General features: G+C 48.6%; 2 protein-coding genes across 2 annotated transcripts in view; both read left to right on the top strand.

Moving 5' to 3' along the window:
• Positions 1-26,603: 26,603 nt before the first annotated feature.
• Positions 26,604-49,055, top strand: LOC144509059 (uncharacterized). Its single transcript, XM_078237369.1, has 6 exons — positions 26,604-26,703; positions 30,835-31,430; positions 39,929-40,063; positions 41,219-41,319; positions 42,438-42,701; positions 46,058-49,055. Exons 1-6 carry the CDS (start codon positions 26,633-26,635, stop codon positions 46,103-46,105), a joined length of 1,215 nt encoding a protein of 404 aa, XP_078093495.1. The 5' UTR covers positions 26,604-26,632; the 3' UTR covers positions 46,106-49,055.
• Positions 49,056-61,667: 12,612 nt separating this feature from the next.
• Positions 61,668-71,919, top strand: part of LOC144509027 (protein arginine N-methyltransferase 1) — a 22,151-nt gene continuing 11,899 nt past the window's right edge. Inside the window, exons 1-4 of the mRNA XM_078237284.1 lie at positions 61,668-61,752; positions 66,064-66,177; positions 67,212-67,367; positions 68,773-68,836. Coding sequence (XP_078093410.1) covers positions 61,735-61,752; positions 66,064-66,177; positions 67,212-67,367; positions 68,773-68,836 — 352 coding nt within the window. The 5' untranslated portion in view covers positions 61,668-61,734. The remainder of the gene's footprint in view (positions 61,753-66,063; positions 66,178-67,211; positions 67,368-68,772; positions 68,837-71,919) is intronic.

Genomic DNA, 71,919 nt, shown 5'->3' with positions numbered 1-71,919 from the left:
CTGAAAGGGTGTGCGAGGCAGGAATTCTCACACCATTGAAGAAATATTTAGATACGAACTTGTTACACTAGAGCAAACAAGGCTATGGACCAAGTGCTGGAAAATGGGATAAACTAGATAGGTGCTCAATGGCTAGCACAGGCACAATGGGCTGAAGGGCCTCTTTCTGTGCTGTGGAACCCAATGTCTCCATGACAACTCTTCAAGGTCGCAACTGTGCGGTGACTGACTTACAGTGGTGCCTTCCCTCAGGGATTAGTCCAGTTCCCCAAGAAAGCTTTGGAAAGATGTTTTGTCAGAGCGCGCAAGACTTCAGACCACCAGAAATACAAAGTCGATCCTTTGGAGTGCAGGATAGTTATCAACATGCAGACAGGACAAGAATAAATCGCCAAAGATACAGACAAACCATCAGAACAGATGATTGGGACAATGGTGATCTTGCAGACTCCTTTTTATTAACCACAGCTCAGCCTTCAACACCATTATCCCAATAAAACTCATCTCCAAACTCCGTGGCCTCGGCCTCGGCTCCTCCCTCTGCGACTGGATCCTGAACTTCCCCTAACTCACAGTCCGCAATCAGTAAGGATAGGCAACAACACCTCCTCCATGATCATCCTCAACACCGGTGTCCCACAAGGCTGTGTTCTCAGCCCCTACTATACTCCTTATACACCTATGACTGTGCGGCAAAATTCGCCTCCAACTCTATTTTCAAGTTTGCTGATGACACCATCGTAGTGGGTCGGATCTCAAACAATGAGACGGAGTCGAGGAATGAGATAGAGAACCTGGTGAACTGGCGCGGCAACAATAATCTCTCCCTCAATGTCAACAAAATGAAGGAGATTGTCATCGACTTCAGGAAGCGTAAAGGAGAACATGCCCCTGTCTACATCAATGGGGATGAAGTAGAAATGGTCGAGAGCTTCAAGTTTTTAGGTGTCCAGATCACCAACAACCTGTCCTAGTTAAGAAAACCCACCAACGCCTCTACTTTCTCAGAAGACTAAGGAAATTTGGCATGTCCGCTACGACTCTCACCAACTTTTACAGATGCACCATAGAAAGCATTCTTTCTGGTTGAATCACAGCTTGGTATGGTCCTGCTCTGCCCAAGAAAATACAAAGTATTGTGAATGTAGCCCAATCCATCACGCAAACAAGCCTCCCATCCACTGACTCCATCTACACTTTCCGCTGCCTCAGAAAAGCAGCCACGTAATCAAGGACCCGATGCACCCTGGATATACCCTCTTCCACCTTCTTCCATCATGAAAAAGCTACAAATTCAATGAGGGTGGCACAGTGGTTAGCACTGCTGCCTCACAGCGCTAGGGACCTGGGTTCGATTCCTGGCTTGGGTCACTGTCTGCGTGGAGTTTGCACGTTCTCCCCGTGCCTGCGTGGGTTTCCTCCGGGAGCTCCGGTTTCCTCCCACAGTCCGAAAGATGTGCTGGTTAGGCGGATTGGCCGTGCTAAATTGCCCCTTAGTGTCAGGGGGACTAGCTAGGGTTATGGGGAATAGGGCTTGGGTGGGATTGTGGTCAGTGCAGATTCAATGGGCCGAATGGTCTCCTTCTGCACTGTATGATTCTGAAAGTCTGGAAACATGTACCAACCGACCCAAGAACAGCTTCTTCCCTGCTGCTGTCAGACTTTTGAATGGACCTACCTCGCATTAAGTTGATCTTTCTCTACACCCCAGCTATTTGAGCGGCCCGGTGGCACAGTGGTTGGCACTGCCACCTCCCAACTCCAGGGATCCTGGTTCGATTCCCGGCTGGGGTCCCTGTCTGTGCGGAGTCTACACATTTTCCCCGTGTCTGCGTGGGTTTCCGCCAGGTGCTCCGGGTTCCTCCCACAGTCCAAAGATGCGCGGGTTAGAGGGATTGGACCTGCTAAATTAACCCTTAGTGTCCCAGGATGTGATAGGTTAGAGGGATTAGCAGGGTAACTAAGCAGGGATAGGACCTGGGTGGGATTGTGGTCGGTGCAGACTCGATGGGCCGAATGGCCTCCTTCTGCACTGTAGGGATTCTATTCTGTGACTGTGACACTACATTCTGCACCCTCTTCTTTCCTTCTCTATGAACGGTATGCTTTGTCTGTATAGCGCTCAAGAAACAATAATTTTCACTGTATCCCAATACATATGACAACAATAAATCAAATGAAATTCTCTGTCAGTTTGTGAGGAAGGCCAGAAAGGGCCTGTGATGCTGATCACCGCAATTAGCAAAGCTGGAATTCCCCAGTTCAATGTTTGCGATGCCCAATACTTCCCCCGACGGTTACTGTTCAGAACCAAAACACTGGCACGGGGGCACCCACTTGTGGTTGAAATGTGCACTGCAAGGGGGGGTAAAATCAAGAGTCACCAGCACCAGTGAAGATTCCGGCATTGGGAGGAAAGGGAAAAATGCAGAAATTCGGAACAAAGGAAAGACCCTGGGCGAGATCCTCCGGCCTCCCAAACCCGTGTTTCCCGCTGGCTGGAGGTACCGCGATGTTTGCTAACATCATAGAATCCTTACAGTGCAGAAGGAGGCCATTCGACCCATCGAGCCTGCCCCGACCACAATCCCACCCACACCCTATTCCCGTAACCCCACATATTTATCCTGCTAATCCCTGCCATCGATGGGAATTCCCACTGATGTCACCCTAAGCCGGCGGGAAGCCCGCGGGCAGGGTTGTGCTGCCGGCGGGACTGGAGAATCCCGCCGGGGTGAACGGCCGGAGAATTCCGGCTCCCGGTGTGGTGCTTCATGGTAAAGCCATTGAAGCCAACCCTTCAACCAGTCAGTCAGGATTTCAATGCATCAGCGACAGTGTTTATAGACCAACCTCAAACAACAACATGCATTCGTATAGCGACTTTAGCCAAGTCCCAAGGCATTTCCCAGGGCCATAGTCAAAATATGACTCAAACTGTGGCCAAAGGTGGAGTTAGATGCAGAGAGATGTAGAGAGGGAATTCCAGAACTTTCTAGGTAGCTGAAAGCACAGCCACCAATGGCAAGGTGACCAAATCATTGAATCTCTACAGTGCAGAAGGAGGCCTTTCAGCCCATCAAGTCTGCACTGACCACAATCCCAGCCAGGCCCTGTTCCTATAACCCCACATATTTCCCCTGCTAATCTCCCTGTCACGAGGGGCAATTTAGCATGGCCATTCCCCCTAACCCGCACACCTTTCAGACTGCGGGAGGAAACCAGAGCACCCGAAGGAAACCCACGCAGACACGGGGAGAACGTGCCTGAGGCTGGAATCGAACCTGGGTCCCTGGCGCTGTGAGGCAGCTGTGCTAACCACTGTGCCACCGTGCTGCAGATTGGCCATGCTAAATTGCCCCTTGGTGTCCAGAGATGTGCAGGTTAGGTGGATTGGCCATACTATATTGAGCCTTAGTGTCCAAAGTGTTTGGGGAATTTGCGGGGTAAAATATGGGGTTGTGGGGATAAGGCAGGTGGTGGGCCTGGGTAAGGTGCTCTGTCGGAGAGTTGATGCAGGCTCGATGGGCTGAATGGCCTCCTTATGCATTGTAGGGATAAAACACGATGGAGGAGGGATGGAGAGGGGAGGGGGTGGGGGAGGAGGGGCAGATCCCACCCACAATTTTAAAATTGGAGTTTATGAGTGAAATTAGGAAGCACATTTTCACACAACGAATATCTCCCATCCAATGACTCTGTCTACACTTCCCGCTGCCTCGGAAAAGCAGCCAGCATAATTAAGGACCCCACACACCCCGGACATTCTCTCTTCCACCTTCTTCCATCGGGAAAAAGGTACAAAAGTCTGAGGTCACGTACCAACCGACTCAAGAACAGCTTCTTCCCTGCTGCTGTCAGACTTTTGAATAGACCTACTATATATTAAGTTGATCTTTCTCTACACCCTAGCTATGACCGCAACACTACATTCTGCACTCTCTCCTTGCCTTCTCCCTATGTACTCTATGAACGGTATGCTTAGTCTGTAGAGCACGCAAGAAACAATACTTTTCACTGTATCCCAATACATGTGACAATAATAAATCAAATCAAATCAATTGGGCGGAACGGTGGCACAGTGGTTAGCACTGCTGTCTCACAGCGCCAGGGACCCGGGTTCGATTCCCGGCTTGGGTCACTATCTGTGTGGAGTTTGCACGTTCTCCCTGTGTCTGCGTGGGTTTCCTCCGGGTGCTCCGGTTTCCACCCACAGTCCAAAGATGTGCGGGTTAGGTGCATTGGCCATGATAAATTGACCCTTAGTGTCCAAGGGGACTAGCTAGGGTAAATATGTGGGTTTACAGGAATAGGGCCTGGGTGGGATTGTGGTCAGTACAGACTTGATGGGCCGTATGGCCTCCTTCTGCACTGTAGAGATTCTATGAAAATCCGGAACTCTCTGGCCTAAAAGGTAGTGGATGGCGGGGCACCTATTCAAACGTCCACAACCCTACAGGTGAGGGATACGGAGCTACAAGAAACACAAGTGAAGAAGAGCAATCGCCAGACTGTGTCTCTGCTCTCCGCATCAGCCCACCAGGGCAATGGCCCCCAAATCAGTCTGAAACTCCAATCGGAAGATCACCCCAAGCAAACACAGAGGGGCAGGAAGTGCCCTGTCAGTGGAGGTTTAGCTGGACGATTGAAGCAGATCCAAGGGAACTGTCTGTTCTGCGTCGGCCGCAGTGTCAGTTTCATTGTGGTAACTGGCAGAGGGGGTGGCACGGTGGCACAGTGGTTAGCACTGCTGTCTCACAGCGCCAGGGACCCGGGTTCAATTCCCGGCTTGGGTCACTGTCTGTGCGGAGTCTGCACGTTCTCCCCGTGTCTGCGTGGGTTTCCTCCGGGTGCTCCGGTTTCCTCCCACAGTCTGAAAGACGTGCTGGTTAGGTGCATTGGGCCGTGCTAAATTCTCCCTCAGTGTTACCCGAACAGGCGCCGGAGTGTGGCAACCAGGGGAATTTCACAGTAGTTTCATTGCAGTGTTAATGTAAGCCCACTAATAAATCAACTTTAAATTGAAATATTTCATTGGCAAATGTGTAAACTTTAACTTTACATTTAACAACATTAGTAAGTGTGCAGAGAACTGTGCACCAGAGGAGCAAATCCGCGTGTTCCCCAACTGGAAACCATGGATGAACAGGGATATTCACTGCTTGCTGAAGTCCAGGTCTGAGGCGTTCAAGTCAGGTGACACTGACCTATACAAGAAAGCCAGGTACGATCTAAGGAGATCCATCAAAGATGCCAAAAGACAATACCGGACCAAGCTAGAGTCCCAGGCTAGCCACACCGACCCCCGCCGACTCTGGCAAGGTCTGCAAGACATAACAGGCTACAAGATGAAGGCATGTAAAATCCCCGGCTCCAACGCACCCCTCCCTGATGAGCTCAATGCATTCTACACCCGTTTTGAGCAAGAGGTCAGCGAGAGCATGCCCTCCACCCTGGAAGCCCTGGATGAACCTGTATCTGAGGTCACCATTGCAGATGACAGAGCAGGTCAACCCACGTAAAGCAACAGGCCTGGATGGGGTACCCGAACGAGCACTCAGGTCCTGCGCGAATCAGTTGGTGGGAGTATTCACAGACACCTTCAACCTCTCTTTACAACAATCTGAGGTTTATATCTGCTTCAAGAAGATGACCACCATCCCGGTACCTAAGGAAAACAAAGCAGCATGCCTTAACGATTATCGACCGGTGGCTCTGACATCCATCATTATGAAGTGCTTCGAGAGGTTAGTCATGGCACGAATCAATTCCAGCCTCTCGGACTACCTGGATCCACTACAGTTTGCCTACCGCTGCAACAGGTCCACAGCAGACGCCATCTCCCTGGCCCTGCACTCAACCCTGGAACACCTAGATAACAATAGCTACAGCTCAGCCTTCAACACTTATTCCCATGAAACTCATCTCCAAACTCCGTGGCCCGGGCCTCGGCACCTCCCTCTGCGACGGGATCCTGAACTTCCTAACTCACAGACCACAATCAGTAAGGATAGGCAACAACACCTCCTCCACGATCATCCTCAACACCGGTGCCCACAAGGCTGTGTTCTCAGCCCCTACTATACTCCTTATACACCTATGGCTGTGCGGCCAAATTCCCCTCCAATTCAATTTTCGAGTTTGCCGATGACACCATCGTAGTGGGTCGGATCTCAAACAATGATGAGACAGAGTACAGGAATGAGATAGAGAATCTGGTGAACTGGTGCGGCAACAATAATCTCTCCCTCAATCTCAACAAAATGAAGGAGATTGTCATCGACTTCAGGAAGCGTAAAGGAGAACATGCCCCTGTCTACATCAATGGGGACGAAGTGAAAATGGTCGAGAGCTTCAGGTTTTTAGGTGTCCAGATCACCAACAACCTGTCCTGGTCCCCCCCATGCCGGCACTATAGTTAAGAAAGCCCACTAAAGCCCCTACTTTCTCAGAAGACTAAGGAAATTTGGCCTGTCAGCTACGACTCTCACCAACTTTTACAGATGCACCGTAGAAAGCTTTCTGGTTGTATCACAGCTTGGTATGGCTCCTGCTCTGCCCAAGACTGTAAGAAACTACAAAAGGTCGTGAATGTAGCCAATCCATCAGGCAGACCAGACTCCCATCCATTGACTCCGTCTACACTTCCCGCTGCCTAGGCAAAGCAGCCAGCATAGTTAAGGACCTTCTCCCTTCCACCTTCTTCCGTCGGGAAAAAGATACAAAAATCTGAGGTCACGTACTAACCAACTCAAGAACAGCTTCTTCCCTGCTGCTGTCAGACTTTTGAATGGACCTACCTTGCATTAAGTTGATCTTTCTCTTCACCCTTGCTATGACTGTAACACTACATTCTGCACTCTCTCGTTTCCTTCTCTATGAACGGTATGTTTTGTCTGTATAGCGCGCAAGAAACAATACTTTTCACTGTATGTTAATACATGTGACAATAATAAATCAAATAAAATAAAATAAAATCAAAGATTAAGGAAATTTGGCATGTTCGCTATGACTCTCACCAACTTTTACAGATGCACCATAGAAAGCATTCTTTCTGGTTGTATCACAGCTCGGTATGGCTCCTGCTCTGCCCAAGACCACAAGAAACTACAAAAAGTTGTGAATGTAGCCCAATCCATCACGCAAACCAGCCTTCCATCCATTGATTCTGCCTACACTTCCTGCTGCCTTGGAAAATCAACCATCATAATCAAGGACCCCACACACCCCGGACATTCTCTCTTCCACCTTCTCCCATCGGGAAAATGATCCAAAAGCCTGAGGTCACGTACCAACCGACTCAAGAACAGCTTCTTCCCTGCTGCTATCAGACATTTGAATGGACCTACCTTACATTAAGTTGATCTTTCTCTACACCCTAGCTATGACTGTAACACTACATTCTGCACTCTCTCCTTTCCTTCTCTATGAACGGTATGCTTTGTCTGTATAGCGCGCAAGAAACAATACTTTTCACTGTATCCCAATACAAGTGACAATAATAAACCAAATCAAATACCTCGCGCTAAGTTGATCTTTCTCTACACCCTAGCTATGACTGTAACACTACATTCTGCACTCTCTCGTTTCCTTCTCTATGAACAGTATGCTTTGTCTGTATAGCGCACAAGAAACAATATTTTCACAGTATACTAATACATGTGGCAATAGTAAATCAAATCAAATCAAATCAGCTGTGTAAACTTTAACTTTACTTTATATGAATTCAAAACTCTTTTCTCCTGCTGACCATGACTGATAGAACCATAGAACCATAGAAAATTACAGCTCAGAAACAGGCCTTTTGGCCCTTCTTGACTGTGCCGAACCATTTTATGCCTAGTCCCACTGACCTGCACTTGGACCATATCCCTCCACACCCCTCTCATCCATGAACCCGTCCAAGTTTTTCTTAAATGTTAAAAGTGACCCCGCATTTACCACTTTATCCGGCAGCTCATTCCACACTCCCACCACTCTCTGCGTGAAGAAGCCCCCCCTAATATTCCCTTTAAACTTTTCTCCTTTCACCCTTAACCCATGCCCTCTGGTTTTTTTCTCCCCTAGCCTCAGCGGAAAAAGCCTGCTCGCATTCACTCTATCTATACCCATCAAAATCTTATACACCTCTATCAAATCTCCCCTCAATCTTCTACGCTCCAGGGAATAAAGTCCCAACCTATTCAATCTCTCTCTGTAACTCAGCTTCTCAAGTCCCGGCAACATCCTTGTGAACCTTCTCTGCACTCTTTCAATCTTATTTACATCCTTCCTGTAACTAGGTGACCAAAACTGTACACAATACTCCAAATTCGGCCTCACCAATGCCTTATATAACCTTAACAACACCAGGTTAAAGTCCAACAGGTTTATTTGGTAGCAAAAGCCACACAAGCTTTCGAGGCTCTGAGCCCCTTCTTCAGGTGAGTGGGAATTCTGTTCACAAACAGAACTTATAAGACACAGACTCAATTTACATGAATAATGGTTGGAATGCGAATACTTACAACTAATCCAGTCTTTAAGAAACAAAACAATGGGAGTGGAGAGAGCATCAAGACAGGCTAAAAAGATGTGTATTGACAATACACATCTTTTTAGCCTGTCTTGATGCTCTCTCCACTCCCATTGTTTTGTTTCTTAAAGACTGGATTAGTTGTAAGTATTCGCATTCCAACCATTATTCATGTAAATTGAGTCTGTGTCTTATAAGTTCTGTTTGTGAACAGAATTCCCACTCACCTGAAGAAGGGGCTCAGAGCCTCGAAAGCTTGTGTGGCTTTTGCTACCAAATAAACCTGTTGGACTTTAACCTGGTGTTGTTAAACTTCTTACTGTGTTTACCCCAGTCCAACGCCGGCATCTCCACATCATTATATAACCTTACCATAACACTCCAACTTTTATACTCGATACTCCTTTTCACTTTAATCACTATTAACTTTTAAAGTCCAGGATTTTAGTTGACAGAAAATTTAAATTCAACAAATGGGGATTTGAATTCAGGTCACTAAACCTAACCTCGATGCTGCTGCATTCCGGTGTGTGTTTGTTTTTCTGTCTGGGGATAATAAACATTTCCAGATGCCTTTAAGACAGGAACCCGGAAGCTAGCTCAGGGAATGCACCAACCCCCCACACACACACATAGGGTCAGTTTCATTGTCAGTAGCAGAAAGTATCCCAGAACTTTCTCCAGGGATGTGACAGCGGGGGCAGCAAATCTCTCTCCCTCCCCCCCAGAAACTCACCCACAAACTCAGGGAAACTTCTACAAAGTTTTCACAGACATAAGCTGCTCTGTAGACATCGCGGTCTGTGTGTTCCCAGGTGAGTGAGAGCCGGTTGGCTGGGCGTGTTCCCTGCAGTTGGTTTCTTTGTGTGTCTCTGCGCTGCTGTAAGAGTTAAAAATAACCCAGGACTGGCAGCACCCAAGGCTCCCTGGCAGCACCCTACCTCCCTGGCAGTACCCTACCTCCCTGGCAGCACCCCAACCAAATCTGAGCACTCCCTCCCTCCCTCTTCCTCCCCTATTCCTCTCTCTTTCTTTCCCTATCCCCTTTTTTCTCTCCCTATTTTCTCTACACGGTGGCACAGTGGGTTAGCACAGCTGCCTCTCAGCGCCAGGGACCTGGGTTCGATTCCCGGCTTGGGTCACTGTCTGTGCAGAGTCTGCACATTCTCCCCGTGTCAGGTTTCCTCCGGGTGCTCTGGTTTCCTCCCACAGTCTGAAAGACGTGCTGGTTTAGGGTGCATTGGCCGTGCTAAATTCTCCCTCAGTGTAACCCGAACAGGTGCCGGAGAGTGGCGACTAGGGGAATTTCACCGTAACTTCATTGCAGTGTTAATGTCAGCCTACTCTTGACAAATAAATTAAATAAACTCGTCCTTATGCACCCTCCCCGTTCTCTTCTGTTTGTCCAATTTATGTTCCCCTTCCCTTGTCTCCCCCCTCTCTTGTCTCCCCCCTCTCTTGTCTCCCCCCCTCTCTTGTCTCCCCCCCTCTCTTGTCTCCCCCCTTTCCCCCTTTGTCTGTCTCTCTCGGTTAGTGGACAGGAGGGTCAGTGTGAACTTGGATAAAGGAATTACCTTGTCGGTGAGTTGTGTTGAATGGTTGTTTTTCAGACTGGAGGGTGGTGGGCAGCTTTTTCCTCAGGTCAGTTCTGCTTTCTTGAATGTATTTGCAAATGACGGGGAGATTGGAATATAAAATCAAAATCTGGAATTTGCTGATGATACTGAACTTGGAGTGATAGAAACATTGGGAATGAGAAGGTTCACCAGGTTGATACCAGAGATGAGGGGTGTTGATTATGAGGAGAGACTGAGCAGATTGGGTTTGTACTCATTGGAATTTAGAAGGCTGAGGGGGGATCTTATAGAGACCTATAAGGTAATGAAGGGGCTGGATAGGTTAGAGGTGGAGAGATTCTTTCCACTTAGAAAGGAAGCTAGAACTAGAGGGCACAGCCTCAAAATAAAGGGGGGTCAGTTTAGGACAGAGTTGAGGAGGAACTTCTTCTCTCAGAGGGTGGTGAATCTCTGGAATTCTCTGCCCACTGAAGTGGTGGAGGCTACCTCGTTGAATATGTTTAAATCACGGATAGATGTATTCCTGATCGGTAAGGGAATTAGGGGTTATAGGGATCAGGCGGGTAAGTGGAACTGATCCACTTCAGATGAGCCATGATCTTATTGAATGGCGGGGCAGGCTCGAGGGGCTAGATGGCCTACTCCTGCTCCTATTTCTTATGTTCTTATGATACTGATTGACAGGAAGAGGACAGAGACTAACAGAACGGACAGACAAGTGGCAAATGGAACTTAATACAGGAAACAGTGAGGTGATGCGTTTTGACAGAAGGGATAGGGAGAGACCTTACTGACTTAATGGAACAATTCTAGAGGCTGCAGGGAGTTCATTATAACGGTGGCAGGACATATAGAGATATTGAGTACAAAAAGGAAGTTCATAGGATCCCTACAGTGCAGAAGGAGGCCATTTGACCTATCGAGTCTGCACCGACCCTCCAAAAGAGCATTCCCCAAGACCTATCCGCTGTAACCCCATGTATTTGGATTGTGGGAGAAAACCGGAGCCCCACGTATTTACCCCACTAATCCCCCCTAATCTACACTTCTTGAGAGACTAAGGGGCAATTTAGCATAGCCAATCCACCTAATCTACACATCTTTGGATGACTCTACCTAAGGCCGGAATGGAACCGGGGTCCCTGGCGCTGTGAGGCGGCAGTGCTCACCACCATGCTGCCCATACGCTGAACCTTAATAAAACTGATTAGGCTCAAAAGATTTTAGCCTCAGGGTTTGGTTGAAAAACTTGGTTTGTTCTTGGAGAAAAATCGATTGATGTAAGAACTGATAGAGACTAGGTGGCACAGTGGTTAGCACTGCTACCTCACAGCACCAGGGACCCGGGTTCAATTCCAGCCTTGGGTGACTGTGTGGAGTTTGCATGTTCTCCCCGCGTCTGCATGGGTTTCCTCCTACACTCCAAAGATGTGCAGGCCATCTGGATTGGCTATGCTAAATTGCGTCCTAGTGTCCCAGGATGTGTAAGTAATGTGGATTAGGGGTTACAGGGATCAGGCGGGGTGGGAGTTAGGGCCTGGTTAGGGGGATCAAAGGTTACAGGGAAAAGGTGGGAGAATGGGGTTGAGAAACTTATCAGCCGTGATTGAATGGCGGAGCAGACTCAATGGGCCGAATGGCCTCCTTCTGCACTGCAGGGATCCTATGATTATAACATGTTTAGATAAACTCAGCGTACGTGGACCAGGGAGAGACAGATATAAGGTTTTGGGGAAGAGATACAGGGCGAATGTGATGAAGGGCTTTGTTTTTTTAACACAGCAAGTTGTAATGTCCTGGAACTCGCTGCCTGTGAGGGTGGTGGACAGAGAGAGTCGGAGGTAACAAACGGTAAAATAAGCTTGCAGAGCTACACATGGGGAACAGGACCCGCTGAATTGCCCTATCAAGAGCCCCCATTGACTCGATGGGCCTAATGGCCACCCACTGTCCTGCAATGATGTCATGACTCTATCTATTCCAGACTGTAACAAGGGTTATCACATCCAGTTCTGGGTCATCACACTTGAGGAAGGATGTGAGGGCCCATGAGGGGGTGTGGAGGAGGGATATTTCCCAGATTTGGGAATGAGGATTTTAGCAACAAGGTTAGGGTGGGAGAAGCCGGGATTGTTCTCCTTGGAACTAGGGGATATTTGATAGAGGCAGCCAAGGGTTTGTCAATTTTGGCCAAGGAGAATCTAATACCATTGGCTGATGGGACAAGGACAAAGGGGGACAAGTTTAAGCTTTTGCGCAAATGATACAGGGTGGGTGTGAGGAAGAACTGTTCAAGAGGTCATGATGGGAGCTTGCTGCCCGTGAGGGCGGGAGACACATGGATGATTAAGGATTTTGAGAGGAAATTGAGGGCTAGAGGGAGGGGAATGGGATTGATTGGACGTCTCTACAGCTGTGGATATGGAATCAATTACCTACTTACCTGGTGACACCTCGATCATATTGGCCTCTTGGGTAAGGTCAAGTGCGGCACGGTGGCACAGTGGTTAGCACTGCTGCCTCACAGCGCCAGGGACCTGGGTTCAATTCTGGCTTTGGGTCACTGTCTGCGTGGAGTTTGCACGTTCTCCCCGTGTCTGTGTGGGTTTCCTCCGGGTGCTCCGGTTTCCTCCCACACTCCAAAGACGTGCAGGTTAGGTGGATTGGCCGTGATAAATTGCCCTTTAGTGTCAGGGGGACTAGCTAGGGTAAATGCATGGGGTTGTGGGGATAGGGCCTGGGTGGGATTGTGGTCGGTACAGACTCGATGGGCCAAATGGTCGTCTCCTGCGCTGTAGGGATTCTATCAAGCATCAGATCAATCCCAAGGTGGGATACAATGCCTTATCTTGTCAGCTTGGTTGTCTCTCTTGTGGGGCCCATGAATTGGGTTCAATTGGAATTTGAATTTGGTTTTTGGAGCAAGCAAGGAGATGGATTTGGGTTTTCCCGCTCTGTTCTCAGCATTGGCTTTGTAACCTTAAGGATGGAATAAAAAATAAATAGCCTCCTTTGATCTAATAACACGTACTCGATGAGGAATAGTATTTACCCAATTCTCTCTCTCTCCCCCCTTACGTTCTTGCCTCCTCTCTGGCTCCCCCTCTCTGGCTCCCCCCCTCTCTGGCTCCCCCCCCCCCCCCCCCCTCCACCTCTCTCTCTCTGGCTCCCCCCCACTCTCTCTCTTTCTCTCTCTGGCTCCCTCTCGCTCTCTCTCTCTCTCTCTCTGGCTCCCTCTCTCTCTCTCTCTCTCTCTCTCTGGCTCCCTCTCTCATGTATTTTACTCTCATATATTTTTTCCCCCTCTCTCCCCATTCCCCGCAACCTCATTCACCACAACCAGTGACGGCACCAGATTCACAATGTGCAAGATGTGCTGAGGTCTGACACGAGGAAGACTCCCCCGGAGTATAACAACATCTCTCCACCCTCCCAGTGGCTATTCCGTCATAGACGTGGCAGGATTAGCACCACGAGTGATGTGGGCCTTGTTCTGGGAGCAAACCTTTAACCTGTCTCCCCCTCCACATTACGGCACTCAAACTTCCCGACAAGTAAAACACCTCAAATGTGCTGCTATTTCTGCCTTGGCTGAGGACAGTGACTGGAGCTTGTTTTCCCCCTGACTGAAGCAAGCTGCCGGCAGTATTTGATTTGATTTATTATTGCCACATGTATTGGGATATAGTGAAAAGTATTGTTTCTTGCGCGCTATACAAAGCATACTGTTCATAGAGTACATAGGGGAGAAGGAAAGGAGAGGGTGCAGGATCATAGAATCCCTATAGTGCAGAAGAAGGCCATTTGGCCCATCGAATCTTCACTGACAACAATCCCACCCAGGCCCTATCCTCATAACCCCACATACTTACCCTGCTAATCCCCTGACACTCGGGCACAGCCAATCAACCTAACCCGCACATCTTTGGACTGTGGGAGGAAACCGGAGCACCCGGAGGAAACCCACACAGACACGGGGAGAACGTGCAGACTCCACACAGACAGTGACCCAGGCCGGGAATCGAACCCGGGTCCCTGGCGCTGTGAGGCAGCAGTGCTAACCACCGTGCCACCCGCAAGGGCACGTGAAGTGAAGTGATAGCTCACAACATTTGACTGTGAGAGCCGTGCGCTCCCTCTGTGTCCAAAGAGAATGTAGTGTTGCAGCCATAGCTAGGGTGTAGAGAAAGATCAACTTAATATGAGACAGGGCTGAGAGGTGGCAAATGGAGTTTAATGCGGAAAAGTGCGAAGTGATTCACTTTGGAAGGAGTAACAGGAATACAGAGTACTGGGCAAATGGTAAGATACTTGGTAGTGTGGATGAACAGAGAGATCTGGGTGTCCATGTGCATAGATCCCTGAAAGTTGGCACCCAGGTTGATAGGGTTGTTAAGAAGGTGTACGGTGTGTTAGCTTTCATTGATAGAGGGATTGAGTTTCGGAGCCAGGAGGTCATGTTGCAACTGTACAAAACTCTGGTGCGGCCGCTCTTGGAGTATTGCGTACAGTTCTGGTCGCCGCATTATAGGAAAGATTTGGAAGTGTTGGAAAGGGTGCAGAGGAGATTTACCAGGATGTTGCCTGGTATGGTGGGAAAATCCTATGAGGAAAGGCTGAGGGGCTTGAGGTTGTTTTCGTTAGAGAGAAGAAGGTTAAGAGGTGACTTAATAGAGGCTTAGAAGATGATCAGAGGATTAGATAGGGTGGATAGTGAGAGCCTTTTTCCTCGGGTGGTGATGGCTAACACGAGGGGACATAGCTTTAAATTGAGGGGTGATAGATATAGGACAGATGTTAGAGGTAGGTTCTTTACTCAGAGAGTAGTAAGGGCATGGAATGCCCTGCCTGCAGCGGTAGTGGACTCGTCAACATCAAGAGCATTCAAATGGTTATTGGATAAACATATGGATGATATTGGAATAGTGTAGGTTAGATGGGCTTTAGATTGGTTTCACTGGTCGGCGCAACATCGAGGGCCGAAGGGCCTGTACTGCGCTGTAATGTTCTATGCTCTATTCAAAAGTCTGATGGCAGCAGGGAAGAAGCTGTTCTTGAGTCGGTTGGTACCTGCCCTCAGACTTGTGTATCTTTTCCTCGACAGAAGAAGGTGGAAGAGAGAATGTCTGGGGTGCGTGGGGTCCTCGATTATGTTGGCTGCTTTTCCCCGAGGCAGCGGGAAGTGTCGACAGAGTCAATGGATGGGAGGCTGAAGGGACTGAATTACCCGAATCTAGAGCCAGAAAAATATATCAACACAAATTTTTAAAAATCTTCCTTCAGTCCAACAGGAAGTATAACTGCCTGATTGAGTTTCCTGCATCTGCTAGGTTGGAGGTTAGTTAGCAGACAAACTGAGAAACACCCCTCATTTAGATAAGCAAATCGCTTTGGATAAACCCAATTACTCAAGGTAAAGCAGGAAATCTCTTGGAAAAAATGCTGGAGATCTGTCTCCCAGAGCTGGGAATGAAGGATATTCAGGTGTAGCTACCCTGGTCAGAATTCCCCAGTGTCACCCCTCCAGGTCAGCGAGGGGCAACCTCGGCTAGTGAATGGGCCGCAGGACCCGCCTTCACCTCAGTGGACCACAAGATTCAAATCGGGCTTGTTCACTAACCCCGTGAATAAGATTAAATATATTGAATCCACGCCGAATATTTCATAACGGGTTATAGAAAATGCTGAATCGTTTATATATTAACTTCACATGGTAAAAACAAAAGAAATATTGACGCTTTGGACACAGGGAGCACACGGCTCTCGCAGTCAATGTTGTGAGCAATACGCTCACACCCTCACTTCACTCACCCTTTGCCTTATGTGCGAATCACTTCAGTCACATCGCTAGGGAGAAAGCTACTTGATACATTACCATCTCCTATTGCTTTCGGGTGGCACGGTGGCACAGTGATTAGCGCTGCTGCCTCACTGCGCCAGGGACCAGGGTTCGATTCCAACCTCGGGTCACTGTCTGTGCGGAGTCTGCACGTTCTCCCCGTGTCTGCGTGGGTTTCCTCCCACACTCTAAAGATGTGCAGAGGTCGAGAGGGGGGGGGGAGGCAACAGAGGGGTGTGAGGCGGATTGGCCATGCTAAATTGTCTCTTAGTATCCAAAGATGTGTAGGTCAGGTTGATTAACCATGCTAAATTGCCCCTTAGTGTCCAAAGATGTATAGGTCAGGTAGACTGGCCATGCTAAGTTGCCCCTTAGTGTCCAAAGGTGTGCAAGTTAGGTGGATTGGTCATGCTAAATTGCCCCTTAGTGTCCAAAGATGTGCAGGTTAAGGGGATTAGCGGGGCAAATATGTGGTGTTATGGGGAGAGGTTCTGGGTAAGATACTCTGTCAGAGAATCAGTGCAGACGCAATGGTCCAAATGGCCTCTTCTGCACTGTAGGGATTCTATGATTCTTCAACATCTGTTTTGATAGTTAATCTCTCCAGCCTTCTAATCCTCTCACCACCTCGTACCTACTTAACCTGTTACATCGCTCGCTTTCCACATTCCTGATTGTAATAGCGTGGCACACTTCTGGCATTTCCTTACATCACTTCAGGATTATTTAGGAACAAAAGGTATTATTGATAAAGTGAAACTCTGTACAAGAGGTTTACAGCCCGAGGCTGCCCTGGAACCGTCTCCCAGCTGCTCCTGGCTTTACACTCTTACTACATGGCTTCCGGATTGATACTACCTGAGCGAGGACTCCACCCTCTAGGGTGATCACTCACTCTCGGTTCCCATTGGTCCCTGGAATTGAACCCAGGTCCCCAGGGACCCGGGTTCGATTCCCGGCTTGGGGGGTCACTGTCTGTGCGGAGTTTGCACGTTCTCCCCATACGTTAGGAACAAAAGAGTTGTCAGGGAGAAAATCGGACCTCTCAGGGACAAAGGAGGGGAATTATGCTTAGAACCCAAGGGAATAGGGGAGATCGTAAATGAATACTTTGCATCAGTATTCACGAAGGAGAGGGGCGTGTTAACCGGGAGTGTCTCGGAGGGAGGTGTTGACCCGTTAGAGAAAATCTCCATTACAAGAGAAGAAGTGTTAGGTTTTTTAGGGAACATTAAAACTGACAAAACCCCGGGGCCTGATGGCATCTATCCTCGACTGCTCAGGGAGACGAGAGGTGAAATTGCTGGGCCTCTGACGGAAATCTTTGTCGCTTCTTTGGACACGGGTGAGGTCCCTGAGGATTGGAGGATAGCGAATGTGGTCCCGTTGTTTAAGAAGGGTAGCAGGGATAACCCAGGAAATTATAGGCCGGTGAGCTTGACGTCCGTGGTAGGGAAGTTGTTGGAGAGGATTCTTAGAGACAGGATGTATGTGCATTTAGAACGGAACAATCTCATTAGTGACAGACAGCATGGTTTTGTAAGAGGGAGGTCGTGCCTTACAAATTTGGTGGAGTTTTTTGAGGAAGTGACAAAAACGGTTGATGAAGGAAGGGCCGTGGATGTCGTCTATATGGATTTCAGTAAGGCATTTGACAAAGTCCCACATGGCAGGTTGGTTAAGAAGGTTAAGGCTCACGGGATACAAGGAGAAGTGGCTAGATGGGTGGAGAACTGGCTTGGCCATAGGAGACAGAGGGTAGTGGTCGAAGGGTCTTTTTCCGGCAGGAGGTCTGTGACCAGTGGTGTTCTGCAGGGCTCTGTACTGGGACCTCTGCTATTTGTGATATATATAAATGATTTGGAAGAAGGTGTAACTGGTGTAATCAGCAAGTTTGCGGATGACACGAAGATGACTGGAATTGCGGATAGCGAAGAGCATTGTCGGGCAATACAGCAGGATATAGATAGGCTGGAAAATTGGGCGGAGAGGTGGCAGATGGAGTTTAATCCGGATAAATGCGAAGTGATGCATTTTGGAAGAAATAATGTAGGGAGGAGTTATACAATAAATGGCAGAGTCATCAGGAGTATAGAAACACAGAGGGACCTAGGTGTGCAAGTCCACAAATCCTTGAAGGTGGCAACACAGGTGGAGAAGGTGGTGAAGAAGGCATATGGTATGCTTGCCTTTATAGGACGGGGTATAGAGTATAAAAGCTGGAGTCTGATGATGCAGCTGTATAGAACGCTGGTTAGGCCACGTTTGGAGTACTGCGTCCAGTTCTGGTCGCCGCACTACCAGAAGGACGTGGAGGCATTGGAGAGAGTGCAGAGAAGGTTTACCAGGATGTTGCCTGGTATGGAGGGTCTTAGCTATGAGGAGAGATTGGGTAGACTGGGGTTGTTCTCCTTGGAAAGACGGAGAATGAGGGGAGATCTAATAGAGGTGTACAAGATTATGAAGGGTATAGATAGGGTGAACAGTGGGAAGCTTTTTCCCAGGTCGGAGGTGACGATCACGAGGGGTCACGGGCTCAAGCTGAGAGGGGCGAAGTATAACTCAGATATCAGAGGGACGTTTTTTACACAGAGGGTGGTGGGGGCCTGGAATGCGCTGCCAAGTAGGGTGGTGGAGGCAGGCACGCTGACATCGTTTAAGACTTACCTGGATAGTCACATGAGCAGCCTGGGAATGGAGGGATACAAACGATTGGTCTAGTTGGACCAAGGAGCGGCACAGGCTTGGAGGGCCGAAGGGCCTGTTTCCTGTGCTGTACTGTTCTTTGTTCTTTGTTTGTCTGCGTGGGATTCCTCCGGGTGCTCTGATTTCCTCCCACAGTCCAAAGATGTGCTGGTTAGGTGGATTGGCCAAGCTAAATTGCCCCTTAGTGTCAGGGGGACTAGCTAGGGTAAATGCATGGGGTTACGGGGATAGGGCCTGGGTGGGATTGTGGTCGGTGCAGACTCAATGGGCCAAATGGCCTCTTTCTGTGCTTTAAGGATTCTATTCTATGATTCTATTGTTCCTTGCGCACTATACAAACAAAGCATACCGTTCAGAGAGTACATCGGGGAGAAGGAAAGGAAAGGGTGCAGAATACAGTGTTACAGTCACAGATAGGGTGAAGAGAAAGATCTGCTTAATGTCTGATATGACCATTCGAAAGATGAAGGTTATTGACCTTAATTGTTAACTCTGTTTCTATCTCCAAACATTCTGGAGATCCGCTAAATCTAGAATTAGGGGCCTCTGTTTGTCAATAAGGGGTCGCCCATTTAAGACAGAGATCAGGAGAAAGGTTTTCTCTCCGAGTCCTTGGAACTCTCTTCTTCAGTGGAAGCAGAGTCTTTGAATATTCTCAAGGTAGAGGTGAGTAGATTCCTGGTAAGGAAGGGGCTGAACAATTATCGGGGGGACGCCAGATGCAGATTGGAGGTTACTATCAGATCAACTATGATCTTATTAAATGGCCGAGCGGGCTCGAGGGGCTGAATGGCCTCCTCTTGCTCTCTGTTCATATGTTCTCTTTTTTTTTTGATAAGCTTGTACGGTGGCACAGTGGGTTAGCACTGCTGCCTCTCAGCGCCAGGGGCCCGGGTTCGATTCCCGGGCTTGGGTCACTGTCTGTGTGGAGTTTGCACATTCTCCCCGTGTCTGCGTGGGTTTCCTCCGGGTGCCCCGGTTTCCTTCCACAGTCCGGAAGACGTGCGGGTTGAGGTGCATTGGCCGTGCTAAATTCTCCCTCCGTGTACCCGAACAGGTGCTGGAGTGTGGCAACTAGGGGATTTTCACAGTAACTTCATTTCAGTGTTAATGTTGTGACACGCCAGTGTTACTTGTGACACCAATGAATAAACTTTACTTTACCTTTTACTCAGTGGGGAACCCCCTCACATCTGAGTAAGAAGATTGTGGTTTTAAGCTCCACTCCAAAGGCAGAGATCAAGGCTGACCCTGCAGTGCGGTACTAAGGGAGTGCTGCACTGTCAAAGGTGCCACCTTCTGGGTGATAAACTGAGGGATCCACTGCCCCCTCAATGGGTTGCCAAAGATCCCATGGCCACTATCGAAAGAAGTATCCACCACACAAGAAGAAGAATCAAATTATCGCACCGTTTCATAGAATCGTAGAATCCCTACAGTGCAGAAGGGGGCCATTCGCCCCATCGAGTGTGCACCAACCACAATCGCACCCAGGCCCTTTCCCAATAACCCCTAGCTAGTCCCCCTGACACTAAGGAGCAATTTAGCATGGTCAATCCACCTAACCCGTACATCCTTGGGATGTTAAAGTTAAAAGTTTATTTATTAGTCACATGTAGGCTTACATGAACACTGCAATGAAGTTACTGTGAGAATCCCCTAGTCGCCACACTCCGGCGCCTGTTCGGGTACACTGAGGGACAATTTAGCACGGCCAATGCTCCCTAACCAGCACGTCTTTCAGACTGTGGGAGGAAGCCGGAGCACCCGGAGGAAACCCACGCAGACACGGGGGAGAACGTGCAGACTCTGCACAGACAGTGACCCAAGCCGGGAATCGAACCCGGGTCCCTGGCGCTGTGAGGCAGCAGTGCTAACCACTGTACCCTATATGTTCCTATTTATCGCCAGACCACTCTGTTCCTGGACTCCCTTTCGAATTGTACCCTTTATTTTACATTTCCTGTTCTCGTTTTCCCTCCCTGAATGTATCCTTTCACATTTCTGTGCACTAAATGACTGCCGATATCTCCACCCATTCCAGCAGCCTGTCTAAGTCCCCCTGAAATCACTAATCCTCCTCACACTTTACAATATTTCCAAGTTCTTTTGTTATCTGCAAATTATGAAATTGTGCCTTGTAAGCCCAAGTATGGTATTGGGGAGAGTTACAGAGCAAAGAGATCCAGGGGTACGTGTATATGGCTCCTTGAAAGTGGAGTCACAGGTGGACAGAGTGGTGAATAAGGCATTCGGCATGATTGGTTTCATCGGTCAGAACATTGAACACAGGAGTTGGGACGTCTTGTTGAAGTTGTACAAGACATTGGTAAGGCCACACTTGGAATACTGTGTGCAATTCTGGTCACCCTATTATAGAAAGGATATTATTAAACTAGAAAGAGTGCAGAAAAGATTTACTAGGATGCTACCGGGACTTGATGGTTTGAGTTATAAGGAGAGGCTGGATAGACTGGGACTTTTTTCTCTGGAGCGTAGGAGGCTGAGGGGTGATGTTATAGAGGTCTATAAAATAATGAGGGGCATAGATCAGCTAGATAGTTAATATCTTTTCCCAAAAGTAGGGGAGTCTAAAACTAGAGGGCATAGGTTTAAGGGGAGAGATACAAAAGTGTCCAGAGGGGCAATTTTTCCACACACAGGGTGGTGAGTGTCTGGAACGAGCTGCCAGAGGTAGTAGTAGAGGCGGGTACAATTTTGTCTTTTAAAAAGCATTCAGATAGTTACATGGGTACGATTAGTATAGAGAGATATAGGCCAAACGCAGGCAATTGCAACTAGCTTAGGGGTTACAAAAAGGGGCAGCATGGACAAGTTGGGCTGAAAGGCCTGTTTCCATGCTGTAAACATCTATGACTCTAAGTCCAGGTCATCAATGTGTACCAAGAAAAGTAGAAGTCCTAATTCTGACCGCTGAGGGCCCCTAACTAACCCCTGTCGGGACAAGAAATGATTGCTGTCTGTGGGATCTTGCTGTGCCCCATTTCCTACATTGGAACAGTGGCTACACTTGGAAAAGTGCTTCGCTGACTATGGAATGCTTTGCGATATCCTGAGGCTGTTATAGGTGCTGTGGAAAGGCACCCCTCTCTGCCGAGTGTTGAGTAATTGCATTGTTGGACTATCTCTAGCTGGGATTAATTCAGAAAGCTGCCCAGAGCCAGTTCAGTTTCGGTATTTCACCTGTGACGTGTGTTGTGCAGGTAAAGCATTGTCGGTGGTTGCTGGAACACAAACATTGAGCCACAGTTGCGTTACCTGTACATGTTTCACAAGCACTCTACTAGTGCCAAACACTTTGGGGATCTCCCGAGGTTGCGAAAGACAACCCACCAGTACAAATCTTTTACCTTCTCTCTGGTACCAACTCCTTGGGAATCAGGGATTGAATCCGGGCTAGATTTTGGACTGTACAATCCACACTGTGATGCAGGGGAATGACCAAGGCAGGACAATATGCAGGCCCCAGGCCGTGAATTGCCGTGCAAATCACTCCCTTTGTACACGACGATTCACTTCCTCTTCCTTTATTTCATGAACAAAAATGTACTGCAACTTATTTTTCTACACACTCTCTAAAGACATTAATGTGCCTGTCTCTTCCCCCCCCCTCCTCACATAAAACCATAGGATATAGGAGCAGATTTAGGCCATTCGGCCCATTAAGTCTGCTCTGCCATTCAATCATGACTGATAAGTTTCTCAACCCCATTCTCTCACCTTTTCCCCGTAACCTTTGCCCCCCCCTACCAATCAAGAACCTATCTATCTCTGTCTTAAAGACACTCAATGACCCGGCCTCCTCTGTGACAATGAATTCCACAGATTCACCACCCTCTGGCTGAAGAAATTCCTCCTCATCTCGGTTCTAAAGGGTCGTCCCTTTACTCTGAGGCTGGGCCCTCGGATCCTAGTCTCTCCGACTAATGGAAACATCTTCCCCACGTCCACTCCATCCAGGCCGTTCAGTATTCTGGAAGTTTCAATGAGATTCCCCCCTCACCCTTCTAAACTGCATCGAGTGATGCCAAGGGCATGGGTTGAGTGGGGTGGCACAGTGGTTAGCACTGCTGACTCTCAGCTCCAGGGACCCGGGTTCGATTCCCGACCTGGGTCACTGTCTGCCCAGAATCCGCACATTCTCCCCGTGTCTGCGTGGGTTTCCTCCGGGTGCTCCGGTTTCTTCCCACAGTCCAAAGATGTACAGGTTGGGTTGATTGGACATGCTAAATTGACCCTTAGAGTCCTGGGATGTGATAGGTTAGTGGGATTAGCAGATAACTAAGTGAGGGGTAGGGCCTGGGTGGGATTGTGGTCGGTGTAGACTCGATGAGTTGAATGGACTCTTTCTGCACTGTAGGGATTCTATGATTCCATGAATACAGACCCAGTACAGAGTATCTTCCAAGCCTTACTTAAGCTTGAAAGAATTTCCTTTATACAGTCACTGATTCTAAAAGAAATTTCTTTGCACGTGTCTCACTCTGTGTTACAACCTGTCTGTCTTCTCTTGCTTGACGTCTGTGGTTGAAGTTCATCCCACCACAAGGCCACGTCAGTGATGGGTGAATCACCGAGATTAACTCTCCCCGTCCTACACCGTTGCCACATCCTCACTGTCAGAAGTCTCACAACACCAGGTTGAAGCCCAACAGGTTTATTTGGAATCACGAGCTTTCGGAGCGCTGCCCCTTCATCGGGTGAGTGGAGAGTTGGGTTCACATACCTCTTTAACCTTTGCTTAACCCTCTCTCCACTCGCATTGTCTGTACCTGTAAAGACTTGATTACCTGTTAAGACTCGCATTCCAACTGTTATCTTGTAATTGAGTTTGTGACTATATATGCCCTGTTTGTGAAACAAATCCTGCACTCACCTGATGAAGGGGCAGCGCTCCGAAAGCTCATGATTCCCAGTAAACCTGTTGGACTTTTTCCTGGTGGTTGTGAGACTTCTTGCTGTGCCCACCCCAGTCCAACGCCGGCATCTCCACATCCTCACTGGGTAGATTTCACTCTGTGCGCACTGTGAGTTTGACAACCCAGGTTATACCATATTCCAATTCGCCTCCCTACTACCCACCACAGAATTCCAACCATTGGGATCTTCTTATCAGTTTGGTTCATCTCCTGGCTTCGAGATGCAAGGTTATGGCTTTAAATCCTGCTCAAGAGTTAAGGCAGGTCACTGAGGCAGCACAGTGGTCAGCACTGCTGCCTCACAGCGCCAGGGACCCGGGTTCGATTCCTAGCTTGGGTGACTGTCTGTGTGGAATCTGCACGTTCTCCCCGTGTCTACCTGGGTTTCCTCTGGGTGTTCCGGTTGGTAGGTCCATTCAGACTTTTGACTGGACTTACCTTGCATTAAGTTGATCTTTCTCTGCCCCTTAGCTAAGACTGTAACACTACATTTTGCCGTGGAGCATTCAAGAAACAATACTTTTCACTGTATACTAATACATGTGACAATAATAAATCAAATCATTGAGTGTATTTAAGATAGAGATAGATAGGTTCTTGATTGGTAAGGGGTTCAAAGGTTACAGGAAAAGGCAGGAGAATGGGGTTGAGAAACTTATCAGCCATAGAATCCCTACAGTGCAGAAGGAGGCCATTTGGCCCATCGAGTCTGCACCAATCACAATCCCACCCAGACCCTATTCCTGCAACCCTACATATTTACCTACTAATCCCCTGACACTAAGGGTCAATTTAGCACGGCCAATCAACCCAACCCGCACATCTTTGGACTGTGGGAGGAAACTGGAACATCCGGAGGAAACCTACAGTGCAGAAGGAGGCCATTTGACCCATCGAGTCTGCACCAACCACAATCCTACCCAGGCCCTATCCCCATAACCCTTTGCATTTACCCTAGCTAGTCCCCCTGACACTAAGGGGCAATCTGTGCCACCCCGATGGATATAACCGCAGACACGGGGAGAACGTGCAGACTCCACACAGACAGTGACCCAAGGCCAGGAGTCGAACCCGGGTCCCTGGTACTGTGAGGCAGCAGTGCTAACCACTGTTCAACCATGCCGTCCATAATTGAATGGCGGAGTGGACTCGATGGGCCGACTGTCCTAATTCCGCTCCTATATCTTACGCTCTTGCCTTGAGGTCAGAAAGGTTGTGGGTTCAAGCCCCAGAACGTGACTCCACAGCCGAGGGAGACACCCCTCGTTCAGCATTGGGGGGGAGTGAGGCCCTTTTGAGTTTGTTGTTAAACTGAGGGCCCCCATCTGTTCAGCTGTGTATTGAAGGGAGTGGGGGGCAGAGAAACAGTTACCAGTTACCCCTGTTCCAGGACACCATCCCCCTAATGTTTCACATGCAGCAAAAAGCCTTTGGAATGTAGTTCCTCTTGTCGTGCAAGAACATCACATTGAGAGGAAGGATCAGATACCGTCATCAATTCCTCATTTAGCAAGCAGTAGAATCTAGATAATGTTCAAGTTAAACCGAATCCATCGAACTGTTCTGGTCTCCAGAACACTGAGAATGCATCCCGAACTGAAAGGTTATATCCATCGGGGTGGCACAGATTGCCCCTTAGTGTCAGGGGGACTAGCTAGGGTAAATGCAAAGGGTTACGGGGGTAGGGCCTGGGTAGGATTGTGGTTGGTGCAGACTCGATGGGCCAAATGGCCTCCTTCTGCACTCTCTCTAGATTCTATGATTCAGAGGTTCGTTTTTTTGTTTATTTTATTAGTGTCACAAGTAGGCTTACATTAACACCGCAATGAAGTGACGGTGAAAATCCCCCAGTCGCCACACGCCGGTGTCTGTTCGGGTACACTGAGGGAGAATTTAGCACGGCCAATCCATCTAACCAGCACATCTTTTGGACTGTGGGAGGAAACCGGAGCCCCCGGAGGAAACCCACGCAGACACAGGGCAGAACGTGCAGACTCCACACAGACAGTGATCCGAGGCCAGGAATCGAACCCGGGCCCCTGGCGCTGTGAGGCAGCAGTGCTAACCCCTGTGCCACCATGTTTCCCCAGCATGGCCAATCCACCTAAGCTGCACATCTTTGGGCCGTGAGGGGGAAACCGGAGCACCCGGAGGAAACCCACGCAGACACCGTGTCTCCACACAGACAGTCACCTGAGGCTGGAATTGAATCCGGATCCCTGGCGCTGTGAGGCAGCAGCGCTAACCACTGTGCTACCAACATTGTGTCTGAATGGGCACCAATTCCCCCTCTAACCCCCCCTGCACATCCACCTGACTTACCTCCTTTTAAGGCACTTCTTAAAATCTTAAAGCAACTTTTCATCACTTTACTTTATGTCTTGGTGTCATACTTTGTTTTATGGTGCTCCTGATGCACCTTGGAATGTTTTAGATACTGTATAAATGTGAGTTGTTTTAATACTTGGAAGGATTAATCAGCCCTTTCCTTTTGGTTCTGTATGACAAAATACTGGCATACAGAACCAGTGGTGGCACAGTGGTTAGCACTGCTGCCTCACAGCGCCAGGGACTCGGGTTCGATTCCCGGCTTGGATCACAGTTTGTGTGGAGTTTGCATATTCTCCCCATGTCTGCGTGGGTTTCCTCCGGGGCTCCAGTCTCCTCCCACAGTTTAAAGATGTGCGGGTTAGGTGCATTGGCCGTGCTAAATTCTCCCTCAGTGTACCCGAACAGGTGCCGGAGTGTGGCGACTAGGGGATTTTCACAGTAATTTCATTGCAGTGTTAATGTAAGCCTTACTTGTGACACTAATAAATAAACTTCTACTTTACAAATACTTCCTCTTTTGTTTTTGGGAATCTGATTGCATGTTGGGGAGTAATGAACGATGGTTGCTATTTCTGTTTCTCCCCCCTTCAGCTCCATAATGGGAGCACAGCTACCGGATGCCGGGATGACGGGGGATAAGCTGTGCCAAGAGGAGATGCAGAGCCTTATAGTCCTCAAGAATGAAACCAAGCTGGTCGTGGGGGCCTTCCTACGGAGGACAGTGATGGAAGCTGAGGCTGGCAAAGTTGGGCATGTTGGTCGTTACTACCACGATGCCAAGAAGTTCATCTCAAAGTAAGTCTCCCGTTCTGATACCAAAGACTTTCGGTGTCTCATTCAGGATTGGTGGTTAGGTGTAGGCATCCCTGTGTCCACTGTTCAGATTGTAGGATGTTTCTGGAGCCATTGTCCATCAAGTCACGCCATAACATTCGCACAAGAACCCAGAGCAATAACTGAGCTACTGTGGAAGTGTTAAGGGATTAAGAATGTTCCAGATATAGAATGGAATGGAGCCATTTATTTTTATATGGGGACATGGGCGTCGCTGGCCAGCATTTATTGCCCATCTTTAATTGCCTTTATTCAGAGGGCAGTTGAGAATCAACCACATTGCTGTGGCTCTGGAGTCACATGTAGGCCAGACTGGGTAAGGATGGCAGATTTCCTTCCCGAAAGGAACCAGATGGGTTTTTCCGACAATCGATAATGGTTTCATGGTCATCAGTAGATTCTTAATTCCAGATTTTTCTTTTTTAATCGAATTCAAATTCCACCATCTGTCGTAAGACCATGATGTGGAGATGCCGGCGTTGGACTGGGGTGAACACAGTAAGAAGTCTCACAACACCAGGTTAAAGTCCAACAGGTTTATTTGGTAGCAAATACCATAAGCTTTCGGATAAATACCATAAGCTTCTCAGCCTTTTGGCTAAGATCAAGTGTAGTATGGTCGGCAGCCCATGGTCGGCCGCACTTGGTTGAGGTCATTAGGTTACACTGAAGCTTCATATGTTTCATATGAAGCAATTTTTTAAAGCGGCATCTCGGCCTTTTGGCTAAGATGCAAATGAGCTCAAGTCTTGGAGGAGGAACCTCCCCCTTCTCCAATCAGCTTGGCTCATGTAGATCAGGCCCAGGACAGGGTGATTTGGTCGCTCGCCCTGTCTTGTCAGCCTGGATCTGAAATGTCTCAACTTGTTGAGACTCTGAATTGGATTTGATTTGATTTGATTGAATTGGAAAAGTATTTTTAAAAATATTTTTTTTTAAATACCATAAGCTTTCGGAGCGCTGCTCCTTCGTCAGATGGAGTGGAAATGTGCTCTCAAACAGTGCACATTTCCACTCCATCTGACGAAGGAGCAGCGCTCCGAAAGCTTATGGTATTTGCTACCAAATAAACCTGTTGGACTTTAACCTGGTGTTGTGAGACTTCTTACTGTGTAAGACCATAAGACATAGGAGCAGAATTAGGCCACTCGGCCCATCGAGTCTGCTCCCCCATTCAATCAAGGTTGATATTTTTCTCATCCCCATTCTCCTGCCTTTTCCCCATAACCCCTGATCCCCTTATTAATCAAGAACCTATCTATCTCTGTCTTAAAGACACTCAATGACCCGGCCTCCACAGCCTTCTGCGGCAAAGATTTCCACAGATTCACCACTCTCTGGCTGAAGAAATTCCTCCTCATCCCTGTTTTAAAGGATCGTCCCTTTAGCCTGAGGCTGTGCCGTCTAGTTCTAGTTTTTCCGACTAGTGGAAACATCTTCTCCACGTCCACTCTATCCAGGCCTCACGGTATCCTGTAAATTTCAATAAGATCCCCCCTCATCCTTCTAAACTCCAACGAGTACAGACCCAGAGTCCTCAACCCTTCTTCATACGACAAGCTCTTCATCCCAGGGATCATTCTTGTGATCCTCCTCTGGACCCTTTCCAAGGCCAGCACATCCTTCCTTAGATATGGGGCCCAAAACTGCTCACAATACTCCAAATGGGGTCTGACCAGAGCCTTATACAGCCTCAGAAGTACATCCCTGCTCTTGTATTCTATTGATGGGAGGTCAGGTAACTCCAGGTCAGAAGTGAACAGCACGAGATGATTGGCTCTCTCTTCCTGCATTCTTTCATGTTCCGTGGCGGGATTCGAACCTGGGTCCCCAGAACATTAGCTGAATTGCTGGATTAATAGTCTAGCGATAATACCACTAGGCCATCGCCTCCCCAATTAAAGAAACCAGGCAACACATCAAAAGAGCAGCCCCCAAGTAAAGTGAAAGCCCACAGGATCTAGGGGAATGCAGCAAATTGAATACAAAATTGGTCCAGTAATGGAAAACCAAGAGTAATTATTGATGGGTGTTTATGTGACAGGGAGGCCATTTCTAGTGGGGTTCCACAGGACTCAGATGCCTTGCTTTTGAATGTAAATGTCAGTGGAATATTCAAGATGTTTGCAACCGACATAAAAGTTGGCCGGGTGGAGGATAGCTGGAGACTGCAGGATTGGTTTAACAGAACGAAAAGTAGCAAATGGAATTCAACCGAGAGACGCGTGAGCTGAGGCATTTGGGGAGGTCACACAAGGCAAAGGATTGCACAATAAATGGGAGGATACTGAGATGTGTAGAGGAGGTGTGGAACCTCAGAGTGACTGTCCACACATTCCTGAAGGTAAGCAGGACAGGTTGATAAAGTGGTTGAGAAGGCAAATGGAATCCTTTCATTTATTAGCCAAGGTATAGAATATAAGAGCAAGATGGTGATGCTGGAAATAGGCATATATATCAACTATGAGAAGAGATTGGATAGGCATAGATTGTTCTTCTTGGATCAGAGGATGCGGAGGGGAGATTTGATTGAGATGTACAGGATTGTGAGGGGCCTGGATAGGGTGGATGGGAAGGGCCCTTTTATTTTGGCAGAGAGGTCAGTGCCTGGGGGCGTAGATTTAAAGTGATTGGTTGAAAGGTTAGAGGAGAGATGAGGAACAAATGTTTTCGCCCCCTGGGGGTGATGGGGGTCAGGAGCTTACTGCCCGAGAGTAGTCGAGGCAGAATTCCTCAGTTCATTTCAGAGGGGTGGCGCAGTGGTTAGCACTGCTGCCTCACAGCTCCAGGAACTTGGGTTCGATTCTCGACCTGGGTCACTGTCTGTGCGGAGTTTGCACGTTCTCCCCGTGTCTGCGTGGGTTTCCTCCGGGTGCTCCGGTTTCCTCCCACAGTCCAAAGATGTGTGGGTTAGGCTGATTGGCCGTGCTAAATTGCCCCTTAGTGTCAAGGGATTAGTAGGGTAAGTGTGTGGGGTTGCAGGAATAGGGTGGGATTGTGGTCGGTGCAGACTCGATGGGTTAAATAGTGGCCTCCTCCTGGATTCTATGTTTCTGTGTGGATTCTATGTTTCTGTGTGTCTGGATTTGCATCTTAAGTGCCGTAACCTGCAGGGCTATGGAACAAATGCTGGAAATTGGAATTAGGTGGACGGGAGAATACAGCAATATCCCAACCCTTGCCTGCACATCATACAAAACATAGCAAATAGAAGCAGGAGTAAGGCCATTCGGCCCTTCGATCCTCAAATCCTATTAACTCCTCCCACCTTGTTCCCACAATGCCCTCGAGCCCAACACATCTTTGGAAAGAAAGAATGGAACTTCAACTATGTAGAACCCTTCCTGACCTCATGAATTCCCAAGGCGTTTTACAACCATTGACTCCAAAATGGGTGCAGTGGAATCCCAAGCGGCATCGTAGTGATGACCAGGGGTTCCGTCTTAGTGATTGAGGGATAAATATTGACCAGGACACCTGAGAAAACCCCCCCCCTGATTTTCTGCCAATCGTGCTACGGGTGACGGAGGTCTCGGGGCACAGAGGGTGATATCCCTATCTCTGGGCCAGAAGCTGCAGGTCCCACGGAACATTGCCAGCCAATCAGGTTGATTCATAGAATCCCTACAGTGCAGAAGGAGGCCATTCAGCCCATCGAGTCTGCACCGACTCTCTGACAGAGAATCTTACCCAGGCCCTTTCCCCCACCCTATCCCTGTGACCTCACACACTTAGCATGGCCAATCCACCTCACCTGCACATCTTGGGATACTAAGGGGCAACTTAGCATGGCCAATCCACCTAACCTACAAATCTTTGGACTGTGGGAGGAAATCGGAGCCCCCGGAGGAAACCCACGCAGACACGGGGAGAACGTGCAAACTCCACACAGACAGTGACCCGAGGTCGGTTTTGAACACGGGTCCATGGCGCTGTGAGGCAGCAGTGCTAACCCGCTGTGCCACCCTGCTGCTTTCCCTCCTCGCCTTTCTGGGAAGCTACCGAACATGCAGCAATTTCCCTCCCTTGGCCATTAGTGCGATGTTCACATGGGTACTTTGTCCACTGATTGAATACCTTTTTGTTTTAAAGGACCCCCGAGGGCCAGGATGCTAACGTCACTGTGAAAACGCACGTGCGGCGCAAGTCGAATCAAAAAGGGACTTTGGAACGAGAAGGGGAGGAGAATAAGAGGAGCCTGAAGCGAGTGGAAGGAAGTGAGGACCACATCGACTGGGATTCAACGGACGAGGAAATCGCCCGGGCGGAGGAGAAAAAACATGGCTTCAGAACGACAATCAAGAAACTAATGCAGAGGCAGAAGAAGAAGAGCCCCAATGACTCTGACAAGAAGTCCAAGGATTCTTTAGATCTGCTAGAAGATCATGGATTGGTGAAGCCCACCAAAACTGATTCAAAGACCAACTCCTTGAAGAGACAGAAGGGCGCAAACCCTTTAATAGTCTGTACAACCGGATCAACGGATTCCGAGACCAAGGAAGGCGCTGCGGGGGAGGGTGGCAAGCACAAGAAGAGTAGCAGTCAGAAGTTTCGTAATCTGTTTAAGAAACACTCACAAGGCAAAGCCGAGGATTTTGCCCCAGAGAGAGACCAGGAGACAGAGCCTTCCTCACCGCGTCCCACCACCCTGCCCCTGATGACCGACCAATTGAACACCATGGATAATGGTGAGTGATTTGTCCTTCCCAGGACAGGTGGAACCATAGAAAATTACAGCTCAGAAACAGGCCTTTTGGCCCTTCTTGTCTGTGCCGAACCATTTTATGCCTAGTCCCACTGACCTGCACTTGGACCATATCCCTCCACACCCCTCTCATCCATGAACCCGTCCAAGTTTTTCTTAAATGTTAAAAGTGACCCCGCGTTTACCACTTTATCCGGCAGCTCATTCCACACTCCCACCACTCTCTGCGTGAAGAAGCCCCCCCTAATGTTCCCTTTAAACTTTTCTCCTTTCACCCTTAACCCATGCCCTCTGGTTTTTTTCTCCCCTAGCCTCAGCGGAAAAAGCCTGCTTGCATTCACTCTATCTATACCCATCAAAATCTTATACACCTCTATCAAATCTCCCCTCAATCTTCTACGCTCCAGGGAATAAAGTCCCAACCTATTCAATCTCTCTCTGTAACTCAGCTTCTCAAGTCCCGGCAACATCCTTGTGAACCTTCTCTGCACTCTTTCAATCTTATTTACATCCTTCCTGTAACTAGGTGACCAAAACTGTACACAATACTCCAAATTCGGCCTCACCAATGCCTTATATAACCTTACCATAACACTCCAACTTTTATACTCGATACTCCGATTAATAAAGGCCAATGTACCAAAGGCACTCTTTACGACCCTATCCACCTGTGACGTCACTTTTAGGGAATTCTGTACCTGTATTCCCAGATCCCTCTGTTCAACTGCACTCTGCAGAGTCCTACCATTTACCCTGTACGTTCTACTTTGATTTGTCCTTCCAAAGTGCAATATCTCACACTTGTCTGCGTTAAATTCCATTTGCCATTTTTCAGCCCATTTTTCTAGTTGGTCCAAATCCCTCTGCAAGCTTTGAAAACCTTCCTCACTGTCCACTACACCTCCAATCTTTGTATCATCAGCAAACTTGCTGATCCAATTTATCACATTATCATCCAGATCATTGATATAGACGACAAACAACAATGGACCCAACACCGATCCCTGCGACACACCACTAGTCACAGGCCTCCACTCAGAGAAGCAATCCTCCACAACCACTCTCTGGCTTCTTCCATTGAGCCAGTGTCTAATCCAATTTACTACCTCCCCATGTATACCTAGCGACTGAACCTTCCTAACTAACCTCCCATGAGGGACCTTGTCAAAGGCCTTGCTGAAATCCAGGTAGACAACATCCACCGCCTTCCCTTCATCCACTTTCCTGGTAACCTCCTCGAAAAACTCTAATAGATTGGTCAAACATGACCTACCACGCACAAAGCCATGTTGACTCTCCCTAATAAGTCCCTGTCTATCCAAATATTTGTAGATCCTATCCCGTATCACACCTTCCAATAACTTGCCCACCACCGACGTCAAACTTACTGGCCGATAATTTCCCGGATTTCTTTTGGAACCTTTTTTAAACAACGGAACAACATGAGCCACCCTCCAATCATCCGGAGCCACCCTCCAATCATCCGGCACCTCCCCCGTGAATACTGACATTTTAAATATGTCTGCCAGGGCCCCTGCAAGTTCAACACTAGCTTCCCTCAAGGTCCGTGGGAATACCCTGTCCGGTCCTGGGGATTTATCCACTCTGATTTGCCTCAAGACAGTGAGCACTTCCTCCCCTTTAATCTGTAAAGGTTCCATGGCCTCCCTACCAGTTTGCCCTATTTCCGTAGACTCCATGCCCGCTTCCTCAGTAAATACGGATGCAAAAAAACCATTTAGTATCTCCCCCATCTCTTTTGGTTCCATACACAGTCTACCACTCTGGTCTTCAAGAGGACCAATTTTATCCCTCACTATCCTTTTGCTCCTAACATACCTATAGAAGCTCTTTGGATTTTCCTTCACTCTGTCTGCCAAAGCAACCTCATGTCTTCTTTTAGCCCTCCTGATTTCCCTCTTAAGTAGCTTCTTGCACTTTTTATACTCCTCGAGCATCTGATGTGTTCCTTGCTGCCTGTACATTTCATACAACTCTCTCTTCCTCTTAATCAGTGTTACAATCTGCCTCGAGAACCAAGGTTCCTTATTCCTATTTACTTTGCCTTTAATCCTGACAGGAACATACAAACTCTGCACTCTCAAAATTTCTCCTTTGAAGGCCTCCCACTTTCCATTTACATCCTTACCAGAGAACAGCCTGTGCCAATCCACACTTCCCAGATCCCTTCTCATTTCATCAAATTTGGCCTTTTTCCAGTTCAGAACTTCAACCCGAGGACCAGATCTATCCTTATCCACGATCAGGTTGAAACTAATGGCATTATGATCACTGGATCCAAAGTGTTCCCTCACACTCACATCCATCACCTGCCCTAACTCATTTCCCAATAGGAGATCCAATATCGCATCCTCTCTAGTTGGCATCTCTATATACTGATGTAGAAAATTCTCCTGAACACATTTTACAAACTCTACCCCATCTAAACCTTTAACAGTATGCGAGTCCCAATCTATATGTGGAAAATTAAAATCCCCTACTATCACAACTTTGTGTTTCTTGCAGTTGTCAGCTATCTCTCCGCTGATTTGCTCCTCCAATTCTCGCTGACTATTGGGTGGTCTATAATACAAGCCCATTAATGTGGTCATACCTTTCCTGTTTCTCCGCTCCACCCATAGGGCCTCTGTAGACAAGCTCCCTAATCTATCCTGCCTGAGTACCGCTGTAACATTTTTCCTGACCAACAGTGCCACCCCCCCACCTTTTATCCCTCTGCCTCTATCCCGCCTGAAACATTGGAACCCTGGAACATTGAGCTGCCAGTCCTGCCCCTCCTGTAGCCAAGTTTCACTAATGGCTATAATGTCATATTTCCATGTGTCTATCCACGCCTTCAGCTCATCTGCCTTCCCCACAATACTCCTGGCATTGAAATAGACACACCTCAAAAAATTATTTCCACCACACTCTACCCTTCCATTTGTGATTTTGCTTGAACTAACCTGTCTTTTTACCCCTGCTCCACTATCTGCTCTGGCACTTTGGTTCCCATCCCCCTGCAAATCTAGTTTAAACGCTCCCCAATAACACTCGCAAATCTCCCTGCAAGTATATTGGTCCCCTTGTAGTTTAGGTGTAACCCGTCTCTCTTGTACAGGTCCCACCTGCCCCAAAACCCTGTTTGGAAACTTCTTCAGAGATGAGACCTTTTCTTCAAGACTTGAAAGGGGTGGCACGGTGGCACTGCTGCCTCACAGTGCCAGGAACCCGGGTTCAATTCCTGGCCTCGGGTCACTGCCTGTGTGGAGTTTACACGTTCTCCCTGTGTCTGCATGGGTTTCCTCCGGGTGCTCCGATTTCCGCCCACACTCCAAAGATGTGCAGGTTAGGTGGATTGGCCATGCTAAATTGCCCCTTAGTGTCCAAAGGTGTGCAGGTTAGGTGGATTAGCCATGCTAAATTGCCCCTTAGTGTCCAAAGGTGTGTAGGTTAGGTGGATTGGCCATGCTAAATTGCCCCTTAGTTTCCAAAGATGTGCAGGTTAGGTGGATTGGCCATGCTAAATTGCTCCTGAGTGTCAGGGGGATTAGCAGGATAAACACATGGGGTTCCTTGAATAGGGCCTGGGTGGGGTTGTGGTTGGTATTAACTCGATGGACTGAATGGCCTCCTTCTCTACTGTCATGATTCTGAGCCGCATAAGGAGATATCAGGGTGGGTTGGCCCAAGATTTTAAGGAGTATCATTAAGGAAGGTTAGAGACGGGGAGAGATGCAGTGAGGGATTTTCAGTGGTAAAGGCGTGGCTGCTAAGGATGGAGCGACTAAAATTGAGGATGCCAGGATTGCGGAGTGTTGTGAGGACGGGGGGTGGGGGGGGGGGGGATGTGACAGAGTTGGGGTGGGTCCAAGTGTGGCCACGGTGGACTCGCCCCAACCATGGTTAGCACTGCAGCCTCACAGCGCCAAGGACCCAGGTTCGATTCCCAGCTTGGGTCACTGTCCGTGCAGAGGCTGCACGTTCTCCCCGTGTCTGCGTGAGTTTCCTCCGGGTGCTCCGGTTTCCTCCCACAGTCCAAAGGTGTGCAACCAGTGAGACCAGAACTAGGGCATATATATTCATTTATTTATTAGTCACAGGTAGGCTGACATTAACACTGCAATGAAGTTAGTGTGAAAATCCCCTAGTCACGAATAAATCCAGTAGAGAATTCGGGGGAAACTTATTTACCCAGAGACTGGTGAGAGTGTGGAATTGGCTACCACAGGGAGTGGTTTGTGGCTAACTATATTTTAGTTCAGAAGAGTGAAGGGGCGACTTGAGTGTAGTCTATAAGATGATGAACAGTGGTTAACACTGCTACATCACAGCGCGCCAGAGAGCTGGGTTCGATTCCCAGCTTGGGTCACTGTCTGTGAGGAGTTTGCACATCCTCCCCGTGTCTGCGTGGGTTTCCTCCGGGTGCTCCAGTTTCCTCCCACAGTCCAAAAGATGTGCTGGTTAGGGTGCGTTGGCCGTGCTAAATTCTCCCTCAGTGTTACCCGAACAGGCGCCGGAGTGTGGCGACTAGGGGATTTTCACGGTAACTTCATTGCAGTGTTAATGTAAGCCTTACTTGTGACGCTAATAAATAAACTTTATGAAAAAAAGAACAGTCTCAACAAGGTGGACGTAGAAAGCACGTTTCCTCGTGTGGGTGAGTCCAGAACTAGGGGGCACTGTTTTTAAAATTAGGGGTCGCCCTTTTAGGATACAGATGAGGAGACATTTGTTTCTGAGGGTTTGTGTGACTTTGGACCTCTCTGCCTCAGAAGGTGGTGGAGGCGGGTCACTGAATATTATTAAGGCGGAGGGAGAAAGATTCTTGTTGGGCTCGGGAGTCAAAGGTTAACAGGGGTAGATGGGAATGTGGAATTGAGTCACAAACTGGTCAGCCATGATCTTATTAAATGGCGGAGCAGGCTCAAGGGGCCGAATGGCCTCCTTTTGCTTCTATTTCATATGTTTGTAACATTGATGCATAAGGCTTGCCTGCAGAAGGCAGAGAGTGGTTGTAGATGGGTCTTTTTCTGAATGGAGGTCGGTCACCAGTGGAGTGCCCCAGGGATCTGTTCTGGGACCCTTGCTGTTTGTCATTTTCATAAATGACCTGGATGAGGAAGTGGAGGGATGGGTTGGTAAGTTTGCCGACGACACGAAGGTTGGTGGTGTTGTGGATAGGTTGGAGGGATGTCAGAAGCTGCAGCGTGACATAGATAGGATGCAAGACTGGGCGGAGAAGTGGCAGATGGACTTCAACCCGGATAAATGTGTAGTGGTCCATTTTGGCAGGTCAAATGGGATGAAGGAGTATAATATCAAGGGTAAGACTCTTAGCAGTGTAGAGGATCAGAAGGACCTTGGGGTCCGGGCCATAGGACTCTTAAATCGGCCTCGCAGGTAGAGGAGGTGGTTAAGAAGGCGTATGGTGTGCTGGCCTTCATCAATCGAGGGATTGAGTTTAGGAGTCAGGGGATAATGATGCAGCTATATAAGACCCTCGTCAGACCCCACTTGGAGTACTGTGCTCAGTTCTGGTCGCCTCATTACAGGAGGGATGTGGAAATGATTGAAAGGGTGCAAAGAAGATTTACAAGGATGTTGCCTGGATTGGTTGGCATGCCTTATGAGGATAGGCTGAGGGAGCTCGGTGTTTTCTCCTTGGAGAGACGAAGGATGAGAGGTGACCTGATAGAGGTGTACAAGATGTTGAGAGGTATAGATCGGGTGGATTCTCGGAGGCTTTTTCCCAGGGCTGAAATGGCTGCTATGAGAGGACACAGGTTTAAGGTGCTGGGGAGTAGGTACAGAGGAGATGTCAGGGGTAAGTTTTTCACTCAGAGGGTGGTGGGTAAGTGGAATCGGCTGCCGTCAGTGGTGGTGGAGGCAAACTCAATAGAGTCTTTTAAGAGACTTCTGGATGACTACATAGGACTTAATAGGATTGAAGGTTATAGATAAGCCTATATATAAGCCTAGGTAGGTAGGGACATGACCGGCGCAACTTGTGGGCTGAAGGGCCTGTTTGTGCTGTATTTTTTCTATGGTCTATAGGGGGAAGTTGAATAATACTGAACAGCCTGGATAGAGTGGACGTGGGGAAGATATTTCCATTAGCCAGAGAGACTGGCATCCGAGGGCACAGCCTCAGAGTAATGGGATGACCCTTTAGAACCGAGATGAGGAGGAATTTCCTCAGCCAGAGGGTGGTGAATCTGTGGAATTCATTGCCACAGAGGAGGCCGGGTCATTGAGTGCATTTAAGACAGAGATAGATAGGTTCTTGATTGATAAGGGGGTCAAATATTACGGGGAAAAGATGGGAGAATGGGGTTGAGAAACTTATCAGCCATGATATGGGGCGGCACGGTGGCACAGTGGTTAGCACTGCTGCCTCACAGCGTCAGGGGCCCCGGTTCGATTCCCGACTTGGGTCACTGTCTGTGTGGAGTCCGCACGTTCTCCCCGTGTCTGCGTGCATTTCCTCCGGGTGCTCCGCTTTCCTCCCACAGTCCAAAGATGTGCAGATTTGGTGGACTGGCCGTGCTAAATTGCCCCTTAGTGTCAGGGGGACTAGCTAGGGTAAATGCATGGGGTTACGGGGATGGGGCCTGGGTGGGATTGTGGTCGGTGCAGACTCGATGGGCCTCCTTCTGCACTGTAAGATTCTATGATTGAATGGCAGAGCAGACTCAATGGGCCGAATGGCCTAATTCTGCTCCTATATCTTATGGTCTAATAAAGACATGAGGGAGAATGGAAGAGAAGGGTCTGTTGGGTGAAGGGGTTGGGCGAAGGCTCATATGCAGCACTAAACTGGCATGAATGAGATGGGTCAAATGTGCTGTAAATCTTTGTATTCCAGGGAATAAGCGACCCGGTGTTTGGCTGCAATAAGAGTGACCAAGTAAATAGATACCATTGTGATTTCTGTTACAACTGGCGAGTCACACAGACCAGACACTGGGTCACACTGGGTCATATCGGAACAGAGGGAGGTCATTCATTCTTTTAGTCTATTCTCTCATTCAGTTAAGTTCGTTAATGAAGTACTGTTGAAGAATAGTCAGTGTTGTAAATGTACGAAATGAGGTGACCAGTTTGTGCACAGCAAGATCCCACAATTGGCAGTAATCGGGGAGGCAGTGGCGTAGTGGTATTGCGGCTGGACTAGTAATCCAGAGAACTGGATAATGTTCTGGGGACCCGGGTTCGAATCCCACCACGGCAGGTGGTGAATTCAATAAAAAAGTATTTGGAATCTACTGATGATCATGAAACCATTATCGATTGTTGGAAAAACCCATCTGGTTCACTAATGTCCTTTAGGGAAAGAAATCTGCCGTCCTTACCCGGTCTGGCCTACATGTAACTCCAGAGCCACAGCAATGTGGTTGCCCTCCAAGGGCAACTAGGGATGGGCAATAAATGCTGGCCAGCCAGCTATGCTCATGTCCCATGAAATAATTTTTTTTCTATTCATTTGGGGGACATGGGCGTCGCTGGCTGGGCCAACATTTATTGCCATCCCTAGTTGCCCCTGGAGGGGCAGTTAAGAGTCAACCACATTGCTGTGGCTCTGGAGTCACATGTAGGCCAGACCGGGTAAGGACAGCAGATTTCCTTCCCTAAAGGGCATTAGTGAACCAGATGGGTTTTTGCGACAATCGACAATGGGTCATTAGTAGATTCTTAATTCCAGATGTTTTATTGTTGAATTCAAATTCCACCATCTGCCGTGGTGGGATTCGAACCCGGGGTCCCGGAACATTAGCTAAGTTTCTGGATTAATAGTCTAGCGATAATACCACAAGACTATCACCTCCCCCAAATTTAAAAAAAAGAGATTGAGGGATAGGTATTGGCTACAGAAAACTCTCCTTCTGCCCACTTGCCAAACAGTGAGGGGACAGGCCTAGTGCAAAATACAAAACCTCCAGCAGTGCACCACTCTCAATTCTGAACTCGAGTATCAGCCTGGATTTTGTGTCTGGAGTGGGATTTCAACACCAGGTTAAAGTCCAACAGGTTTATTTGGTAGCACAAGCCGCTAGCTTTTGGAGCACTGCTCCTTTGTCAGGTGAGTGGGAGTTCTGTTAACAAACAGGGCATATAAAGGCAAAAATTGAGTTTGTGTCTTTATATGTCCTGATTGTGAACAGAACTCCCACTCACCTGATGAAGGGGCAGCGCTCCGAAAGCTAGTGGCTTGTGCTACCAAATAAACCTGTTGGACTTTAACCTAGTGTTGTGAGACTTCTTACTGTGCTTACCCCTGTCCAATGCTGGCATCTCCCCATCGTGGGATTTCAACCCAGATCCTTCTGAGTCAGGCGGGTGGGTCAGCCAGTGCTTTCACCTGTGGCTACATCTGAGCCTCTTGTATGTGTGTTTCGCGGTCACGTATCGCTCTCTCGGCCCTCTTGTCGATACCGTTCAACTCTAACCTTTCACCGGCCCTTTCTTTGTTGTTTGCAGGATCCAACAAAAACAATGATGTGGAATTCTACTCGAAGGTGGCAAAGAAGCTGGATAAATTGGCACAGCAGTACTGTGCACAGACTGGCATTGACCGATTGACCCCAAGCCTTGAGAGTGTTGGCCTAGAAAATGGTAAGTGTTGTCTGGGACATGCTGGGAGTGGGGGAGTGGGCGGTGGTAGTAGTGGAGGGACCTCGGGAAACGGATGGGGATCTTTCTGAGAGCCAAGGTGAGGGAAGGGGGAGGAACACAAGGGATAGGATCACGGAGGCACAGTGTTTAACACTGCTGCCTCTCAACGTCAGGGACTCTGGTTCAATTCCGGCCTCAGGTCACTGTGCAGAGTCTGCACATTCTCCCCCCGTGTCTGCGTAGGTTTCCTGCGGGTGCTCCAGTTTCCTCCCACACTCCAAAGATGTGCGGATTAGGTTGATTGGCCATGCTAAATTGCCCCTTAATGTCAGGGGGATTAGCAGGGTAAATATGTGGGGTGACAGGAATAAGGCCTGGGTGGGATTGTGGTCGGTGCAGACCCGATGGGCCAAATGGCCTCCTGTAGGGACTCTATGATCCCAAGGATGTGTGGGAAAGTAGGTTAACCAGATTGACGGCACGGTGGTTAACCTCACAGCGCCAGGGACCCAGGTTTGATTCCAGCCTCGGGTGACTGTGTGGAGTTTGCACGTTCTCCCTGTGGGTTTCCTCCGGGTGCTCCGGTTTCCTCCCACACTCCAAAGATGTGCGGGTTGGTTGGTTTGGCCATGCTAAATTGCCTCTTAGTGTCCAAAGATGTATAGGTTATGTGGATTGGCCATGCTAAATTGCCTCTCAGTGTCCAAAGATGTATAGGTTATGTGGATTGGCCATGCTAAAGTGCCCCTTTGTATCCAAAGATATGCAGGTTGGGTGGATTGGCCATGCTAAATACATGGGGTTAGGACAAAGGGAAGGCCTGGGTGGGTCGGTACAGATTCGACGGGCTGAATGGCCTCCTGCTGTACTGTAATGATCCTCTGATTGAATGCTCCTACTTAACAGACTCTTTTTAAAAAATAGATACGGGAGAGTTTAATTTTGCTCGGGGAGCAAGGTTCTGAAAGAACAGATAACTCCAACCTCCCAGCCAATCGGAGCCAGTGCAGAGGTTTGTGAGTTGGATATCCCACCCGATAGGCTAGTGTGGGCATGGAGGAGTGGCTGGCCTGGATAGGAATGGCCCCAAATTCACCCAGGATGCGTCGGTTCACTTCTCACCATCTGACGTCTGCTCTCACTGAATTTCTTTAGTGAACAATAACTTCCACCAGAACGCGTTGAGCGACAAGGAGAAGATGATTGAGAAAATTGTGCTGTTGCTGCAACAACAAGGCGATGGAATCAACGAGAAGGTGAGAGGCAGCGACCCTGCCTGAGGGGGGGTGCGGTCGGCAAAACCCCTCGGTGTCCAAAACCCAAATCCAATGGAGCCCAGAAGTGACCTTTTCCAACTCTCAAAAGCTTCGGGAATGCTTTTAGTGTTCAAACGTTCAGGATGTCATGGAAACTCTCGGCAAAGAAAGATCCCATCATTTGCCGCGCTCTCTCTGCAAAAGAGCAGTTGTGTTTAGGCCACAGGTCTTTGTCTGTAATCCTGTCAACTCCTCACCCCCCAAATACATGCCCCAACTCTCTCTGCGCGACATGGTGGCACAGTGGTTAGCACTGCTGTCTCACAGTGCCAGGGACCCGGGTTCAATTCTGGTCTTGGGTCACTGTGCGGCGTCTGCATGTTCTCCCCATGTCTGCATGGGTTTCCTCCGGGTGTTCCGGTTTCCTCCCACAGTCCAAAGATGTGCAGGTTAGGTGGATTGGCCATGCTAAATTGCTCCTTAGTGCCCAAAGATGTGCAGGTTAGGTGGATTGGCCATGCTAAATTGCCCCTTAGTGCCCAAAGATGTGCAGGTTAGGTGGATTGGCCATGCTAAATTGCCCCTTAGTGCCCAAAGATGTGCAGGTTAGGTGGATTGGCCAAGCTAAATTGCCCCTTAGTGCCCAAAGATGTGCAGGTTAGGTGGATTGGCCATGCTAAATTGCCCCTTAGTGCCCAAAGATGTGCAGGTTAGGTGGATTGGCCATGCTAAATTGCCCCTTAGTGCCCAAAGATGTGCAGGTTAGGTGGATTGGCCATGCTAAATTGCCCCTTAGTGCCCAAAGATGTGCAGGTTAGGTGGATTGGCCATGCTAAATTAACAAAGAGTCATCTGGACTCGAAATGTCAGCTCTTTTCTCTCCTTACAGATGCTGCCAGACCTGCTGAGATTTTCCAGCATTTTCTCTTTTGGTTTCAGATTCCAGCACCCGCAGTAATTTGCTTTTATCTTCACAATGTAAGATATTGACAAAAAGAACTGGTAATAGAAGGTCCGGTACAGTAAGGAAGGAGGGATGCAAGATGTTATTTTGAAATGTGTATGTGGTTTAAGTTGAAACGGGCTCTGTGTTCAATGTTACTCTCTCTCTCTCATAGATAAAGGAGGACCCAGTTCTCCAGCGGACGGTCAGTCGGATGTCCTACCGGAGCTTCTCCCAGCTGGTGGACGTTTTCACGGCCAATGTGGAAGAGCAACACCAGGGTCCGACCACCAGCCCCGAGCTCACCAAGATCGCACTGACCATGGAGCTGACGCGGAGAGTGGCCGGGATCAGCAGTCACCCGGTGCAGCAGTTGATGGGATACAGCATGCAGTACATGGACATGTTTGTGCCCTGGTTACAGGAGAATGGCGGCTGGGTGAGTGAGCAATCAAATAAAGAACTGTTGTCCCTCTCCCGGGCTTTGATTTGATTTATTATTCTCACAAGTATTGGGATACGGTCAAAAGTATTGTTTCCATAGAATCGATACAATCCCTACAGTGCAGAAGGAGGCCATTCAACCCATCGAGTCTGCACCAACAACAATCCCACCCAGGCCCTATCCCCGTAACCCCACATATTTACCCTGCTAATCCCTCCAAGCTATGCGTCCCGGGACACTAAGGGGCAATTTACCACGGCTAATCAACCTAACCTGCACATCTTTGGACTGTGGAAGGAAACCGGAGCACCCGGAGGAAACCCACGCAGACACGGGGAGAACGGTGGCACAGTGGGTTAGCACTGCTGCCTCACAGCACCAGAGACCCGGGTTCAATTCCCGGCTCGGGTCATTGTCTGTGCGTAGTCTGCACATTCTCCCCGTGTCTGCGTGGGTTTCCTTCGGGTGCTCCGGTTTCCTCCCACAGTCTGAAAGACGTGCTGGTTAGGGTGCATTGACCCGAACAGGCGTCGGAGTGTGGCGGCTAGGGGATTTTCACAGTAACTTCATTGCAGTGTTAATGTAAGCCTTACTTGTGACTAATAAATAAATTTAACTTTTAACTTTAATGTGCAAATTCCACACAGACAACAACCCAAGCCAGGAATCGAACGCGGTTCCCTGGCGCTGTGAGGCCGCAGTGCTAACAGACAAAACATACCATTCATAGAGTACATAGTGGTGAAGGAAAGGAGAGGGTGCGGGATGTGGTGGTACAATCATAGCTAGGGTGTAGAGAAAGATCAACTTAATATAAGGTAGGTCCATTCAAAGGTCTCATGGCAGCAGGGAAGAAGCTGTTCTTGAGTCAGTTGGTACATGACCTCAAACTTTTGTACCTTTTACCTGACGGAAGAACGTCAAGGAGAGCATGTCCCTCCACGCCGACGCTATAGTTAAGAAAGTCCACTCAGAAGGCTAAGGAAATTTGGCATGTCAGCTACGATTCTCACCAGCTTTTACAGATGCACCATAAAAAGCATTCTTTCTGGTTGTATCACAGCTTGGTATGGCTCCTGCTCTGCCCAAGACCACAAGAAACTACAAAGAATCATAGAATCCCTACAGTGCAGAAGGAGGTCATTCAGCCTATCAAGCCTGCACCAAGAACAATCTCACCTCGGCCCTATCCCCGTAACCCCACATATTTACCCTCCTAATTTCCCTGATACTAAGGGGCAATTTATCATGGCCAATCAACCTAACCCACACATCTTTTGAACTGTGGGAGGAAACCGGAGCACCCGGAGGAAACTCACGCAGACACGGGGAGAACGTGCAAACTCCACACAGACAGTGACCCAAGGGTCGTGAGTGTAGCCCAATCCATCACGCAAACCAGTCTCCCATCCATTGACTCTGTCTATGCTTCCCGCTGCCTCGGCAAAGCAGCCAGCATAATTAAGGACCCCACGCAGCCTGGACATTCTCTCTTCCACCTTCTTCCTTTGGGAAAAAGATACAAAAGTCTGAGGGCACATACCAACATCAAATGTGGTAGTCCAGTTGCACTCTGCAAGTTCCCTTAAGCAGTGCATATTATCAATGCCCAGCAACCTGTGTGCTTTCGGTGAGGGTGGGTGGACGTGTGAGGGAGAAAAGTTGGCTCGGACCATCAGGAGAACTGACCTCCTAATAGCGCCAATGGAGTTTCGACACCCACCTCCATAGTGCAAAGGGGCCTCAGCCAAAAGGTGACGCCCAATAATGCAGCATTGATATGTCAGTTCAGATCATGTGACCAAGCCTATATGGACTGCATGGTAGCACAATGATTAGCACTGCTATCTCACAACGCCAGCAATCTGGGTTCGATTCCAGCCTCGGGTCACTGTCTGTGTGGAGTCTGCACGTTCTCCCCATGTCTGCCTGGGTTTCCTCCGGGTGCTCCGGTTTCCTCCCACAGTCCAAAGATGTGCAGGTTAGGTGGATTGGCTGTGCTAAATTGCCCCTTAGTGTCCAAAGGTGTGTAGATTAGGGGGATTAGTGAGGTAACTGCATGGTTTTATGGAGATAGCACGGGGGGGGGGGGGTGCTGGTGGGAGGGCCTGGGTAAGATATTCTCTTGGAGAGTTGGTGCAGACTCGATGGGCCAAATGGTCTCCTTCTACACAGTAGGGAATCTATGACTGATGCGGAGGTAAGAGCACTGTGAACAAAGTCAAACGAGTGTCTGAGCTAAATTTACTTCACATATACAGTGGGCGGCAGCACAGTGGTTAGCACTGCTGCCTCATAGCGCCAGGGACCCGGGTTCGATTCCCGGCTTGGGTCACTGTCTGTGTGGAGTTTGCACGTTCTCCCCGTGTCTGCGTGGGTTTCCTCCCACAGTCTGGAAGACGTGCTGGTTAGGCTGCATTGGCAGTGCTAAATTCTCCCTCAGTGTACCCGAACAGGCGCCGGAGTGTGGCGACTACGGGATTTTCACAGTAACTTCATTGCAGTGTTAATGTAAGCCTACTTGTGACTAATAAATAAACTTTTTAAAAGGAAGTTGTGGGTGCTCATGTGAGCATCAGCAATGTGGGCTTAGACCATAAGACATAGGAGCAGAATTAGGCCACTCGGCCCATCGAGTCTGCTCCGCCATTCAATCATGGCTGATATTTTTCTCATCCCCATTCTCCTGCCTTTTCCCCATAACTCCTGATCCCCTTATTAATCAAGAACCTATGTATCTCTGTCTTAAAGACACTCAATGACCTGGCCTCCACAGCCTTCTACGGCAAAGAGTTCCACAGATTCACCACTCTCTGGCTGAAGAAACTCCCCCTCATCTCTGTTTTAAAGGATCGTCCCTTTAGCCTGAGGTTGTGCCCTCTGGTTCTAGTTTTTCCTACTAGTGGAAACATCCTCTCCACGTCCACTCTATCCAGGCCTCGCAGTATCCTGTAAGTTTCAATAAGATCCCCCCTCATCCTTCTAAACTCCAATGAATACAAACCCAGAGTCCGCAACCGTTCCTCATACGACAAGCTCTTCATTCCAGGGATCATTCTTGTGAACCTCCTCTGGACCCTTTCCAAGGCCAGCACATCCTTCCTTAGATATGGGGCCCAGAACTGCTCACAATACTCCAAATGGGGTCTGACCAGGGCCTTATACAGCCTCAGAAGTACAATCCCTACTCTTGTATTCTAGCCCCCTTGACATGAATGCAAACATTGCATTTGCCTTCCTAACTGCCGACTGAACCTGCACGTTAACCTTAAGAGAATCTTGAACAATGACTCCCAAATCCCTTTGTTTGACCAAATTTATTCAAACTCCTGTTTCTCATCTTCCGACAGACGATGGTGCTACCTCTGGACGATGTATCTGAGCACCAGATTGACTGATGTCCGGCGAGCAAATGGGATTAACCTAAAACCTCAGAGCTTCGAGGAAGGGAGAGCTGGCTTCTGGGTGTGGCCTTTGCCGAGAAGGAAGGAGTCGAAAGTACTTTTCAAATCAGGAAACCTCCCGACATGTTAAGCGGGGCTGTAGCCATGGAACAACTGACACCCAATGCTGCTGCAAGTTTGAGCTAAGTGACCAAATGAAGGACAAAGCAATCTGACTACCTTTTTTCTCTGACGTTACCTAAAGAGACATTTGGTAAAACTCCATCCGTTTTCATGTTTACTGGCTTTGCTGTGACACACAGTTGTATTTTATACAGGTGAATTGGTGATGCATTCTACGCCACCTGTAACTTGACATTCATTTTTCTAAAGAAACAACTTACCTCTCCTAAAATCCAAAGCTGCTTTGAACCAAGTTGTTCCGATTTTATACAACCTTCTAATTATTGATTTCGTATCGTATCAGTGGAGAAAAGTTGTGTCGTACAGGTTGGCCAGTCAATGGTCCACTGTTTTCCGCTAACGATATCATACATTGATCGTAGAACTAGAACGTTGACGAGCACTGTAGGAGGCTGTTCAGCCCATCGTAACTGTGCTGGCCGGGAGAGAAGGAACTATCCAGCCTAACCCGCTTCCCAGCTTTGGTCCATAGCCCCGTGGTTTGCGCAACACCCAAATATATATGTTTTTAAAATGGTCATTTTGTAAAGCAGAGTTTGAGCACCACTGAGAAAAAGAGACATGCTCTCGAAACTTTCCATCTTGCACTCATCAGAGCACTTTGCAAGAATACCAAAGCTCGAAACCTTTCTTGCCACGGTGGTTAGCACTGCTGCCTCACAGCGCCAGGGACCCGGGTTCGATTCCCGGCCTCGGGTCACTGTCTGTGCAGAGTCTGCACGTTCTCCCCGTGTCTGCGTGGGTTTCCTCCGAGTGCTCCAGTTTCCTCCCACAGTCCAAAAGACGTGCTGGTTAGGGTGCATTGGCCACTGCTAAATCCTCCCTCCCGTGTATCCGAACAGGCGTCGGAGTGTGGCGACTGGGGGATTTTCACAGTAACTTCATTGCAGTGTTAATGTAAGCCTACTTGTGATATTAATAAATAAACTTTCACTTTTTCCCTTTTGAGATTTGGCACCTGACCTGATGAGTGCGAGGCGGAAAGCATCAACAGCACGTCTCCTTTCTTCGGCAGTAGCTTTTGAAGAGCGAGGGACCTTTCTGCCTCTACAGAACAGGGGATGCAAGGGGACAGGCTGAGACCAGAGCTATAACTTCATAAGCGGATCAGAGGTATCGAGGGGAGAGGGAAAAATATACGTTGAAGCATGGAAACCTACCTCATTCTCTCATCCGTAGATTTAATGAGAGTATTAATTGTCAGAATGTAAAGGTTGTGGGGCTTTTAATTTTGGCTTTTAACAGTGTAATGTGACTGGGTTTGGTTGGTAAGTGCTGATAGTCCATACCATGTGTGGTCTGTTGTGAAATCAAACCAGCAAAGTTCTGCAACCTGGGTACTTAGAATGCATCACCACTCTGCAGCTATTTATTAATCTGTTGCTGTATAAATATGGAGAAAGCAAGGGAGATGTGAGGTGGCGTTATTTAGTTTAGGGTTGGTACAGTACAGGATGGGGCAGCGACATTCGCGATGAACACCTCCCAAAGCTGGCACGTTTCGCTGTTGGCACTGGGGCGCATTTATTTTCAAATGCTGCTTTTTCCTCCATTGGTTTTTCCCCAATCTTCGCCTTCCTGTGTATAAAGATTTGTTGCGTATGTCGTATTCCCAATGGGGACGCAGTCGCGGAAGTTGATCTCTCGTTGCCGGTCCGTTTAGACAAGCTGTAGATCCCACGTTGGGGCACTGCTACCCAAGCTGCTGACACGGCCGAACCTTTAACTTGCACAATCCCCTCTCTGGCCTGGAAATTCAAATCTCAATCTACAAAAAGACAGTCGTAGCAATTGGGTTGAGTAATTCTGCCGGGTTGATTATCTCCACCGGCATTGGACTGGGGTAAACACCCCAGATGGCTCTTAACTGTCCTCAGGGATTATCTTTGCTGGCAGCAGAGTGTGGTTGATAGAGATCGCAGGCCCTACCTGAATACTGTAAATGGTAAATGACCAACATTTTCATGGGGAGGCAGTGGCGTAGTGATATTATCACAGCACTAGTAATCCAGAGACCCAGGGTACTGCTCTGGGGGCCCCGGGTTCGAATCCCACCATGGCAAACGGTGAAATTTGAATTCAACAAAAATCTGGAATTAAATATCTAATGGCCATAAAAATCAATTTGGTTCACCAATGCCCCTTTTAGGGAAGGAAATCTGCCATCCTTACCCGGTCTGGCCTACATGTGACTCCAGGCCCACAATGCAGGGGAGGCGATGGCCTGGTGGTATTATCGCTCGACTATTAATCCAGAAACTCAGCGGGTGTTCTGAGGACCCGGGTTCGAATCCCGCCACGGCAGATGGTGGAATTTGAATTCAATAAAATATATCTGGAATTAAGAATCTACTGATGGCCATGAAACCATTGTCGATTGTCGGAAAAACCCATCTGGTTCACTAATGTCCTTCAGCGAAGGAAATCTGCCGTCCTTACCCGGTCTGGCCTACACGTGACTCCAGAGCCACAGCAATGTGGTTGACTCTTAACTGTCCTCAGGGTTGGGCAATAAATGCCGGCCCAGACAGCGACGCCCACATCCCATGAACAACTTTTTTTTTAAAAACTCTTTTCACATGCCAATGTTCTGATGTTCCAGTTATTACAGTTCATATGCCAAAGTCTGCCAGAGCAGGACTAAATTCTTGGCCTTTCAACAGTTGACTGATGATCGTGAAATCATTGTCGATTGTCGGAAAAACCCACCTGGTTCACTAATGTCCTTTAGGGAAGGAAATCTGCCGTCCTTACCCGGTCTGGCCGACATGCGACTCCAGAGCCACAGCAATGTGGTTGACTCTTAACTGTCCTCAAAGGGTAACTAGGGATGGGTAATAAATGCTGGCCAGCCAGCAATGCCCATGTCCCCCAATTGGGCAGCAGGGTGGCGCAGTGGGTAGCACTACTGCCTCACGGCGCCAGGGACCCGGGTTCGATTCCCTGCTTGGGTCACTGTCTGTGTGGAGTCTTTATGCTCTCCCTGTGTCTGGGTGGGCGGGTGCTCCGGTTTCCTCCCACAGTCCAAAGATGTGCGGGTTAGGGTAGATAGGCCATGCTAATTGCTCTTAGTGTCAGGAGGACTAGCTAGGGTAAATGCATGGGGTTATGGGGATAGGGCCTGGGTAGGATTGTGGTCGGTGCAGAGTTAATGGGCCAAATGGCCTCGTTCTGCACTGTAGGATTGTAATAAAGAAAGAAACATCTGTATTATTTCCTGAATTTTGTACAGTCCACCAAGCCATAGTGAATCACAACCTGCTTTCCACCACTCAGACTGTCAACTAAAAAAAATATTTCCTTGACCGTGTGGACTGATATTAATGAGCTGCTATCGACTACAGGTAGACAAAACCACTAAAAGCCAAATTAACTTTAATCCTTTGAATTTGAGCCAAAGTAAAGGATGGGGAACCATTCACTGTCTACGTCTCGGACCCCTGCATGTCAGGTTTGGGTTAGTGAGGGTCTCACTTTCCGTCTTCACTCACGGGTGAGTGAAGAGTATGCGGCACAGTGGTTAGCACTGCTGCCTCACAGCTCCAGGGTCCCGGGTTCAATTCTGCCCTCGGGTCACCGTCTGTGTGGAGTTTGCACATTCTCCCCGTGTCTGCGTGGATTTCCTCCGGGTGCTCCGGTTTCCTCCCGCTGTCCAAAGATACGTGGGTTAGGTTGATTGACCATGCTAAATTGACCCTAGTGTCAGGGGGATTAGCAGGGTAAATATGAGGGGTTATGGGGAATAGGGCCTGGGTGGGATTGTGGTCGGTGCAGACTGGATGGGCCGAATGGCCTCCTCCTGCACTGTAGGGAGTCCATGATAAACTTTTGCTGAAACAGTTTGTGTATTCCAATATTTGGTTAATGCTGAGATGGGTGAGAAGGTTGAGGGTTTGGTGTGTACCCAGCAATTACACCTCATTCAGCGCACTCTGACGCGATGGATAGTAATTGACTTTGAATTTATTACGCAAGATAAGGAAGCAAGTCCACATCTTGGACTCTGGACCTGCTCCAAGGTCAGTGCAAACCTGGGAGCAATTGGCTCAGGAAGGATTTAAGACCAGAATTTACCTGACTCACTTTCCTCTGGTGGTCACTTGATACAGTGACAATGGAGTTATTGTCTAAACACTGCGATCGATCTCTATTGACGAGTCTACAACAGATCAGGGCATGAGTTGAAGTAAAGCCCCTCACCCCCCCCCCGTGGAGGGGAGCCTCGGGAACCATGGATGACCTGTTCCTCCCAATCGCTACACATCGGCGTTTACCAACTTTTTATTCACGGGGAGGCGATGGCCTAGTGGTATTATCGCTAGACTATTAATCCAGAAACTCAGCTTATGTTCTGGGGACCCGGATTCGAATCTCACCACGGCAGATGGTGGAATTTGAATTCAATAAAAAACATCTGGAATTAAGAATCTACTGATGACCCATGAAACTATTGTTGGAAAAACCCATCTGGTTCACTGATGTCCCTTTAGAGAAGGAAATCTGCCATCCTTACCCAGTCTGGCCCACATGTGACTCCAGAGCCACAGCAATGTGGTTGACTCTCAACTACCCTCGGGCGACCAGGGATGGGTAATAAATGCTGGCCCAGCTAGTGACGCCCATATCCCATGACTGAATAATAAAAAAGTAGCATTAACCTTTATGAAGAACAATAGAATTTCTTTAATACTATAAACTTTAAGGACTACAATTAGCCCTGCTCTCTTGGACTGGGTCGGGTGGAGGGATTGTCCAGTTCCAGGTCATAGACCCCTACAGTGCAGAAGAAGGTCATTCGGCCCATCAAGTCTAAACTGACTACAATCCCACCCAGGCCCTATCCCCATAAACCCATGCATTTACCCTAACTAGTCCCCCTGAAACTAAGGGGTAATTTAGCATGGCCTAATCCTAATCCGCACATCTTTGGACTGTGGGAGGAAACCGGAGCACCCGGAGGAAACTCACGGAGAACGTGCAAACTCCACGCAAACAGTGACTCAAGCCGGGAATCGAACCCGGGCCCCTGGCACTGTGAGACAGCAGTGCTAACCACTGTGCCACCATGCCATCAGCTGCCTCACAGGGACCCGGGTTCAATTCCGGCCTCGGCTAACTGCCTGTGTGGAGTTTGCACATTCTCCCCATGTCTGCGTGGGTTTCCTCCGGGTGCTCCGGTTTCCTTCCACAGTTCAAAGATGTGCGGGTTAGATGTATTAGTCATGCTAAATTGCCCCTTGGTGTCAGGGGGATTAGTAGGGTAAATATGTGGGGTTACGGGAATAGGGTCTGGGTGAGATTGTGGTCGGTGCAGACTCAATGGGCCAAATGGCCTCCTCCTGCACTGTAGGGATTCTATGATTCAGTATCCAGTGACCACCCCCCCCCCCACCCCAGCCCCGCCCCCCCAAACTAGTAAGTAACCTGTTGGAAAATGAGAGAGTAAGAAGTTTAACAACACCAGGTTAAAGTCCAACAGGTTTATTTGGTAGCAAAAGCCACACAAGCTTTCGGAGCCCCAAGCCCCTTCTTCAGGTGAGTAAGGACAGTAAGGACTCACCTGAAGAAGGGGCTTGGGGCTCCGAAAGCTTGTGCGGCTTTTGCTACCAAATAAACCTGTTGGACTTTAACCTGGTGTTGTTAAACTTCCTACTGTGTTTACCCCAGTCCAACGCCGGCATCTCCACATCAGGAAAATGAGAGAGCCAGAAATGGGTGATGGATAGAATCAGACTGGGCAGAGATGCCTGCTGGGTCGAACAGCCTCTGAGACATGGTTGGGGGGAGGAGGGGTGATGGTGGAGCCATTTTGGAGCACAAATGGGCAGACCGGTTTGGAAACTGGCCTAAGGCAAGTAGCATTTTTTTTCCCAGACTCCTCAATGATTTGACAAGTAGCATTCGATCTGGGAAACAAGTTGCTGCCTCAGCAGTGAGTGTTGATTTGAAGGACACTTTAGTTCTCCATCATAGTGTGTTTTGTATATTTGATTTTGGTGTAAGCAGATATATATATATATATATATATATTAAAATGTCTTGTACATTTTTAATGCTTTTGTAAGATGTGAAATTGTGATTTTTAAAAAAAAATGATTTCTATTGTTTTTCTGAATTCTCTGCGGTGTGCGTGTTCTACTTTTGCGAGCCAGTCTTAGTCGGAATGTTTACAGGAGACGGAGATCTCGATCACCAAACCGCCCTGCTTTACCATCCACATCATTTGAGTGGCATTGCATGGCGTGGGAATAGTGGTGGCGGCACAGTGGGTTAGCCCTGCTTGCCGCACAGCGCCAGGGACCCGGGTTCGATTTCCAGCTTTGGGTCACTGTCTGTGTGGAGTCTGCATGTTCTCCCCCCCGTGTCTGCGTGGGTTTCCTCCCCGGGTGCTCCGGTTTCCTCCCACAGTCCCAAAGATGTGCTTTTGCCAAAGGTCGGGGAGTCTGAAACGAGAGGGCATAGGTTTAAAGGTGAAAGGGAAGAGATACCAAAGGGTCCAGAGGTGCAATCTTTTTCATACAGAGGGTGGTGAGTGTCTGGAACAAGCTGCCAGAGGCAGTAGTAGAGGCGGGTACAATTTTGTCTTTTAAGAAGCGTTCAGACAGTTACATGGGTAAGATGGAAATAGAGGGATATGGGCCAAACGCGGGCAATTGGGACTAGCTTAGTGGTAAAATGGGCGGCATGGACAGGTTGGGCCGAAGGGCCTGTTTCCATGCTGTAAATCTCTGTGACTCTACGGTTAGGTGCATTGACCATGCTAAATTCTCCATCAGTGTACCCAAACAGGCGCCGGAGTGTGGCGACTAGGGGATTTTCACAGTAACTTCAACGCAGTGTTAATGTAAGCCTACTTGTGACACCAATAAATAAACTTTATAAAAACTGATGCAAAGCTATCAGCTCTCAAATGGAGAAATCCGTCTGTATGTATTTTTTTAAAAATCTCCCACATAGCTCACTGACTTAGACTGAGCCACATGATATGAAGATGAGATACAGAAGATCTCGCCTTCAACCTCCCGGCCTGCCCTGGGTTAACCAGGTTTGGTCGAGGTCGCAGTTGAGACACTACAAGTTACCTCTCTGTCACTGGGCTGGGAAAGGGAGAGGAATGGGGAAGAAGCCAGCGGGTTTAGAACATAAGAACATAAGAAATAGGAGCAGGAGTAGGCCATCTAGCCCCTCGAGCCTGCCCCGCCATTCAATAAGATCATGGCTGATCTGAAGTGGATCAGTTCCACTTACCCGCCTGATCCCCATAACCCCTAATTCCCTTACCAACCAGGAATCCATCTACCCGTGATTTAAACATATTCAACGAGGTAGCCTCCACCACTTCAGTGGGCAGAGAATTCCAGAGATTCACCACCCTCTGAGAGAAGAAGTTCCTCCTCAACTCTGTCCTAAACTGACCCCCCTTTATTTTGAGGCTGTGCCCTCTAGTTCTAGTTTCCTTTCTAAGTGGAAAGAATCTCTCCATCTCTACCCTATCCAGCCCCTTCATTATCTTATAGGTCTCTATAAGATCCCCCCTCAGCCTTCTAAATTCCAACGAATACAAACCCAATCTGCTCAGTCTCTCCTCATAATCAACACCCCTCATCTCTGGTATCAACCTGGTGAACCTTCTCTGCACTCCCTCCAAGGCCAATATATCCTTCCGCAAATAAGGGGACCAATACTGCACACAGTATTCCAGCTGCGGCCTCACCAATGCCCTGTACAGATGCAGCAAGACATCTCTGCTTTTATATTCTATCCCCCTTGCGATATAGGCCAACCAAGGGGTTTCCATGACCAGTGCTAAAAAGTAGAATTAATACTATAGGTATTTGCAAGTGATGATTGGCGGTGAGGCTTCCTGTAGTCGAATGGCCTGCCTTCTAGGCTCTGTGTTGGTTAAGGGTTTGGCGTATGGATCGATTGTGGGTAAATGGAGTTGAGTTACGGTTCAGCCATTGAATAGCGGGATAGACTAGAGGGGCTGAATGGCCTCCTCCTGTTCTTGGGCTTCTAAAGAGTGGTCACTTCGGTTAGTGTTTCCCTGTGCCTATGAAAGCTGGGTAACTCCCCAGCAATACGTCAGCCCTCCAAAAAACAAAAAGGAATGGGACAACAAGGGAGAGGGGAAGGTCTCTCTGTGTAACTAGGACGATGCGAATTGTCTGTGGTTCCCCACTGCTAACCAGGAATTAATCTGGCCGTTCTGTAGCAGGATCGTACGGACTCTAAACGTTGGCTGAAATTTTACTGGTCACCACCCTCCCCCCACCCGCCACGGGAATCGGAGCGGGCGAGGGGCGGACAATGGGAAGGTCCACTGACCTTGCACGGGATTTTACGGTCTCGGGACGAGCGAGGCTGTGAAATCCCGCCCGGTAATTCCGTTTCTCTCTCCGCACAGACGCTGCCGGACCTGCTAAGTTTATCCAGCATTTTCCCTGTTTTTATTTCCGATGTGCGGCACCTGTGGTATTTTGGTTTTATGTTAACCAGTACGTGTTTAGAATGGTTACAACACTGAAGGTGGGCCATGTGGCCTATCAGGTCCATGCTGGTCTTGGTTTACTGACAATATGTTAATGTTTTTTTTTGCCAGGCCTGGTTTGTATGAATTCAATTGTTTGAAGCCCAACCCTGGAGTAGCAAAAATCTTTTAATACTGTCTGTATAAATGTTCCACAAATAAATGTCTTTCTAATAAAGTATGCTTTGTATTTTTTCCACGTGGTAGTTGTAGTAAGTCTTCGGAGGCGGAAGTCCCTTCACCAGAATCCCTTTATTTACAATCCCAATAGCAGTGTACAGAGTGCTATCAGTCAGCAGTCTGCCTTCAGGAGTGCCAGAGGAACCGACAGTCCCAGTTAAATACAAGGAAAAGGCTCCCTGATTAGCCCATCGATTGAATCCTTAATCGGGGAGTTCATATTCCAATAGGCCAACCTCAATGGCCTGATTTAAGTCATGACAGTAGACTAATTCTGACAGGCGGCACAGTGGTTTGCGCTGCTGCCTCACAGCGCCAGGGTCCTAGGTTTGATTCGGCTTGGGTCACTGTCTGTGCAGAGTCTTTCTCCCCATATCTGTGTGAGCTTCCTCCGGGTGCTCCCACAGTCTGAAAGACATGCTGGTTAGGGGCATTGAACATGCTAAATTCTCCCTCAGTGAACCCAAACAGGTGCCGGAGTGTGGCGACTAGGGGATTTTCACTGTAACTTCATTGCAGGGTTAATGTGAGCCTACCTGTGACACAAATAAATAAACTATAAAATTGTTCCTCTTTGGGGAGCCAGCTATGTAAGTATCGTGGCTACAAGAGCAGGTCAGCGGCTAGGATGGAGGCTAGGAATCCTGTGATGAGTAACTCACCTCCTGACTCCCCAAAGCCTGTCCACCATCTACAAGGTACAAATCTGGAATACTCTCCACTTGCCTGGATGGGTGCAGCTCCAACAACACTCAAGAAGCTCAACACCATCCAGGGCAAAGCAGCCCGCTTGATTGGCACCACATCCACAAACATTCACTCCCTCCACCACCGACGCCCAGTAGCAGCAGTGTGTACCATCGACAAGACGCACTGCAGGAACTCAACAAGGCTCCTTAGACAGCACCTTCCAAACCCATGACCACTACCATCTAGAAGGACAAGGGCAGCAGATACATGGGAACACCACCACCTGCAAGTTCCCCTCCAAGCCACTCACCATCCTGACTTGGAAATATATCAGGTGTTCTTTCTTTTGATTTGATTTATTGTTGTCACATGTATTGGGACACAGTGAAAAGTATTGTTTCTTGTGCGCTATACAGACAAAACATACCGTTCATAGAGAAGGAAACGAGAGGGTGCAGAATATAGTGTTACAGTCATAGCTAGGGTGTAGAGAAAGATCAACTTAGTGCGAGGGAGGTCCATTCAAAAGTCTGATGACAGCAGCCGGGAAGAAGCTGTTCTTGAGTCGGTTGGTACGTGACCTCACACTATTGTATCTTTTTCCCGAAGGAAGAAGGTGGAAGAGAGAATGTCTGGGGTGCATGGGCTCCTTAATTATGTTGGCTGCTTTTCCGAGGCAGTGGGAAGTGTAGACGGAGTCAATGGATGGGAGGCTGGTTTGCGTGATGGATTGGGCTACATTCATGACCTTTTGTAGTCGTTGTGGTCTTGGGCAGAGCAGGAGCCATACCAAACTGATAGATCCAGAAAGAATGCTTTCCATGGTGCATCTGTAAATGTTGATGAGAGTCGTAGCTGACATGTCAAATTTCCTTAGTCTTCTGAGAAAGTAGAGGCGTTGGTGGGGCTTTCTTAACTATAGTGTCGGCATGGGGGGACCAGGACAGGTTGTTGGTGATCTGGACACGTAAAAACTTGAAGCTTTCGACCATTTTTACTTCACCCCGGTTGATGTAGACAGGGGCATGTTCTCCTTTACGCTTCCTGAAGTCGATGACAATCTCCTTCATTTTGTTGACATTGAGGGAGAGATTATTGTTGCCACATCAGTTCACTAGATTCTATATCTCATTCCTGTACTCTGTCTCGTCATTGTTTGAGATCCGACCCACTACGGTGGTGTCATCAGCAAACTTGAAAATCAAACTGGAGGGGAATTTGGCCGCACAGTCATTGGTGTATAAGGAGTATAGTAGGGGGCTGAGAACACAGCCTTGTGGGGCACCTGTTAAGGATGATCGTGGAGGAGGTGTTGCCTATCCTTACTGATTGCGGTCTGTGGGTTAGGAAGTTCAGGATCCAGTCACAGAGGGAGGAGTCGAGGCCCAGGCCACGGACTTTGGAGTTGAGATTTGTAGGAATAATGGTGTTGAAGGCTGAGCTGTAGTCAATAAATAGGAGTCTGACGTAGGTGTCACAGTCGCTGGGTCAAAATCCGGGAACTCCCTCCCACACGGCTCTGTGGATGTATCTGGACTGCAATTGTTCAAGATGGCAGCTCACCACCACCACCTTGAGGGCAATTAGGGTTGGGCAGTAAATGCTGGCCCCTAGCCAGCAATGCCCACATCCTATGTATGAGTTTAAAAAATAAATACCTTTTGCGCATTCCTCACCCCGTTGATAGCAGCCATATCTTCAGTCCCCTGGAACGTAGGCTGTGAAATTCGCTCACTAAATCTCTTACTCCATCACTCCCCCCTCAAGGTGCTCAAAGCTTTTTGTGACTTGTCCTAACATCTTAGACGAGGTAGATTCAGAAAGAATGTTCCTGATGGTGGGTGGGGGGGGGGGGGGTGGGGGGAGTCCAGAACTAGGGGGTCACAGTTTGAGGTTAAGGGGTAAACTTTTTAGAACTGAGGTGAGGAGAAATGTCTTCACCCAGAGGGTGGTGAATGTGTGGAATTCATTCCCACAGAAAGTAGTTGAGGCCAAAACGTTGTGTGATTTTGAAGAAGAAATTAGATACAGCTCTTGGGGCTAAAGGGATAAGGGGGGGATCAGGATATTGAATTTGATGATCAGCCATGATCCAAATGAATGGCGGAGCAGGCTCGAAGGGCCGAATGGCCTCCTCCTGCTTCTAGTTTCTGTGTTTCTATCTGCCCCTGTGGTTGGTTTAAAATGTTCTGCGAAGCGTCTTGCACCATTTACTACATTAAAGGTGCTATATAAATGCAAGTTGTGTTAAAATCAGAGATTGTATCACAGAGGATGTTATGCAACTATATAGGGGTGTCCTATCAGTGATTTGTTAAAGCCCTCTGTTCCTGACACTGATGACGGATGTGGGTGGGGGATTTCCTCCTTCGATTCCTGCCACTTTCACAAGCGTGTAGGTAACTTCCTGTTCATTAAGTCATCAAAATGGAAATTTGTGACATTTTATCACGGTTAGGAAATTATGAAATTGCATTTCTATGGCACCTTTCTTGACAGTAGGATATCCGAAGGTGCCTCAAAGCCAATGAAGTACCAATGGGGTGGCAAGGTGGCACAGTGGTTAGCACTGCTGCCTCACAGTGTTTATTTTACTGTGCTTACCCCAGTCCAACGCCGGCATCTCCATATCATGGCCTCACAGCGCCAGGGACCCAGGTTCGATTCTCAGCTTGGGTCACTGTCTGTGTGGAGTCTGCACGTTCTCCCCGTGTCTGCGTGGGTTTCCTCCGGGTGCTCCGGTTTCCTCCCACAGTCCAAACGATGTGCTGGTTAGGTGCATTGGCTGTGCTAAATTCTTCTACCGAACAGGCGCCGGAGTGTGGCGACTAGGGGATTTTCACTGTAACTTCATTGCAGTGTTAATGTAAGCCTTACTTGTGACTAATAAATAAATGTTTTTACTTTTGAAATGTGGTCACTGTTGTAACGTGGGAAATACGGCAACCAATTTGTGCACAGCAAGCTCCCACAATGAGTCCCCGCTCCTGGTGATAACTTTCTGTTCAATATTAATGCTCACTCATATGTTCCCGCTGGGATCCAAAGATGTACGGGTTAAGTGGATTGGCCATGGTAAATTGCCCCTTAGTGTCAGGGGGATTAGCGAGGTAAATACATGGGGTTATGGGGATAGAGCCTGGGTGGATGCTCTGTTGGAAGGTCGGCACAAACTTGATGGGCCAAATGGCTTCCTTCTGCACTGTAAGGAATCTATGAATTTTCTTCCCTCATAGAATCAGTGCAGAAGGAGGCCATTCAGCCCATCAGACCTGCACCAATGACATTCCCACCCAGGCCCCAGTTGAAATCATTAAAAAAAAGTTTAAAGCAAATCGAAGTGGTCAGATTTGATTTGATTTATTATTGTCACATGTATTAGTATACAGTGAAAAGTATTGTTTCTCGCAAGCTATACAGATGAAGCATACCGTTCATAGAGAAGGAAAGGAAAGGGTGCAGAATGTAGTGTTACAGTCATAGCTAGGGTGTAGAGAAAGATCAACTTAGTGCGAGATAGGTCCATTCAAAAGTCTGACAGCAGCAGGGAAGAAGCTGTTCTTGAGTCGGTTGGTACGTGACCTCAGACTTTTGTATCTTTTTCCCGACGGAAGAAGGTGGAAGAGAGAATGTCCGGGGTGTGTGGGGTCATTAATTATGCTGGCTGCTTTGCCGAGGCAGCGGGAAATGTAGACAGAGTCGATGGATGGGAGGCTGGTTTGCGTGATGGACTGGGCTTCATTCACGACCCTTTGTAGTTCTTTACAGTCTTGGGCAGAGCAGGAGCCATACCAAGCTGTGATACAACCAGAAAGAATGCTTTCTATGTTGCATCTGTAAGATGTTTGAACTATGTTTGAACTAGCACTATATTCTGCACCCTATCCTTTCCTTCTGCCCGATGTACTATATGAATGGTATGGGTCTAGAAGTAGGGGTCATAGTTTGAGGATAAGGGGTATGGAAGCTCTTGGGACTAAAGGGATCAAGGGATATGGGGTAAAGGCAGGATCAGGATATTGAATTCGATGATCAGCCATGATCGTAATGAATGGCGGAGCAGGTTGGAAGGGCCGAATGGCCTATGCATGTTTCTAGTGAATTCTCTGGTGCCAGATGTCTTTGTCGTTGGCTGCTGCAACAAATTGCTGTTGCCACAGCAACTGGTTATGCCACTCTTCTTGCTTTGTTTAAGCTCCTTGATTAATCTGATCTGTACTATAAGCTAATATACTTTCCATAAATACCGGTCTACCCAATCCAGACTGAAAGGGAGACTTGTGTTACTATGCAGCCTTACATAAACTCAGGAGAAAGCAGTTTAGTTTCTACTTAGTCAAAGCAGTGAAGTATAGTCACTGTTTTGAGGTGGCACCGTGGTTAGCACTGCTGCCTCACAGCGCCAGGGACCCGGGTTCGATTCCTGGCTTAGGTCACTGTGCAGAGTTCTCCCTGTGCCTGCGTGGGTTTCCTCCGGGTGCTCCAGTTTCCTCCCGCAGTCTGAAAGACGTGCTGGATAGGTGGATTGGCCATGCTAAATTCTCCCTCTCAGTGTACCCGAACAGGTGCCAGAGTGTGGTGACTAGGTGATTTTCACAGTAATTTCATTGCAGTGTTAATGTAAGCCTACTTGTGAGACTAATAAGTTTTACCCTCTAAATTCCATCTTTCATTCTCATCCTATGCTGTTAAAACTTGACTTTAACTCCTTTCATACAGTAAGCTGATCTTTTCTCTACATCCTATCTGTAATTACAACACTATATTCTGCACCCTCTCCTTTCCATCCCCCATGTACTCTATGAACAATATACTTTGTATGGCGTGCAAGGAACAATACTTTTCACTGTTATCCCAATACGTGACAAATCAAATCAAATCAAATACATTTTGTTCCTTCTCTACACCCTATCTGAAACACTATATTCTGCACCCTCTCCTTTCCTTTCCCCCATGTACTCTATGAACGGAATGCTTTGTCTGTATAGCGCACAAGAAACAATACTTTTCACTATATCCCAATACATGACAATAATAAATCAAATCAAATTAAGTTGATCTTTTTCTACACCCATCTGTTACTGCAACACTACATCCTGCACCCTCCTTTCCTTCTCTCCGTGTACTCTATGAATGGTATGCTTTGTATAGCGTGATTTTCACTGTATCCAAATACGTGACGGTTGGGGTCCATAAAATGTTATCGGGGTCGCGCTAAATCACTAAACGGGAAAGAGCAAAAAAAAGGGTCCAATGATTCATCGCGTTATATCCGATTTTGCGCAAAATCGGGGTGCGTAAAATCGGGGTTCCACTGTACATGGGACAATAATAAATCAAATCAAATACACTAAATTGATCTTTCTCTACACCCTATCTGTAACACTACATTCTGCACCTTCGTTCCTTCTCTATATACTCTGAACGGTATGTCCATTACAATGGTATGCTTTGTGTAGAGCAAGGAACAATACTTTTCACTGTGTCCCAATACATGTGACAATAAATCAAATATCTTTCCTAATAAATGTTATTTGTAAGGTCTTGGGGTAATTTGTCCCAGTATTTGAACTGAAGATGATTTTAAAGTATGTGTAGCTGCAGCCATTGAGACCCTGTGCAAAACAGATAGCACAGTAAGAAGTCTCACAACACCTACAGTTAGCTCCAATGCATTGACTGAGTCCACGTGGGTGCAGCTGCAACCCTCAGTACTTCCTGCTGGAGCAGCATTGACCAATCAGCTGCCGGCGGGGGCGGGCTTTGCCATGGGGTGTCCTGATTAGCAGGCCCGCCGTCCAATGGGAGGCTGGAGCTGGCGCGTGGGGGGGGTTGACTGACGTGGCGACCGACCAGTCACCGGGCGACCAGGCGCCCCCCCCAGCCTGAGTGACAGCCGGCCTGACCAATGGAGAGAGAGGGGGCACGCGGGCGGGAGCCAATGGGAGGAGCCGGAGGGGAGGGAGTAGGGGCGGGCGCTCGGCGGCGGCCCTCCCGGGTATAAAAGCGGCGCCGAATATGACGGCCCTTCTTTCACAAGATGGCCGAATGCATGGAGGTGGGTGTGGGCTGGCTGGCGGCGGGAGGAATGGCGGCGGCGGCGGCGGCGGCGGCGGGCTTACCGAATAAAAGCCCCGGGGCAGGGGGGAGCGGGAAGGGGGGGGGGGGGGGGGGGCATGGTGGGGTGGCGGGCGGAGTGGCGCTGAGGGGAGGCGGCGGGAGCTGCGTGAGATTGCCCGCGCGGGGAGGGGGCAAAATGGAGGCGGCGGCGATTCGGGGCCCCGGGGGGGAGAGGGAGGCCCGGGTTACAAACCACCCCCCGCCCTCCTCTCTCAGCCCGGGGTAACCGGCCTGGAGATTCACACCGGGCCCGGCCCCCAGGGGAGGGGGCGAAGAGAGACCCCCCCCCGAAAAATGCTGCCTGTACCCCCCCCCTCACCATGTACCCCCCCCTCCTCACCATGTACCCCCCCCCTCCTCACCATGTACCCCCCCCTCACCATGAACCCCCCCCTCACCATGTACCCCCCCCAAAATACTGCACCTCTTACCCCGCCCCCGAATCACGATAGACCCCCCCCCCCCTCTCAATGCTGGATATTCTCTCTCCCCCCCCCCCCCCCCCCCCCCAAATGCTGCACTAGCCCCCCTCCATCCACCCCCCAAAAATGCTGCGTGTACCCCCCCCACCATCTACTCCCCACCCCCCAAAATGCAGCACCTCTTTCCCCCCTCTTCATACAACTCCCTCCCCAAATACTGCACCCCCCAATCACGATTCACCCCCCCAAATGCAGCACCTCTTCCCCCCCCCCCCCCATCACTATCCACTCCCCCAAAAATGCTGTCTCTATCCCCCCTCCCCATTATTATAGACCCCCCCCCCCCCCAACAATGTAACCCCCCTCCATCACTATCCACTCCACCAAATACTGCACCTTCGTCCCCTCCCCAAATGCTGGATCTTCCCCACACTTCTCCCACCCACCCCCCAAAGTAATGCACCCCCCACTCCCCCCTTACTGTATACTCCCCACCCCCCAAAATGCTGCACACCTCTTCTCCCTCCCTCCACCCCCCAAAAAAATGCTGCATCTACCACCTCCCCAATCACTATCCATCTGCCCCCCAATCTTAGATCTTTCCCACACACCCCCTCCCCCTTACTGTACATCCCCTACCCCTCAAAATGCCGTATCTACTCCTCTCACTATACACCCCCCACAATGCTGGACCTTTCCCTCCCCCTATCCCACCCCCAAAAGAATGCTGCATCTACTCCCTCCCCCACAATGTACCCCCCACAATGCTGGATGTTCCCCTCCACAGTCCCCTCCATCACTGTACTCTCCCCAAATGCTCCATCAATCCCTATCCCAACCTCCCAGATTGCTGTATCTATCCCCCCTTCCCATTATTATAACCCACCCACCCCCCCCCCCCAAAAATGCAGCACCTCTCCCCATATTATACACCCCTACCCCTCAGAATGTTGCATCTACCCCCTCCCTCCACCATCACTATACACCCCCCCTCCCCATGCCATAATGCTTCATCTATCCCTCCTTCCCCATTACTATACATTCCCCCCCCCCCCCCCCCCCCCCCGTTATTATATGCTCCCCTCTCACAATGCTGGATCTTCCCCTCCGCATTACTATATACCCCCCACCTCCCAAAATGATGTATCCAACCCCATCGCTATAACCCACCCACCCCTCAAAATGCTGCACCTCCCCCATCACTATACCCCCCTCCCAAAAGTGCTGCATCTATTCCCTCACCCATTACTATATAACCGCACGCCCCCACCAACCATTCTTAGCCCTCAACCACTGACATTTATTAAAAAATCATAGAAAACCCTACAGTACAGAAAGAGGCCATTTGGCCCATCGAGTCTGCACCGACCACAATCCTACCCAGGCCCCTACTCCCATATCCCTAAATATTTTACCCGCTAATCCCTCTAATCTACGCATCCCAGGGCACTAAGGGGCAATTTTTTAGCATAGCCAATCAACCTAACCTGCACATCTTTGGACTGGGAGGAAACCGGAGCACCCGGAGGAAACCCACGCAGACACGAGGAGAATGTGCAAACCCCACACAGACAGTGACCCAAGCCGGGAATCGAACCCAGATCCCTGGAGCTGTGAAGCAGCAGTGCTGACCCACTGTACTACCGTGCCGCCCCAAAGATACAAACCACCTTCGCATCAGACACTTTGGGGGGATAAACCCCTTCCCAAATTATGATTTATTACTAAATATCCACAAATTACATTTGGTGAATTCACTTTTTATTCTGCCCACATTCTTAATTAACGCCAGTTTAGCCCTTTCTGGCTCACAGGAGTTTGGTAGTGGGGTTGAAATCCCTTTGTTCCCCAACATGAGGATCTGTCTATTACCTCCGGATCTCCCACCACTTGTAGCTGCCATTGTGCAATCTTGCCTTAATCGATTGTTATTTTTTTCGACAGCTGACTTTTTGTGAATAAAATTATTTTTTCCCGTGTTTGAAGGAACACTAGCCCAGGTGGTCTCTTTAAAAACTCCTGACCTCTGAATGACGTGTTGATTTTTCTGTCCTATAATCTGCCATGTTATCCACTGCTTGTAGAGTACAGGCTCTTTTTTTTAAAAAAAAAATCTTCCTTCAGAGTGGGAGGCATTTTCTCAAACGTTGAGTCATGGGACGTTCTACCCGAAATGATACTTGGCCCCCAACCCAGTGAGAAAACTGTGACAAAGATGTGGTTAAAAGTAACCTTGGGTTTCTTGTGATCAACTTAAAACTGGTTCCTGAGCTTTTCTTGGTAAGGTTTCCACAGGGGCTTGATACTGGAATCCCAAATTTGTATTAATCTCTGATTTGAATATGGAGTGGACATGTGCTGTGGTTTGTGTTGTAAAGTTTATTTTAGTTTGTTGAATGTGTGACAACAGAGGAATGTGTAGGTTACTTTTAATTTTAGCAACCGTCACTTGCCCTAATAAATCTTTGCTCCAGTTTAGGAATGTGGTCTATTCCAATGTAGGTTTGCTATACTATTGTCTGGATTAAAAGGGAAACATGTGAGTGGTGAGGATAGATTTTTTTAATATCTAGATCATAGAATCCTACAGGCCATTCGGCCCACTGAGTCTACACCAACTACAATTCCACCCAGGCTCCATCCCCATAAACCCATGTATTTACCCCAGCTCCCTGACACTAAGGGGCAATTTAGCATGGCCAATCCACCTAACCCGCACATCTTTGGATTGTGGGAGGAAATTGGAGCACCCGGAGGAAACCCACGCACCAACTCTCGAACAGAGCCCTTACCCACTGCTATCCCCGCAACCTCACGCATTTACCCCGCTAATCCCCCAACCTACACATCTTTGGACACTAAAAAAATCCACTTAACCCGCGTTTCGACTGTGGGAGGAAACTGGAGCACCCAGAGGAAACCCGCACTGACATGGGGAGCACGTGCAGTCTCTGTACAGACGGTAACCCAAGCTGGGAATCGACCCCAGGTCCCTGGCGCTGTGAGGCAGCAGTGCTAACCACTGTGCCACCCACACTGGCTGTAGTCCATCTCTTCATAAACATCTGCTAATCTAAATCACCTCTACTGTCCAGCACCACCTCCCTGTCCACACTGATCTACGACAGCTTCCAGTCACATTATAGACTCATAGAGCAATACAGCACGGAAACAGGCCCTTCGGCCCAACCGGTCTATGCCAACCATGGTGCCCTCCCAGCTAGTCCCAATTGCCTGTGTTTGGCCTGTATCCCTCTAATCCTTCTGCATCCACATACTTATCCAAATGCTTTTTAATAGAGTCATACTTGGATCCCTTCACAGGCTTCATTGTTTGCTTTAATCTGGACCCTCTTCCAGGGTTACAGACGGCTCCTACAATGCATCCCTATTCCTTATCTTAGACGGTCAGCAGCGGCAACTTCAGCCAGTTGGGTATTGTGGAATGTCCCCTATAAATCGGACTGTGTCCCCCTAACACCCAGTCCTGTAAGAGCTCCTTGTCCATCTAATATGCCCTTGGTTTGCATTGTGCATCTGTGAAGGTGCTATATAAAAATGCAAGCAGTTACGGTTAAACCCTTTGGAGAGTTTTGCACGTCTGCGATGGTGAAAATCATTTGTTTACTGTTTCTCTCGAGTACATGTGGCTGATACTGAGACTCATGTCTCCAGGTTTTCTTTTGGTCTGGGGGATTAGAAGTATCCTCAAATGACAAAGCAAGCTGCAGGGTAATAATGACCGCTATTGGTCTCCATGGGGGGAGGCCCAAGGTTATGGGAAGTCCATCTCCATCCTGATCTAACCTGTAGCATTGCACCTTCAGGTGTCTTCATTACCTGGTGGTCCGGATGGCAGTGCAACAATCAAAGCTGGTGCGGAGGACATGACCTCCAAGGATTATTACTTCGACTCCTATGCGCACTTTGGAATTCACGAGGTGAGTAGCAGAAATTGCAACGGTGGGGCCTGAAAAGGGGCATTTCTTTTCTAGATTTGTTGTTCTTATAATCCCTACAGTGCAGAAGGGGACCATTCGGCCCACCAAGCCTATACTGACTCCCTGCCTATCTTACCCAGGCCTGCCACCCCGCCTTATCACTATGGCTAATCCTTCTAACCTTCACATCTTGGGCCACTAAGGGGCAATTTGGAATCGGAGTCCCTACAGTGCAGGAGGTGGCCATTCTAACCTTTGAATCTGCACTGACAACAATGCTACCTTCTCCCTAGCCCCGTAATCCTATGTATTTACCCTGCCAATCCCCCCTGACTAAGGGGCAATTTAGCATGGTCAATCCACCTAACCTGCACATCTTTGCAGTGTGGAAGGAAACTGGAGCAGCCGGAGGAAACCCATGCAGACACTAGGAGAATGTGCAAACTCTACAAGGACAGTGACTCAAGGCCGGAATCAAACCCAGGTCCCTGGAGCTGAGGCAACGGTGCAGCCACTGTTTTCACCCACGGTGTTATTTGGAAACTTGATGTTTGATAATGCTGTGACTCATTGCGTAGCATCAGCGACTTCTTTCAATGCCTAACGATAGGACTTTCCTGCAGTGCAGAAGGAGGCCATTTGGCCCATGGTGTCTGCATCAACTCGCCAACAGAGCAACCCACCCAGGCTCTGTCCCCTGCTAACCCATCTAGTCTGCACATCTTTGGACTGTGGGAGGAAACCCACGCAGACACGGGGAGAACGTGCAAACTCCTCACAGTTACCCAAGGCTGGAATTGAACCCGGGTCCCTGGAACTGTGATGCAGCAGTGCTAACCACTGTGGCCTCAACCTGGCTCAGTTCAGCATTGAAGGTTGGCAGCAATGAACCAGCCAATACCTTCAGCTTAGCGTCGTGGCCTGTAGAGCATCTTTGAACCTACGTCACAACCTCTTTCATAAAACAGGAACCCAGCAGCGATGCCAAGAACCTTTCCCTAACTTCTTAACACCATTTTCCCTTTCTCCCACAGGAGATGTTGAAGGATGAGGTTCGCACTTTGACCTACAGGAACTCCATGTACCACAACAAACACCTCTTCAAGGACAAGATTGTCCTGGACGTGGGGAGTGGGACAGGCATCCTTTGTATGTTTGCAGCCAAGGCTGGTGCCAAAAAGGTTATTGGGGTAAGCAGCGCAGCGCGTCTATCGAAGTCTCGGTTAATGGTATTCCCAGTCTGTGGTGTCTGAGCTGGTATGTTATATCGTGCTGGGAATAGTTAACCTTTTATCTCATTGTGGCTTATGGTACATTGTTGTTTGCCTTCCTATCCAGATATTTCCACAACACACAGTATATTTGATACACAAAGGGATTCATTGAAGCACAAGACACTATCTTAATGTAATTTCATCATCATAGAATCCCTACAGTGCAGAAGGAGGCCATTCGGCCCATTGAGTCTGCACCGACCACAATCCCACCCAGGCCATATTCCTGCAACCCACGTATTTACCCTGTTAATCCCCCCTGACACTAAGGAGCAATTTAAAATTTATTAGTCACAAGTCGGCTCACATTTACACTACAATGAATTTACTGTGAAAATCCCCTAGTTGCCACATTCCGGCGCCTGTTCGGGTACACTGAGGGCGAATTTAGCATGGCCAATGCACCTAACCTGCACGTCTTTGGACTGTGGGAGGAAACCCACACAGACACAGGGAGAATGTGCAAACTCCACACAGACAGTGACCCAAGCTGGGAATCGAACCCGGGTCTCTGGTGCTGTGAGGCAGCAGTGCTAACCACTGTGCCACCGTGCTGCCCTGTATATGGCCAATCCACCGAACCTGCGCATCTTTGGACACTAAGGGGCAATTTTGCATGGCCAATCCCCTAACCTACACACCTTTGGAATGTGGAAGGAAACCAGAGCACCCAGAGCAAACCCACGCAGACATGGGGAGAACGTGCAAACACCGCACAGTCATCCAAGGCCGGAATTGAACTGGGTCCCTGGCGCTGTGATGCAGCAGTGCTAACCACTGTGCTGCCCAATGAAGCTGAAGAAAGGGTATTATTGCTCTGTGTCTGATGCCACTCTAGTGGAGCTCCAATGTCGCTGAGAAATATGTGGCATGCAATAATTGGTTGGTTTCAACTAGGTGACGCTGCAGATACTCCTGGGTTGCAGAATTTCAACCTGTCTTGAGTGGTCATGGAAAGTGACTAAGCAAAGGGACCGAGCCCCGCTGCAGTGCCTCCCTGGCCTCAAGTCTAGACTGGGACACAACTGGACGGTGGCCGAGTAGACAGCCTCTGTATCTGATTACAGTGATTTTATTGATCCAAGTCTCGAGTCTCGCTTGACCTGCCAGCCACCCATTTATCCTTCCCGAGAAGAGAATCTGTGGCTGGCGCTTAGGAGTAGGAACTTGAGTCACTGGCACCTTCCGTAAATACGAACGGAAAATCCAATGCAGGTTAACCACTTTTAGCCGTCCGCGATTACACTGAAAGCTTAAAATACGTGAAGGAAACATATGTGAACGTGTGGCTTAAAGTCATTTTTGTTTTTTTTTCGAACAGATTGAGTGCTCCAATATCTCTGAATATGCTGAAAAGATCATTAAAGCTAACAATCTCGACCATGGTGAGGCTCCACAATCTTGTACTCAATGTTACACAACTTTTACAGGCAGCTGAGGGTTCTGGCTTGAAGTCTTATCAGTTTTTTTTTTCTCTTTCTTTTGGGAGTGCTGACTTGTAGCAGGGAACGATTTTGCAGGCAGCTTGGTTACGTGGCCAAGAATGGCTGGGTAGAAGAGCTAGTGTGCGTGTGAGCCGATCGACTGTGGAGTGCTTCGTGGCGAAGGCCATATTATTTTTAAATGGTGCCCCCTGCAAGCCGACTGCTAGCAGGGCAGTGGAATAAGTGATGGGGGAAACAAGGAAGTTAGATAAAGGAGAACCAGTGGACGTGATTTATTTAGATTTCCAGAAGGCCTGTGACAAGTTGCCGCATAGGAGACTGATAAATGAGGTAAGTGCCCATGGTGTTGAGGGTAAAATCCTGGCATGGATAGAGGATTGGCTGACTGGCAGAAGGCAGAGTGGGTAAAGGGGTCTTTTTCTGGATGGCAGCCGGTGACTAGTGGTGTTCCTCGGGTCATAGAAACATAGAAAAACTACAGCACAAACAGGCCCTTCGGCCCACAAGTTGTGCCGAATACATCCCTACCTTCTAGACCTACCTATAACCCTCCATCCTATTAAGCTCCATGTACTCATCCAGGAGTCTCTTAAAAGACCTATTGAGTTCGCCTCCACCACCACTGACGGCAGCCGATTCCACTCGCCCACCAGCCTCTGTGTGAAAAACTTACCCCTAACATCTCCCCTGTACCTACCCCCCAGCACCTTAAACCTGTGTCCCCTCGTAGCAGGCATTTCCACCCTGGGAAAAAGCCTCTGAGAGTCCACCCGATCTATGCCTCTCAACATCTGATACACTTCTATTAGGTCTCCTCTCATCCTTCGTCTCTCCAAGGAGAAAAGACCGAGCTCCCTCAGCCTATCCTCATAAGGCATGCCACTCAATCCAGGCAACATCAGTGCTGGGACCACAACCTTTCACAACATACATTAACGATTTGGAGGAAGGAACTGGAGGCACCGTTGCTAAGTTTGCAGATGATACAAAGATATGCAGAGGGACAGGTAGTATTGAGGAAGCAGGGGGGCTGCAGAAGGACTTGGACAGGTTAGGAGAGTGGGTAAAGAAGTGGCAGATGGAATACAATGTGGAAAAGTGTGAGGTTATACACTATGGAGGCATAGACTATTTTCTAAATGGGGAAATGCTTAGGAAATCAGAAACACAAAGGGACTTGGGAGTCATTGTTCAAGATTCTCTTCAGGTTAACGTGCAGGTTCAGTCGGCAGTTAGGAAGGCAAGTGCAATGTTAGAATTCATGTCGAGAGGGCTAGAATACAAGAGCAGGGATGGACTTCTGAGGCTGTGTAAGGCTCTGGTCAGACCCCATTTGGAGTATTGTGAGCAGTTCTGGGCCCCGTATCTAAGAAAGGATGCGCTGGAACAGGTTGAAAAGGGTCCAGAGGAGGTTCACAAGAATGATCCCTGGAATGAAGAGCTTGTCGTATGAGGAACGGTTGAGGACTCTGGGTCTGTTCTTATGGAGTTTAGAAGGATATGGGGGGGATCTTATTGAAACTTACAGGACACTGCGAGTCCTGGATAGAGTGGACGTGGAGAGGGTGTTTCCACTAGTAGGAAAAACTAGAACCAGAGGGGGCACAACCACAGGCTAAAGGGACGATCATTAAAACAGATGAGGAATTTCTAACACCAGAGAGTGGTGAATCTGTGGAACCCTTTGCCGCAGAAGGCTATGGAGGCCAGGTCATTGAGTGTCTTTAAGACTGGGATAGATAGGTTCTTGATTGATAAGGGGATCAGGGGCTATGGGGAAAAGGCAGGAGAATGGGGATGAGAAAAATATCAGCCATGATTGAATGGCGGAGCAGACTCGATGGGCCGAGTGGCCTAATTTTGTTCCTGTCTTGTGGAAAGGCTAGGTTTCCCACCCTGCTGCTGCCCTGACTCCGACAAAAGGTTGTTGCCATAAACTGCTTCTGGCATAGAACTGCTCATATCTGGACTAAGAGACAACAAAGATGTGTGGGTTAGGTGGATTGGCCATGCTAAATTGCCCCTTAGTGTCCTGGGATGTGTAAGCTAGAGGGATCAGCGGGGTAAATGTGGAGTTGTGGGGATAGGGCCTAGGGTGGGATTGTTGTCGGTGCAGACTCGATGGGCCGAATGGCCTCCTGCACTGGAGGGATTGTGTTTTATGTAAGAAAGATATGTGGGGAGGGAGTGACGGGATGTGAAGAGACAGTTAATTTTTTTAAGGGTGTCTTTAAGAGAAGGAACAATCCAAATTGAGTAAGTTGGAAAAATTAGAACCTTGGGAGCAAACAGCAAACTATTTGAATATCATAGGATGCCGGAAGATAGAATAAAATCCATTGCAATAATTAGTCCAGGGCCCAAGGAGTTCAAATGGCGGCTGATTATGCACAGCAGTGTAGGAGTGGCCTGTGATGCGATGTGCTCGAACAACTTGCTGAGTGAAACCTCCGCCACTAAGTCCCTGGGGTTATCTTTGTGCGTTTGTTTGGAAGGGGCTGATGCCTCCGGTAGTCTGTCCGTTCGAACACCAAGATACAGCACCGCGAGAGATCTACCTATTAGCGGGGACGTAGACGTGGGTGTAACTTATGATTCCTGAGGCTGTGTGGGAGCATGTGGTCTGTGAAAATATCCCTGGGTGCACACCAGAACTATTGCTGTTGTAAAACCCAAGACCAGCACATGCATGGATGGCAACAGAGCTGATTTAACACAATTTGTTCAGTGATTGTAGAACTGAAACTAGCACTAATCTGCATTCGCTTCCTGAGCTTTTATTAGCCACCCCGGCGATGGATCCTTGATTTATGCTTCGCTGGTGCTGATCCTAGCCCAAATATTGTTGCAAAATGTGGTTGATTATAAACTGCGGCTAGTGTTGAGTTGTTATGGTAATCCCAGTAAGGACTAATGTTGTTTCATGTCTGCCAATGCAACACTGACTGCACCTTGTCTATGGAGTTTCTTGGCCGTTTTAACTATCTAAGCGATAGACTGACTGATTTGATTTACTGTCTGAC

Source organism: Mustelus asterias, chromosome 21, assembly GCF_964213995.1.
Source record: "Mustelus asterias chromosome 21, sMusAst1.hap1.1, whole genome shotgun sequence".
Lineage (NCBI taxonomy): Eukaryota > Metazoa > Chordata > Chondrichthyes > Carcharhiniformes > Triakidae > Mustelus > Mustelus asterias.
This window is presented reverse-complemented; position numbering and strand designations above follow the sequence as displayed.

Excerpts from the sequence above, each read along its gene's own strand:
- LOC144509059 (XM_078237369.1), top strand. The coding sequence starts at position 26,633 with ATGGAAGCTGAGGCTGGCAAAGTTGGGCATGTTGGTCGTTACTACCAC. Across the intron at positions 31,431-39,928 it reads ATTGAACACCATGGATAATG|GATCCAACAAAAACAATGAT; the intron begins GTGAGTGATTTG and ends TGTTGTTTGCAG. Across the intron at positions 41,320-42,437 it reads GCGATGGAATCAACGAGAAG|ATAAAGGAGGACCCAGTTCT; the intron begins GTGAGAGGCAGC and ends TCTCTCTCATAG.